Genomic DNA, 58,453 nt, shown 5'->3' on the forward strand with positions numbered 1-58,453 from the left:
ACATTTATTTCCCAGAGACTTTTTCATCTTCTTTCTGAGCTGCCTCATGACCTCGGTTATTTGTGGTGTTTGGTGGATCCCTGCTCTGCCCATCTATGTGTGAGTGACGAGTGGTTTTTCTTTCTGCGCGGCTCTGGCTTTGCTGACCTCTGTGGTTTGGGTGCTTTCTTTCTCCTGCCTGGTTTTTGTGTATTTGCTTGGTGGGCTCATTGAGAGCGATTTTCTTGAAAGTTAGTGCACAATTCTTTAAGGACAAGTGGCACTGCTACTTTGTGATATTTTCCCACCGTCTAACCTTCCTTGTCTTTTCAGCTGCCCCTGGGAGGTGGGTCTCGCTGATTCTTCTTGGCTCATTAAGAAGAAACAGAAAGATCCTGTGTTTCGAGAGACTCTTCCTGGATCATTTCCCAGTGATCACAGGACTCTGTCATCCATTGGCAAAGGTGATGATGACAGCGGGGTGTTTGGCAAAGTGGAAGATACGGTTGATGAAATGGCTCAGGTTAAGAAGGACACTTGGCAAGACCATGAAACAAGGTCTGGAATGTTCAAAACAGAGATTTATTTAATAGAAAAGAAAGAAAAGGCTTATCAACTACAATAATTTTTCTGAGGACTGAGCTGAGAAATAGCTGGTCTGATACTTTGATTGTAGCCATGAACTGAAATGTCTGAACAATATGGAAGTGAAATTAAACTAAGTTGGTAGACATTTTGAAACCAGTCACTGAAATTAAAAATCATATCTTAAATATTAAGTTAGCCACTAAATATTATTAGACAAGAATCTAACCCTACATTCTGCACATGTAATCCTTAAATCAGGCTGGGTCTGAATAAAGCCAGAGGCTACGGAAGTATTTTTACAGTCAGCCGTACCCCTTCTCCATCCCCAAACACCTGCAGATGGACGCACAGGGACCAGGACCGTGTCTCAGTGGGTCACGTGTGGACCTTAGCGTCAGTGCTCTAAAATTGTTGCTACAATTCCTTTGATGTCTGCGGTCATCAGATTCCACAGAAACTTCAGGGGTCAACTTTCATCCCTTGGGCAGGTGTCACGAGTGCAGGCGCATGCGCACTTGTTGGTTGTGTCGCTGCCAGCTGCAACACTTCAGTGACTATCTGCGGAGCCCCAGGGGTCATCCATCTGGGGTCTCGGAGTGGCTGAGCACTCAGCACAGTCTCCGAAGGGAGGAAGGGCTAACAGCATGGAGTTATTCACGTTTTGCAAACTAGAAATATCCGAGAACTAATCGCTGATGTCACGCTATTTATAACTGTGTGTAGAATTCTTAATGATGCCATCTTTTCTGGGCAAAAAAGATGAGAAAAAGAGAGAGAGGAGATAAAGGTACTTGTTATTGAATCTTACAAATGAGTATTTAACGTATACTAGCTTTTCTTTTCTTTAAACAAAACAAAACAAAACAAAAACATTGCCCTGGCCGGTGTGGCTCAGTGGATTGAGCGCGGACTGTGAACCAAAGGTTTGCGGGTTCAATTCCCTGTCAGGGCACATGCCTGGGTTGCAGGCCAGGTCCCCAGTGGGGGCCACGTGAGAGGCAACCACACATTGATGTTTCTCTCCCTCTTTCTCCCTTCTCTTCTGTCTAAAAATAAATAAAATCTTTAAAACAAAACAAAACAAAAAACAAAGACGTTTCATTTTACTCTGAAGACATCTAGGTTATAATGTAAATATAACTAGTGTTCTTTACATTTCATTAGCAAAGTTCCTCATTTAGAGCTGAGAAGTGTGTGTCTTCCCTCCGCTGACATTATAGGGGTTGGACTATCTCAGAGCACAGTTGAGCCTTGTTTAAGAGGTTAGGCAGACAAAAGAAACAGCGCTCACTCCCAAAGTCTTCATATTGGCTTATTCATCTTGGGCCATAACTAAATCATCCCTCCTTATTCTATATTGTAGAAAGTACTATATTTTATATATTTATATATTTGTTTATTTTTTTGTAGACCAGGTGAGCAAGATATACATTTTCCCCTAAAATTATTAATGTGAAGATATTGTTGAAGAGATTTTAAAACACAGGAAGAAAATGTCCCTGCTAAGAAAATGTAATTTCATCCCCAATGAAATATAATTATGAAAATGAAAACTCAGTCATTCCTGAGGAGTATTTAGAATTTAGATTTAGACCTTCAACCTTTTACAGTCATCAGAGATACTTTTTTGTCCATGTCACTTTATAAATGAGTCCCTGGAGTTTCGGAGGTGAAAGGACTTGCTTAAGGTCACACAGCTAGTGAGTGATAGAACCGAGACTAGAACACAGGTCTCCCAAGCCACAATGCTAGCCTGCGTTATACGTCCCCTATCACTTCATGTAATGCACGAATGTTTTCACCCATGTCGCCAGACCCTAAGAACTATGATTCTAGTGAGAATCATGGCCATGGGTTGTACAAAGCTGTTTTGTTTAAAAGTTCTACTAAAAGAATAAAGCTTCCAAGATTGTGTTAAAGGGATTGTTTATCTGACTTGAATCTTTTAATACAAAGTAGTCTGTTACATTGCATCTAAATATTGCATCTAAAAAGGCATATTGATATCCCCTGAAGCAACTGCCCATATTGTTATAAATTAATATATATCTACCTCCTTTGAGATTAGTGAAACCCAATGTTACAAAAGAGTAAACATTTTATTGTATATACATGAATCCTCCTGGTCTGAGGCCACACAAGTGTTTGGTTAACACGTAAAAGTGGCCTTAAGCGATGGAAGGGCATTCGTGGTCATTTACATACATGGCAGCACCATCCACACGATCTCCTTGCTGAGCAGTGAGAGGCCCAGACTGGACAGTCAGAGGGTGAGGAGGAGTAGGCAGTGCGGCTAAGGAGCGGGGAATGCAGAGCAGCTGGGGCCTCCACTTCGAAGATGTCTGTGGAGGTCTCAGGGGGAAGCACACTGTGTAGAACAGCTTTTCTAGGGTTGGAGGGCCCCTCAGGGAGGGACTGAGAACAAACGGCCGTGAATGCTGCCGACCAGCCTCAGCTAGAAGAGTCCCCGTCAGAACAGGGGCCCCGCCGTGGCATGGCCTGGTGATCTGGGGACGGAGGGTGTCACAAGGGAACCACCTGAAGGGTGGGCAGAGGCCCCCTCGGAGGAGCCACGTACTCTTCCTCTCTGAGCAGTCGCAGCAGGATGTTTTTTTTATTCTGGGGCCAGCTGTAGATGTGAGTGTTCTGAAGCCAGGTGGGCACATGCTCCTATGGGAGGGAGAATGACAGGAGTAAAGGCCGTGAGAGGAAAACCTGGATTCCAGATCCTAGACTCAGTTCCCAAACACCTACAGCCTTTTCTTCAGGGGCGTTTTCTACTAACGATCCTGGGAGTTGTGCTGTTTTGCTTTTGGAAGGGGGTTAGCCTGTGACACGCTCTTGGCTTCGGGTGGGAGCTGTATATCTCATTATGGAAACCACATGTGCACAGCGTTTTCTGTCAGTCTCCCAGGCTACCTGCCCTTTGCATTTCAATGTGCTTTTCACCACCCTCACATAAAAGGGGTAGGACTGAGGTCATGGAGAGTGATGCGAATTCCCCTGCGACTTGGAAAGAAGTATGCCAAGCAAGGCTGTGGGCTTAATCTAATTCATTATCCTTTCACTCCAGCCACAGGTCTGGCTTGCAGTGGGAGGAGGAGCCCAGCAAGCCTCGGTTACCAGCAGAGGCAGAAACTGTGAGTCGGGGAGGTGGGGGTTGCCATTTCAGACTGCCCTCATGGAGTGGCTGTTCTGTTGGGGAAAGACAGATAACGAATAAGGAGGACGTAGAGTGTGTTCAGTGGTGATGCACGCTGCAGAGAAAGATAAAACAGAGGAAGGGGCTGGGCAGTGCTGGAGCCAGGGTGCGTGGTTTGCAGTTTTAAACAGGGTGTTGAGGGGAAGAGTGCAGGGGAGGGCGGCAAGCTTTAAAGAGGTCTGGTCCAGCAGGGGAGAAGAGCCAGGGCCAAGGCACCGCGGTGGGAGCATGCTTGGCCTGTTCAAGAAGCAACAGTGTGGCTAAAGAAGACCGAGTGAGAGCACAGGGGTGGGGGGCTGGGAGTAGAATGGGCTGTGTCACACAGGGCCCCGCAGGTTTTTCTGAGTAGGCGGTGGTCCTTTGGGGACTGCAGGATGAGCTTGGAATCGGGCCCTGCTATGTGTTAGGCAGCATGCAGGGTCCTGATGACGCCCGAATGGGAAAGATACAGTTACTGCCTTGAACAGTTACTTGTCTTACGAGAGAGTCCAAATATACAGAAAAAGAACCTATTTTCTAGGCAATGCTATACCCAGGGGGCAGGCAGTGTGAGCAGTCTGCCCTAAGGACAGGCAACAAAGGAAATATCTGAAGAAGTTTTAAAAACATCAATAAAACCAACTAAAAGTTACCCAGCTTTTTCTGTTACCATGCTCTAGTTATTCTGGACAATTGCTCCCAGTGCCTGCACTCCAACACAGACCACTGAATCAAGGTTGGCGCGGGGGGCGAGAGATCAGGAGAGGTTAGAGAGACTGGGTAACCTAAGGAGAAGCAAGAGTTCACCAGACAGGCCGGTCAGGGAAGGGCATTGCCAGCAGAGAGAAAAGAGCGTGCAAAGGCACAGAAACATAAAAGAAAGGTGGATATGATCTTGGAGTCAGTGGGAAGCCATTATAAAACTTCTCAGCTGGAGAGAGGTTGGAGCTACATCATGGATGTTCCTCTCTGACTGCAGGGCAGAGGATGGGTCCAGGTGGAGACAGAGAGTCCAGTGAGAAGATCTTTGGAGAGCAATGTGCACCCAGCTGGGCAAGGGATGGGAAGGCATACGATGGTGCAGGCTGTGAACTGTGCAACCCCAGGTTCCCATTCACATAACTTGGGCCCTCCCTCACCCAGGGCAGAAGTGTCAATGCAGTCCTGACATCAAGGATCCTCCAGGGCGAAGGTGGGCCTGAGCTCGGGGTGCTGTGGTCTGCCTCTCGAGACTTGTTCTACGCCACTGCCTTCCCTTTGCCAAGCCTGGTGTGTGGACTCAAATGGTTCTTTGGCCCCATCCCCCAAACCTGCTTGTATGCTCTTCTGGTGCAAAAACCCTCACATGAACCAGAGCAAAGTTCATTTTGGTGATTGTGTAGATTTAATTCCTGTATTCAACAGCTGTGAGAGCTGAACTAAGTGCAAGAAAATACTTCCGTGGAACAGCCAACAAAAAATGTACACATCTTGACTTTTATGTACAAGAGATAAGAAGTATCAGATGAACAGTCTTTTTTTGCTTGTAAGTTAAAACATAAGCGACTTCTTTGTGTGCAATGGCTGTTTGAACAATTAGGACAGAGATGGCCTATGAGATAATGCTCTCAGTTCCCACTGCTGAACTGAGTGGTACAGCTTGTCCATCTTTCGGGGAACACTGTTATCTCTAAGGAGTGATAAAGAGTTGACAAGGTTTTCCACGTAAAATCCCAGATAGCAAACAAAGCAAAGCTTGAATTCTAAGGGGTTTGTTGTTGTTTGTTTACCTTCTTAGCATTTGGGAAGAGCACAGGGATGAACCTGAAATTCATGCTTCCTTGTTTTATGAACTCAATCTGCATCTGGAACAGAACAAAGGCAAAGTTTAATTTGGGGACGAAGGTTGAAGAGCTAATGGTCCCTGCAAGCCTGCACCGCATTCTATCTGATTTTCTTTTTGAGTGCCACACCTTATAACCTGAAGCTCTCCCCATTACACATCTGTGCCATTTACTCATTCACCAGTCATTTACTGAGGGCCAGCTCAAAGTCATAGTCCATGCCAGACTGTGGGTTTCAAGGATTAGGATACCTTTTAGGATCTGTTGAGCTGGTTCCACCAGCCCACAAAAGCCAGATGTTTGCCTCTTCCCAATTCTGTGTTCAGTGACTTCACATTGCTAGCTTGAAATTGGCCATGGTGAGAGCGTTTATACCATGGAAATGGGCAGTTGCCATGAATCAGGATTTCGCGGGGAGTGGGAGAGACCAGTTTACTAGAATACCCTGGCACAATCCCTATGCTCACAAAGCCAGCAGTCTAGCAAGCACCCAGGTAGGCCAATTACCAACCAGAGTGCAGTCTAAAATGTATGAAAAACTGCTGTGGAAGCCTAATGTGGGGGCCATCCATTCTACATCATGCTTTGAAGGACAGTTACAAGGGAGGGGTCAGGGGTCTAGTACCCATTTGGGTACTAGAAGGAGGAGTCGGTTAGGCAGGGAAAATCGGGAGGAGGGGAACGACTTCTCAGCAGAGGAAAGAGCCCAAGCAAATGTCTGGAGGTGTGAAAACTATGTTAGAGGGTTGGGACCTGCTAGGAAAGCCTTGCAGCTAGATCACAGGATGGGCTGGGGAGGGAGCAGAAGACAGAAGACGAGGCTGGGAGGTGTCTCCCAAGCTTCAGGTTTCCCACACCAGTTCTGATTGCTCTGACACTGCAGTGGCCCAGAGAGATTTAACTGCCAGGAACTTTATCAAAACCAGAATTCGCAATCAGAGAGGAGTCAGAGTTTCCAAATCCTGTGACCAGCACCGAGTGTTCAGCCTTCTGATGACAGGGGGGATGAGGAATTATGAGTTCCTAACTATTTTACCTTCCAATTGACTTTTACTATAGAGCAGTCTCCATCGTGCATGGAATAAAAACAGGACTGAGAGGAACATGACAGCAGCAATGAATTCACCACAGAAACCCCTCATAAACACACGCTCTTACACACTCACGCTTATTTGCAAACACACACAAATTATCCACAAGGTGTTTTCTCAGAAACACCTCCCTTTGAAAATCAGAGGACAACACCAAAAGTGTGTTGTTGTTGTTTTTCACTGCCTTGGGGGAGAGAGAGAGGCAGACGGGGGGGGGGGGGGTGGCGGGCGGGGAGACATTGATGGGTTGCCTCTTGTAAGTGCTCTGATAGGAGATCAAACCGACAACCTAGGTATGTGCCCTGACTGGAAATCGACCCTGTGATCTTTTAGTTTATGGGACAATCTCCAACCAACACAGCCACACAGGCCAGGACCCAAAAGCACATTTTAAGTGACCCAAGTGCTGGGCAACTAAAAGCACCCACCACATCAGTACAGACACGTCAAAGGAGGGGCACTGTTTACAAGCTGAAGTGAAGAACCGGATTTCGTGTCTGACTTCCAGGACATGGTATCCTGTAAAATTTGTTTTTTTCACTAGGCTACTCAGTCTGTGGAGTGGCCAGCCAGCAGCAGCGCGTGTTTATTTTTCTCTCCTATTTCCAGATGCTGGCTTTCTGTGAAGTCGTTGGCTGTGTGATGCAGCTCCTCCTGGGCTCCTCTTCACTCCCTCTGCCCTGGAGTTTGCTGCTGCCTGGAAGGGACCAGGAAAGCTGCCAGGCGGGCAGAAGGCACTTCTGTATCTGGCCTCTCCAGCCGCTTCAGTGATGAGGAGGGGCCCAAGACATCGCTGCCCCAAGAAACTGAGTTTTGAGACAATCTGGTTCATGGCTGGGCACAGGCAGGCAAGCTCCAGGGCTGAGCTGTGTATTACTGCCTAGCATTGCCACACATGAGCAGAGCTCGACAGGCTTCCTCAGGAAATGGTAGGGACCCAGAGCCCTTCCCACACACCAGCTGTCAGCTCCTGGGACTGGCTGGTTCCTAGAGACGGAGACAGGACATCAAGTGCTTGGGGCTCATGCAGACATGCAGCCCCAGACAGCCGAAGGATGGCAGCACCCACAGCCAGCCATGGCCTTTTAGGGCAGAACTGGTTTTTTTCTGGCCCCTGACCCCGGGCTGTCAGAATGGGTGAGAGTGGGACAGCAGGGGTACATGCCTGAGGGCCCCGTGGCATTCCCCTCTGACCTTACCACCAGGCCTCAGCTTTTACTCTGGGTTGGTTCTGAGCGCAAATAAGTGGTTGGCACTTGATAGAGGAAGAGACAGAGACCCTGAAGACCCAGATGGGGAACACCCACCCAGCCCGCTTCTTTCCTGTGCTCCTGATCCACAGGAAGGACCTGATTTAAGTGAATTTCTCTTGAGGACAAACTGAGGACCCTTGGCTGCCCGACTGCCTCCTGCCTTGTGCTGCTCCCTTAACCCATCTGGACAATTTCTGCTCTCTGTCCCATCCTTCTGGTCTGGTCAGTGGTCCTTTAGGCCCGTTCCAGGTGGGCCTTCCCTGCTTGTGGAATATTAGGGCTGAAATGGAGCCTACAAGTTCTAGTCCAGCGATTTTCAAGACTTAAAATCTCAGAATCCTTGTTAAAGAAACAAGCCTGAGAAAGGCAGATGAGCTCTGGCTGAGATGGGGTGAAAGGCCCAGAGCACCCATACCCCCAGCACACAGGAGCGCCCATTTGGGACTCCATGGGAGAGTTCGAAAGTCACAAGTCTAGTCTGGCATCCTGGCCGAGCATGACTACCTCCAGAGGAGACCTAGGGTCACGGGAAACAGGAAGACTGCTGGCCCATAAAACAGCCAGGCCAGAGTCTCCGTCATGCTGAGTAAGTCTGATGCCCTATAACTTTCTCCCTCTGCTTTTAGTTGGACCGGGGCCCACAGTTCATGAGCTACGAACAATAATTGCTTCCCTTGACTGGGCATCCAATATGTGCCACACACTTCAAAAATCATTGCACTTAATCTTTACAACAGCTTGGCAAGTGTTAGTGACCCATTCTATGAATAGAGACACAGAGGCACAAAGGGGTTGTAGCCGTTGGCCCCGGTCACACGGCCTACACACGAGGAGGCTGAATTTGAACCAAGTCCGTCTGACACAACAGCACGAGTCCTTTCCACTCGGCTACTCTGCCTCTGTGAAAAGACGGGGGATGGGATCCGACACCAATGCAGGAACCTGGCTGCTCACTGCCCTATTGCCCCTCCCAGGACTTCACGCTTGTTGGTAAATAATCAAGCCGGCAGAGCTCTGCCGCCCAGAATCTTGGAACGCAGAGATCACAGATTAATCTTCCCTTGTTGCTGATAAGAACACTGTGTCTCAGAGGTGTAGTGAATTGCTCAGAGTCCCAAAGGTAGAGGGAGCAGAACCCATGTCTCCCTCTCCTGCCTAGGGTTCTTCACCCATATCTGCCACCTTCACTGGGTCTCTGGTGAAGGACAACCCTCCATGGAAGAAAGAGCCCATCTCTGAGGGCCTGTGAGGAGCTGCAGTTTCAGTCACCACTCACCATCCGATGAATGTACTTAGTGTGTAAGCCGTGCTCATCCTCGTCCAGCTGCGACTCAGCGCCTTCCACATCCTGTTTGTATTTGGGGCTGATTGCTACGATTATCATCACTGTCTTCTGTTAATGAGAAGGAGAACGCGTGTTTATGAAAGTGTAAAGTGTGGTCCATTTGGTGAAGGCAGGCTGGAACCTGGCCAGCAGGGCTGTAAGCTTCCTCTGACACAGTGAAGGATGGAGGCTGGGCTCATTCTCGTGGACAGTGAAAGGCTCTTGCAGACTCCTGTCTGCCCCTCTCCTCTCTGTCTCCCTCCCCGGCTCCCTTCAAACACGCAGAGCAAATGGCTCTGAGAGGGGCTCTTCTAAATGGATGTGGTTTTGTCCACCATTTTTCACAACCATCACTAATAAACGGCTAATGAAAGCCTGAATCACTAAGTGATTCTGCAACGCAGCAAAACAGCTCTTGCAACACCAACGATGACAAACCCCCTCCCTCCCGCAGATCTAAGCTGCCAGTTACTGCACTCCTGCCTGCCCTGCTTGTCGCAGCCAGGAGGGCCAGACCCCGCTGCACAAAGCAAGCAAACGTCAGGCGGCAGACAAAAGGAAAAGCCACAGAACCCCAGCCTGCTGATGCTCTGTCCCCAGCGCTCTCTCTCCAAAGGAAGCAGCCAAAGCGCGGACATGGACATGCTAGCAACAATCAATTTCTATCTTGTTAAAGCACAAAGTGCCTGGGAAAGCTCTTCAGCCCCGTCCTACAAAACACTTGGGGTGGCCTCAGATTAAATTGAATTCTGCCGCTCCCTCCCCACTCCTGCCTTCATTTCCTCCTTTCCTATTCTGGTCAAAAAATTGTTTGCTCTGATTGTTATCAACCACCTGTGTCTGGTTTGACCGTTATTTCCTGCCTGTGCATGTCCAGGAGGGCGACCCCATCCTTCCTCTCCAAGTCTTCGCAGGGCTGCCAACAAGGGAGGCTTTGTTGATCCTGTCTCAGCCCGGGACTCGGGGGGATGCCGGCGCTTCTTTCGTAAAATTGCTTCACGAGTTAATTGCCTTTCTCACCAGAAAATAAACTCCAAATTTCAGAATGTACTTACATCTCTAAGGTAGCGTTCCATCCACTTAATGATGTCAATGCCCCGGATTCTATCCTCAAAAATATCAATCTACAAGAAAAAGATGTGGGAGGTGGCTCTTAATGAGAAGCTTTATCTTGATGCTGAGCAAGAGAAAACACGAGACTATAAACATTTAAAAAACAAAAAAATTATTAATGCTGTTTGCAGGGAGGAACATGTAAGTCTGAAAAACAAAGTACAATTTTCTTAAAATGTTTCCCATTTCAACATTAGTAGGCACTGAATCACTTAAAATCCATAATTAGGATGTGCAGGTATGCATCAAAATATATCTTTGCCTACATAATAATTATGTTTTAAAAATCTGAGAGACATGGACCACCAAGTTGGATGTAAGCCAATAGTAGACAAACCAAGTATATCTATATCTATATATACATATATAGTTTGAAAGGCAGACATGATTCTGGAACATCTTAATGTGCACAAGGATTAAGATACAACTTTGATGCTTTACTTGCATTAGTCAGATCATTATTGTGGTATTATGTTCAGTTTCAATCTATATGTTTACAAAGGATTGTATGAGACTTGGAGCAAATCCCAGGAATAGTCACACAAACAATTACTGAGATGGTGGAGGAAAGGTTTATGATGAAAATCAAGAGGTCGACAAATTGGGCCTCGAAAAGACATATTAAATGAAGTCTTTGAAGCAGTATCGGAAGGGAGAAAAGCCAGTCACTTTATTTCACATAAGGCCTTTCTTGGGCTCAGACTTGTCCTACAGCGAGAGATGAGTGAGTGGGCACAGGGGCTCTCGATTGGAAGGGGGACTAAATGCTGTCATGGGTGGTTCAGGGAGAGTGTCCTGAGGTGGCATTGGTTGATTCAGCCACACTGCCCCCAATTGGTTGTCCTAAAGGGCATTCTGTAATTTAGGGCTGATTGCGTGAAGTCCTAGTCCTTCAGCAAGCTTTCCGTGCCATCTACAGTCCAGTCTCGCCTCTCTTCTCCCCACCTGCCCTGCCCACTTTACGCCCTCCTTTGGTGTCCTTGCACTGCACCCTAAAAACACAATGCAAGCCGCCTGCTGTCCGAATCCTCCCCAAACTCTACCCCATTGGGACCACAAGTGGCACTGGACAATGAACATGTTATTGTAACATTCTCTCTTTCACTGAATGTCTCATTTATGTCTGCCTTATCTCTTCAACCTGGGTCCAAGCCTCCTAGAACAAGATCCTGCTTCATGTGCACCAAACGGGCAGGTACATATAGGACACGATGCAAGTTTAGGGTATGTTCCTTTATTGATGGGACGGCAAACGTGGAACGGCATTCCTTTTGGTTTGGATGACCATTTGCTGCTTTAAAATGTCTGTCTGATGTGCAATGACTGTATAAAAATCCTGAGAAAGCTTTTGTTAATTCCCTCTTCCTGTGCCAGTAATCCACTTCTGTTATACAAGAGAGAAGCCCCATAAACTTGGGGCTTAGACAGGCAACCTGGCTCTACTCTTGGTTCTACACGTCCTGCTTGCCTGACTCTGGAAACATTACTACAATTCTCTAAGTCTTATTATCTTCATTTGTAATATGTGGTTAATAAACATACTTCCTAGGGTGGTTGTGAGAATTAAAATGAGTAAACATGGAAAAGGCATTTCATAATGCCAGGCATGATGTAGGTACTCAATAAATGGTTATTATTAGTATTGTTATCCCAGCACTTCAATTATTCCCTGCTGGGAGCCGGACCCTCTTGGTGGCACAGTGTACTGGACATCATCCATTTGTCTCTTCAGATCTCTGCCACAGTCCACAGCTTCCATCAGGCCATCGTCCCTACATGGCCACTGTAATGGGCCAAACTGTGTACCCCCAAGTCATTGAAGTCTTAAACTCTCACTCATGCCTCATAATGTGAATATGTTTGGAGATAGAGCTTTTAAGGAGGTAATTAAGGTAAATGAGGTCATATAGGTGGTCTCTTATCCAATAGGATAGATACCCTTATAGAATGAGATCAGGACACAGAGGACAGACCAGGTGAAGACAGAAGGAGAAGATGGCCATCTATAAGCAGAGAAAGAAGCCTCAGAATGAAATCAATCCTACTGAAACCTTGATCTTGGACTTGTAGCCTCCAGGACTGTGAAGAAACAAGTTTCTGTTGTTTATGCCTCCCAGTCTGGGAGGTGGACCCAGTGAGAGTGCAGGGTGGCTGGTCCCCAGTCCTGGCGAACCCAGTGAGGGAGCAGGGTGGCTGGCTGACCTTGGTCACACATTCGAGCGCAAATAAACCAAGCAAAGGAGTGAACAGTGACACAGACTGCTCACTCAGGCTAGGGCCTCAGTGACAGGAATTAGAGCCTGAAAGCACCAATTGGAAAGACTTTCAGGATCGAGGTGTGCCAGGAGAGTTCGTTGGAGAGACCCACAGGGTCCTGGAGAGTATACAAGCCCACACACCAGGGAGCCAGCACCAGAAGGGCCCAATTTGCTTGTGGGAAGTGGCAGAAAGGACAGAAATCTGAGAGAGAGCGGAATAAACGCCTTTGCTCCTCTCTGACCCCGCCCCCACATACAGTGTCACAACCCAGTGACTGGGTCGCCCCACCCTAGTGAATACCTAAGGCTCTGCCCCTCATAAGTAACAGGTGGGAACAGACCAAAACATTATGGCTCAAGAACAGCTCAAAGCCCCAAAGCCAATAATTCTAAGCGACCAAGAGATAGCCAAACTTTCAGATGCACAGTTCAAAATACTGGTGATCAGGATGCTCACAGAACTGGTTGATTTTAGTCACAAATTAGAGGAACAAATGAAGACTAAACTAATTAAAATGAAGGGAAATGCACAGGAAACCAATAGTGATAGAAAGGAAATTGGGACTCAAATCAAGGGAGTGGACCAGAAGGAAGAAAAAAATGACCAAACAGAAAAGAAGGAAGAAACAAGAATTCAAAAAGATTAGGAGAGGTTTAGGAGCCTCCAGGACATCTTTAAATGTTCCAACATCTGAATTATAGGGGTACCAGAAGGGGAAGAGGAACAGCCATGAGTGGAAAGCTTATTTGAACAAATAATAAAGGAGAACTTCCCCAAATCTGGCAAAGGAAATAGACTTCCAGGAAATCCAGGAAGCTCAGAGTCCCAAAGAAGTTGGACTCAAGAAGGAACACACCAAGGCACATCATAATTACATTAGCCAAGACTAAAGTGAAGGAGAGAATCCTAGAAGCAGCAAGAGATAAGGGGACAGTCACCTATAAAGGAGTTCCCATCAGACTGTCAGCTGATTTCTCAAAAGAGACCTTACAGGCAAGAAGGGGCTGGGAAGAAGTATTCCAAGTCATGAAATCCAAAGACCTACAACCAAGATTGCTCTATCTAGCAAAGCTTTCATTTAGAATGGAAGGGCAGATAAAGTGCTTCTCAGATAAGGTCAAATTCAAGGAGTTCATCATCACCAAGTCCTTATGATATGAAATGTTAAAGGGACTTATCTAAGAAAAAGAAGATGAAAAAGATGAACAGTGAAAGGACAGCAAACTCACAGTTATTAACAACCACACCTAAAACAAAAGCAAACCAAGAGGACAGCTAGATCAGGAGCGGAACCATAGAAATGGAGGTCACATGGAGGGTTAGCAACAGGGGAGCGGGAGGAGGAGAAGGAGGGAGAAGGTACAGAGAATAAGTAGCATAGATGGTAGGTAGAAAATAGACAGGGGGAAGTGCAAGAATAGTATGGGAAATATAGAATATAAAGAACTTGTGACACATGGACATGAACTAAAGGGGGGGAATGGTGGGGGAGGGGGTGTGCAGGGTGGAGGGGAATGAAGCAGGGGAATGGGACAATTGTAATGGCGTAATCAATAAAATATATTTTGAAAAAATTATAAAGAAAATATTCAAATAAAGACTCTTCTAAAATAATGTCAAATAATATTTAAAATGGACATTTATTTACTAAATGTTCCCTCTTTATCCTTCAATTCTCTTCAACTATCCATAGATAGTTCCCTTAGTTTTTTCCCACCCTCTAGAACTCACTGACACTGAATACCCAGAGGAAGCCTTTGGGAAGGATAAGAAGTGATTTCAGTGTTTGAAGAAAGCCAGCCTTCCAAGTAGGCTCCTGTGATATTTTATTTATTCTAAATAAAAAGTTACATGGCTTTAAGCTGTTGCAAGGCACTGCGGGGGAACTTGAGGAGCATGTGCTTCCTGAGATTCCTGCGCCAAGATCACAGTGAACTGGAGGGCTGGGCTGTCTACCTCCCCTGGAACTAGACTAGACCAGCTGAGAACCTGGACGTGCGGTAGCAGCATCACTGCTGCATCCAGATGTAGAACGGCAGCTGTGCACAGTGGGGTCAGGGCTTCTGTTTCAAACCTCACAGCCTGGTACCCAACAAAAGACCTTGTAAAATTAGTGGGTGGCCTGGTAAAGCCTGCAGCCTCCTGCATCAGGAAGCACAATTGAAGTGGGTATGAAAAAGGGCAAAGGTGCAGAGTGTGGCAAGAGGCTGGCTTTTCCTTCAGGCCAGAAGTCAGCTACCTTTGGGCTGTTCACAGGTGCTCAGGGTCACTCACTCAAAAAGTAGGCAAGGAAAACACGCTGGAGATTTTGGATACATTAGAATTAAAAAATAATTACTTAAATTCATAAGTACTTAGTTCATAATCACATAAATCAAATAATATAGTTTAAAACATTAACAGCTATTGTCATTTGTCTCCTTTTGTTTTTCTTTTCCTGTATTTACTTTAACTGTTCAGTCTTCTCTTTGAATCAAATACTTACTGCGGTTTGGAAGCCATTCACTAGCAAAAAGTTCACAAATTTCACCACCTCCATAGCTGTGTCCATGGAATAAGTGATAAAGACTTTCCCTAAGAGAGATTTTTCACACTTATTAGAGACTAGTCAAATAATAATAATTACATTTTGAACAATACTTGCACATTTTATGCAAGGTCTTTTGTTCTAGAACAACAAAGGGAGCCTCTGGACGGGGCTGGTCTGAGGGCAAGAACTTGCAGCAGTGTGGGGCACTGTCCTCAGGACACAGCTCTGCGCACCCAGAGGAGTGGGGGCCCATTCAGGGGCATCAGACTGCTCAGGGTGCATGGGAAGAAGAGGCACAGGGGAGAGCACTGGCAGGCTGAGACAAGCCAAGGAGGTCTGAAAAGCCACATTATGCATTAACAAAAAAATCCATCCCCCGGAACCTGCATGTCCTGAAGATCAGGCCGCCACCTGGTTTCTTAGAGACACTTGGCACTGTGCCCGAGGAATACTCTCACAGCAGGCCAAGAAGCTGAGTCTTGCTAAGGGGCCACCCTGCAGGGTCCTCCTTTGATCTCATGATGCTCTCTGCTGCCTCAAATTTTTGCTTGACAAGAGCAAGTGAGGGAAGAGGGAAAGTGGTTCCCCCACCCCCTCTGCCCTCCACATCCACTCAGTGGTGGGGGAAGGCCAGGAAGTTGGAGCAGACTAAAGCACAAGTCAGAAATGTCAGTACAACTTCAGCAGCTTGAAGGAGAGATGTTGCCTCTGGGCAGTCGGCATCGCTGTCTCCCTCGCTGCTCCCTAGGTCGACCCAGAGCAACAGACAGCATTGTGCTTACCCATTTGACCCAGTCAGCGTGAGAATCAGTGTTTTCTCAGGCTTAAGCCTTGGGGAAATTATCTGGCTAGCACGTTAATGTGGTAGATGAAAAATCTCTGTGTGTTGGTTTTTAGTCTCAGGAAGCTCCTGGGGCAAAGAGTAGAGAAGAGGGTGGAGCTGGGGAGAAAATGTGAGTCTGTATATATTAATCTATGTTTAGGCTCTTGTTTTTTAAAACATGCCTCTCAAATGCAAGTGTGTACAAAGGTCACACTGGCTCTTTAAGGAGCCAGGTGTATTGATGGCACTCAGCCTCTTTTCTTCTCAACACCCAACATTCAACCAATTCCTATATAAAAATTTAGGACACCCTTTATAGGTTATGGTAAGATAAATACGATTTATAGACTGATACCAGGACTATATTCTATTCATGGTAGCACCCATTCTTCAGAAATTCTCAAAATTAAACTGTGTAAGATTTTAAGATTTTTTAAAGTTTTTGAATGAAAAACAACAATGGGTCATAGTAATAGAAATCTTTCAAGTCCTAAATGACTAAAGAGCACAGATTTTGGAAATGAGTAAATGTCAAGGGTTTCATTTTCAAGGCTGGTTCAAAGAAGGGCCCAGATTTGGACGAGACTTGCTGAAGTTAACCTGAGCTTCTGGAGTCAGCATGGCAGAATATAACACCTTCACCAGTGGTGGCTGTTTGCTTAGAAATCCTGGAACTTATTGCCCCTGACTGGCCTGACTAGGAGAATATTTTGGTGCTATTTCAACATTTTTGTTTCTAGCTGCAAAATGGGGAAAAGGAACCATTACCTGACATATAGTCAAATGTTTCTTTAAATAAAAGCCTTAGTTTGCATTTGGTTGTAAGGCAGTGAGGAGAATGTGAGACTGCTTTTTCCCAACAAGATTGTTCATCCCCATAGGAAATGACCTCGTTCTTGATGGCTGCTGCTAATTTATGGTGAGACGCTAGTTCCCTGGCCACTACCACATGGGTATCCAATCAATTGACCCAGGGACAAGTCCACTCAAGAGCACTGTGTGGAAGAGGGAGAAAGCACTGGGTTTATTTGTTGTTGGGATGTATGTTTAGGAAAATCTAGTGGAAAGCACTTTGTGAGTATTGCTGGTAGAGTCAAAAATCACTAAAAACATTCATACAAAATGTTGGTCACTTTTTAAGCAAAGAGCAAAGAAGTAAATTTTATTCTTACTGTATATATGAGAAATATTTAAGATTATGGATGAATAATCATGAAGCACTCTCAAAGTATAAGGTTGGACAAGAAGAAGAAAGACACTGCAAACAACTTACGTAATTCTTCTGGCAAATTGCTTATTTTCAGAGTTCCTCTGGCTGGAGGGTTACTAGGAGGTCTGGGGACAGCGGCTGGAGATGGAGCCTGGGGACCCTGCGGTCTCAACTCTGCAGGCCACTCCCAGGACTCCTCGGGAGCGCCAGCTCTGTTACGGGGCTGGTTATACAGCTGGTCCCTGGAAAGGAATACATTCACAATGAAAATGTTCATTTTCAACAAAGGCACACCTTGAGAACAGGAAGGCTTTCAGAACTATGGGAAGATACCAGTGAGCTATCTCTCTCTTCTGCTTCCATTTGTTTTCTGAGCCACAGGAGCAAGGGTTGCTCTACGGAGTTTTGGTCACTGAGCAATAGGGCAGGCTGCCATGAGCGAGGGCCTGTGCCAGGACTCCAAAGAAGAAAGCAGGGTTTGATTTCTCAACTCAAGGACTGCTTAAGTGGGAAGATAAGTCTCATGGGTAGGGCTTACAAGGCCACCAATAAAACATAATATGTCATGATACGAGGTTGGTGTTACAGGCATTCAGATAAAAAAGGACTTTTACCTCATGATAGATAGCATCTAATTATATATCAAAAAGTAGAATGGCCACCTAAGTTTAAAAGCATTTATGTTGTTCATATATGGACGAATGTCTGATATCGAAGATCCTCTCAGGACGTTTCTACCGCATGGTCACATGGCCCCTTTACTATTGCTCTGGTTGCCGGTATCCCCATGGCCGTTCTGCCAGAAGAACCATCAGATGCACTCCTGTGAGATCTGGAAGTCAGAAGGAAATGGAACCCATGCTTCTGCTGCGTCTGTGGTTTCTGTCGGTGAGTGCCGTCATGAGGTGCTGCCTTCCTGGGGAAGCTCCCCAGTATTCAGTCACCAGCTTTGCATTGCTGCGGTCAGGGTATGGGCGTCCATTTTCGGGCCGCGCAGATCCAGCCAGCACAGAGGGGATGCGAGAGCCGCAGTGCTGCCGGCCACCGGGTTCCGGTTGTGCAGTGGCAGCGCGGCCGAGAAGGGCGGGCTCCCCAGTGACTTTCTGACCCTCTGCCTCTCTGACCGCAACAAAGGAAGCAGCCACTTGGTGCCCTTTTCCGTGGTGTTGCTCTGGGGTCTTCCCTGGACGCCCAGCCTCAAGTTTGCTCCTCCAACCTCCAGCAATTTTGTGAGCACCCAGTTTCCGACTGAAGCTCCTGTTTAAAGTAGCTGGAGTTGTTTTATTGAAGAAGGGGACTCATTTTTTTCTTTGAAAAACCTCTGACCCAAATGTGGCACTATGTTAATATTTTAAAATTCCAGGTAGTAGGAACATGGATATGTCTATTCGTTTTGCGTCTGAGATTATTTTAAATGAAAACAAAGTGTTGATTGCAAAATATGAGTGTGTGCCAATTTTTAATAGACTATCATATTTTCATATTTTTACCCAAAAAAGGTTATCAGGAATTCTGAGATGTATGCAATAGGATTTTAAATAAAATTATACATAATCCAAACTATATTTCTAAAATTTGAACATTTGATGAAGTTATTTTTATTTTATATTTTTATTAAAACAGAGAAAAAATTCTATAAAACATGCCTTCTGCTAATGGGAATTCAGTTTCACATCTTTCTGCCATTAAATCCCTTTATCCCTAAAGTTGTTTGGTTGTTATAGAAGATAACAACCAACTCCTTTCATCTGAAAGGAGTCATAATTTGGGAAGCTCCATTTACATGAGTTTTTCCTACATATGTGAGATACATAAATTGAGAGAAAAGTGAAACTTGAAGAAAAATCAAATGACAACAGTGAGAAGAAAAATGAGTGATGTGTTAGACAATTGCAGGCAAGAAAAATCAGAACCGTTTTTCCGGAAGAAGTATAGAGACCTAATAATGGCGTTCAATACGCGCAAATACTTTTGTTATAAAAGAAAATCACAGATTATTTTCAATGTCTACTGGGAACTAATTGAATTTAAAACTCCAAAGTAAGAAATGGGTTTAAACGGGTACACAAACTAGGGGTATAAAAAAAGAACCTTTCGGAGGTGGAAGTCAGAGTAAAACTAAAACTCTGTTTCATGGGCTAATGGGCCAGGTGATCTGAAGTGCGACTCAGTGAGAATCAAGTGTGACTCAGCACCTTAACAGACTTTCTTTCAAGAGAATTTTGATCAGTCATCAGTGGCTTTGTAACTCTGATAAAGAGATTCTTGTCAGCCATCTTCCATTTCCTCCTGACCGGCAAAGTCTATGTGGGGTGCTCCACTGTGTGACTTGACCACTAAACGGAGGAGTCAAGCAGCAGAGTTTTGATGTACCTCATTTGCATTGGCACCATGCTTTTTCATGTTCAGACTGTCTGCAGGTTGGCCCCTCAATACTTACTGATACCTCGGGACCCCTGGGAAGGAATAGTCTCTTTGAGCGGGCCTCTCTTCGTCCCAGGGGCTGGGATAGTTCGGAATGACCTTCTGCACAGGGTGCGGGCCTCTTTCACTGGCTCCAGGTGGGGGCTGCCCAGGCAGGGCTGGTTGGATCACTCGCTGGTAGGCTGCCCGAGGGTAGTTGTGGCCATCTGTAGGCGAAGACAGCCAAGAGAACAGGAAAGACTGATTCTACCCGCTTTGTGTGAAAGGAGAGGTAAGTAAGCTCATTGGAAATGTTTGCCTTGATCCTGGCTAAGGATTCCAGATGTCACTTACCACCTCTCTGATGTTTGCCATATTCCTGTACTATCACTTACTTGATAGTTTTTATTAAATTGAGTCATTGTGGATGTTTTCTAAAATAAAAGCATCTATGAAATCCCGAGTTTGGTGTTCTATCGGAAAGCTCCACACAGGCCCCTATGTTAATAAGATACTTAGGATAATCCAACCATGAAGAACCTCTCCCACACCACCTTTCCTGCCGTAATTCCCCCAAGTTCCTAAAACCCAACGCTAGGAGAAATTGTCCCCATGATAGATACAGAATCACTACTTTTCTCTCTTTTTTCCCTGAGTGGACATTCACACACCGCTTCCTTTTACAAAGAAATAAATGAATGAAAACTGGGCTCATAGTGCTGGGAAACAGCCAACCAGTTGGCAATACCACCCAACGTTTTGGGTCCTGTCTTGCTAAAGCCCATGTGGACTTGAAGCCAGGTCAGTTCAGAGAGGGCAGGGCTTGGAGCACAGCCAGGCCTGGCCGTGACTTATGTGACTGTATAACCTAGGAGAGAGTTGGTCCCGCCAACCCTAGGAGCAGCAGAGTCTTAAGGGAGGAAGGGCTGCCTGCCTGTTTAGGTGAGAGAAGAGCACTGAAGGCCAGAGGATGGAAGCAGGGAACCTGGTACACCTGAGAGAGGAAGGCTCTGAGGGAACTGCCCAGGCCCAAAGTGGCTCAAGTGTGGGAAATCTGAGAGGTGGGGATGTGCCTTGGGGGTGGGCCCAGCCTGAGGGAACTGCAGAGAGCCAAGCGGGTAACCCTGCAAATGAGGCGTGAGCATCCCCTGTGAGCCCAGCATTGCCACCTCTGTCCACATAAGAAGTTGGGTGATCTGGGAGTCCTAGTCAGTTAGGGCAAGAAGGAACCCTGGTTTTCCAAAAATATATATGGTCTTTATCTTTTTTCTGGTTATAAAACGTAATAATCAAGTTTTCCTGTTGTAGGTAGGATACATGCAAGGTGAAATAAAACTTGCAAGCAAGCAAAAAAGTAACAGACAAGGTAGGTTGGAACCAGAATGTTGAAGGTGAGACTGTGGCTAATCATTGTATTCTTAGTTTGGGAAGGAGTCAGGAGCCATTGATGTTTTCAGGGGAACATTCAGAGGAATGATGTCCTTTAAACACAGAGCAGAAGAAAAAAACGTGTGTGTTCACTTGGATGGCTTCCTTGAGGTCGCCACTGTCCGGATGCAGAAAACTTGGCTGGGCAACTGTGGAAATGTGCCCGAGCCAGTTACTCAAGCATGGTCAGGTTTCCTGGATTCAATCTGTTGTCTGCTTTGACCTGTGACACTAGCCAGGTCCTTCCTGTCATGCTTACTCTGGCAAAAGTGACCATTCCCCTCCAGCCCAGGTTGCCTCCTGGCCCTGACTGTAAACCTTGCCCTACTATTGCTAAGGACTGGCCATGACATTGGGGGCTTAGGCAAGGGGAAATGGCTAAAAGGAACTACCTGGGTCTATCCCAGCCAAGTAAAGGAGACCATGACTTGGAGGGCATTTCCAAAGTGGGGAGACAGAGACCCCTGTGTTCTATGACAGGATACACTGCGCAGGTTTTGCTTTGACAACCTTCCTTGGACTGGTCAGATTATGTCTCAAAGGGTCCATATGGCAAGTTTTGGGCCAACAGGGCAAGTCACTACCGCTGCTCCTTTTTCCCAGATGGAAAAAGGCAAAAGACACCACTGTCATCAGGTCACCAGCCAGGGCCAGCCCTGCTTTCAGCTAGGTCAGGCATGAGTGGACCATCTACAAAAACAGCTGTACGTACAACCCTCCAGAGACCCCATCACACTTAAAATCCACCACAATGGGATCTTGGTCCTTCTTAATCTCTTACCTCTTCAATGCTCTCACACGCCCATGGAGCCCCAACTACCCTGGCTGTCTTTCTTCACCTTGAACACCCCAAGTTTGTCCCTACCTCTGGGACCTTCAATTGCCATCCTCTCTGCCTGGAATATTTTTGCCTTATGTCTTTACAAATCAACTTCTTGTCATTCAGGGCTCAGCTCAGATATCACCTGTTCCCCTAGTTGTCCTATCCCATTCTCCCCACCTCCATTTTCTTCACAGCACTTATGTGTTTGTTCAAGCAAGTATGACTCTTGCTTATCACCCTCTTGTCCACCTTCCCTTCTAGCCTCTAAATTCTATGAAAGCACAGACTGTGTATGTCTGTCATCATGTCTCCAAGCACAGTGTTGGCTCCAGGGGATGCTCAATAAATGAATGAATGAAGACTGAAGAGTCACAGTGTCCCATACAAGCCAACTCCACACACACACACACACACACACACACAGAAGCCACTCAGGATAGCACAACCTGCTTGCTAGGTCTTGGGTCTTCTAGATTACTCTCATCTGCTGTCCATTTTTTTCAGTGCCTCCCTCAGGAAGTAGGAAGAACAAAGACAAGGCAAAAGAAGAGAAACTTTGCCAGTGGCCTTGAATGTTTCTAATATTTGAAGCAAGTTTTGCTTCCCATATCCATTAATAAGTGGCTAATAAGGTTTTGTTTGCTTTAAAAGGACTACCAAGCTCTAATCATAGGGTTTGTTTCTTTTCCAGAAAGCGGATGTTAGTGCTGTTAATCAAAAGCCTTTGAATCAAGGTCATATGATTTCTAACAGATTATTTCCTGCACAACACGTTTTTGTCTCATAGCAACAAATCTTATCATTAAAATCACCAAGGCATGTGGGCTAAGTGTTTGATTAGCTGTAACTTCCATTTCTGAAATGGCCACCTGTGGTAAAAACTTAAGCCCAAGGTTTACATGAGCAGATGAAGTGATCCACCTCATCTATTTTAAAATTAAGGCACTGACAATATAGTCCTCTGTGCTGTCCTTTGATTGTTTAAAAAAAAAGAAATATTGAATAGGAGAGGATGTATCAAACATAAGCTTTCCTTTTTTTAAGTGGAATTTGGTTTTGTCTGGAATTTGGCTGTTTGTGTAGAAAAGTTGCTAAATAAAAACTATGTTAAACAGATAGGTGAATATCTTTCATTGCTCATTTTTTGATCATTTCAATGGCAAGCAGCATTTTGATGGAGTCTTGCTAGGTTAGCTGGGCTGCCACATATATAATAATGACGAACACTCATTGGGTACTTGCTACATGCCAAGCACTATTCTAAATTCTTTACTGAGGATTATAGACTTCAATGTTCTGTTTTCCTAAAGAAGTTCAACTGTGAATCAAATCCAAGTTTCTTACCCCTGGCCCTTACATCCCTCAGCTTCAGCATATCAAGTCTCTCCCTGCTTACCCTGCTGCATCTCTGCAGGCTCGCTTTTGGCATCTTAGCAAGCTCCCGCCTCCTTGACCCTCTCATCCTTCAGGTTTCAGCTCAAATGTGTCCTCCTCCAAAAGGCCTCCTCTGGCCAGCCTGTCTATTAATGCTTGTTCTAACACCTGGTTATCACTTCTACTTGTTTGGTTGGCTGATTTCTACTTACCTGTCTCCCGGTACACTGCAGAAGAAAAGACCATATGTTACAGTTACCAGTGTACACCCTGTGCCTAGCAGAGTACTTGGCCAATATTTGTTGAACAAATTAATAAAAGTTCTGTTTCCAAATCCCACTGACCTTCTGTTCTTGCCCCTCTCCTGTAAGACAATTAGAGATGGCCTTTCCAATGCTGGATGCCTCAGAGACTGCACTCATGATTAGGGATCACTCCTCTGGGATATAGGGAACAGGTTTCTTTTTATTCATTCAACAAAAACTATTGAATTTCTATGACTGGACACTTGGTGAAGACAGATAAATAGCATACAGTTCCCTTAAGTAGCCCAATATAAATGGAGAGAGGAAGAGAAAATCTGTGTGTCCGTGGGTGTCTGTTTTGAAACACAAACCCACACTCGTTAGTGTGTGAAGAGAGGCGTGCAAGTCAGCAGCCACCTACGTGGTAGATTTAAGAATTGCTGCCCAGAAAATCTCCCCCACTGACTTGTCCCCAGTGTCTAAAATCCCATCAGGAGAGTTTATTCTGTGGGCGATGAAGAATAGGAGGTGGTGGGTGGTGTGATATACAAATGATTTGTTAGCATGGTAGCTCTTCGATTCTGAGGCAGTGTTAATCACAAGACACAACACACATCTTAGAATAATAAATGGTGCCCAGAACGGTATGCTATTTGTCAGTCTTATGGCCCTCTTGGTCTGAGTACACACGGTCTTCATGTTACAGAGTTTTTACCACTTGGAATTTGTAATCCAAATCCTAATGAGGTTTTCCATTAGACAAAACATTCAACATTTTTCTTCCTTATTAAGAATGGTATTAAAAGAGTTTATGAGAGAGCAAATAAAATTTGATTTTCAAGTTGTTGAAAAACGTCATGATACAATGCACTTTAGTTAGGAAACAAAATGGCCAACATACACTGTTATAGGACCTCGCTCACTCCCGGCAGCTGGGGATCTGAAGGGCAACTCCTTTCCCCATCATGGCTTCCCCCCGGTTTGTCTTTTCCTTCCTTTTGGCTGTGCCTGCACTCCAGCCCACAGATCGTCATTTTGGGGGGGTCCACATGAGCAACAGTAGGTATGTATCCATTGTTTTGTTCAGTCTCCTTGGTAGATAAAGCAGGAGTTTCATAAAATAAGGGGCTCTTTAGACTTCATATGTCCTTTTTTCCTAATTTATTTGTATTGCGGGTTTCATTTGATTGCACGGCCATGATCTCTACTCTGGTGGCCTTTCCCAGAAGGATTCTCAGGCCGCCTTCTGCAATGGTTGGGGGGAGTAGGGAACACAAGCTTACTTCCACTCTTTATTCTCACTTGCTTTGAAAACTTTTTTTTTTCACATGAAAGAGGAGACCAGTAACCATTTTGGCTTTAACTTTCAAAAGCAAAGATATGCCATTTGCATGGTGATCATTATTTATTTATATTTTCATTAACAGATGAGGAAGTAATGCTCTTCCAAAGCCGAGTAGAACCACGTAGCCATGGTTTCCAACTGCACGAGCATCCCTTAGGTGAACAGTTCTTTTGAAGTGGTTTTGTTGGCAATTAAACGCAGTTATAGCCCCGACATGAAACTAAGCATTGTACACATGCTTTGAATACTTAAAATGTGTGCCAGCAAAAAGAAGCTGGAAGTCGAGGAGCTCTCTACAGAGCTGTGCTGCAGGATTTTAATTTAAATAATAACAATAATGAAGAGCTGCTAGTTATTGAGGGCTTACTAAAACCCAGCCACGTTCCTAGTATCTTTAATTCATCGTCTTATTTAATCCTCACAGCAACTGTCATTGAAGCCTTTGCTATTGGGGCCTCATGACATATCCTGGGCTTGCATTGCTCTGGAGAAAAACCATAAACACTGGGCTTCCTTGACAAAAAGAACCCATCCCTGACCGTCTTCTCCATGATCAGATGCCCTCGAGATATGGGCCAAGGCCCACTTAGGGTGAATTAGGGGGAGCTACCCTATATACTCTCATTTCCCCTTATTCTCCTTTTTTCTTTCTTTTACTTGTTTTTCAGTTATAAAAGTAAATGTATCAACACTGCACGTTTTTCCACTTAATCTTTTTTTAATGTCAGAATGTGTACTTTACTCTGTAATAGGGGCCTAGTCGTCCACTGTATAAGCCAATCAGCTTCCTTCCCTGTCCCCTCAGTGACAGGAATCTTAGTTTTCATTTTTACTCTAGTGCAACAGTGCTTTGGTAAACATCCTCGATCATGAATTTTCATGCATTTTCACATGCTTGTTCAGTGTTTCTGCAGCACGGACTCCCACAAGTGAGGCTGCAGGGCCGAAGAGGAAGCACATTGAAGTTTTGCTGACTAGAGAGGGTGTCTCCCGGAGGGTCGTGCCCATCCCCCGTCCTGCCCAGAGCAGCTGGGAGTGCTCCTTCCTGCAAACCCCACTGCCGCTGGCTGCCGCTCAGGGCTTTTAGTTTCTGTGCACCTAATTAGGAAACACGTATCTCTCAAATTTTTGTGCATACAAACTTTTCTCAAATTCAGTAATGTTAGGCTTGGTTCCATATGTTTATTGGCTATTTGTATATTTTCTGTGAACTGTTCCCTCTTCCTGTCCAAGTTCTCTCCTCTCTGCCTTTCATCGCCTCTCTTCACTCCCAGAATCCCAGGCGGCCCCTCCCTCCCGCCCCTCAATAGAAGCAAATAATACAGAACGCAAAGGGAAGGGATCTGATGAAAGGAACTGGGCTGTGAGGTACTGGAGGCTAAAAGCGTCCCCAGGCAGGAGTGTTTGCAGTTTAAAAGAGCCTGCCCAGGCCTATCTCCAAAGACTGGACTCTTAATGGTGCCAGTTTAGGCTTCAACAGGAAAAATGTTTTCAGACAGGAAGGTCTTCCTGGGACCCTCATATTCCAGTGAGTCAAAGCTTCCTCTGTCTACCACTGTGAGGCTTTCTCCTGTTAGGAGATAAAAGTGACCGCTTGGGATTTAGTATCACTAAGCCCTTGACTATTCACACATCTACACATTAATCTAAGGGACTAATCAGAGATGCAGGTAACTTATGTACGTAATGTCTGTTACATCATTGCTTATTGGATAAAAAACTGGAAACTCTTTAAAATGCCCAACAATGGAGAATAAAACAATTCAGTAGTTTCATCTGATGAAATACTATCTAGCATTTTTAAATGATGCTAGAAGGGCACTGAATGTCCTTGGGAACTAGTTTGATTTGACGGTAAATGTATAAGCAAGGAAAAAAGAAACAGAAAGAAATGTGTCAAAAACTCAATAGGAAACTATATTTGGGCAAAGGAAACACAAACTGAACTTTGGGGCATATTCCATTTCTGAGGGTAAACAAATATTACTGTTGTGATCAGAAAAATTATCTTTAAGTGCAGATAATAAATGTTTTTAAAAAGTAGTTTATGGTATTCTCACAAAGTATTACCTTTTAACCTGGAAATCGTTGAGAAACAAAGGCAACCCTGTCTAGGTTTGTTTCTCTCGCTTAGGGAACTCCAGCCGCTGCGTGTGCTAACGCTGGGCACGTAGGGCAGGCGGTGGCGCCAGCGGTCGGCTCCCAGCACCCACCACCCTGCATCTCACTTTTGGGCCTCAGAGGCTCTTTCTCCTCAAGCCCCGCTGTTTTTGCATCTCCTGGCCTTTCTCTGAAAGTCACGTTCCTTCTTACCTGTTTCTTTCAAGTTAAATTCCTCTATTTCCTTCCTTTCAAAAAATTAATTACTTATTGCTCTAATCACTTTAGGGAGCTTTATACTAAGTGTACATGCACAACATGTAAATTGTGGTTTATACAGCACTTGTAATTCTTTCTATAATTTACTTTAAAACTAGGTGTCAGGCCTTTGGAAAGACTCTTCCTGTACCACTCGAATTGCTTTTGGTACAGTGTTTATTTGCTAAGAGAAGTATCCTATCTCAGAGCCCTGTGTTTGATCTGTAAAGTCCTATTGTTATTTTTCAGTGGCCTCGGTGGAGATTTAATACCAAGGATTATGATGAACTTTTTATCTCAATTTAAGACTATATCACTTTCAGAGATGCTTAATGTACTGATGCATATTATTCATTCATTCACTCATTCATTCATTCAGAAGTAATTTACTGAGAGTCTGGTATATGGTGGTCACTGTGCTAAATGCTGGGGAATTGTGGATTGAAAATACATCTTACTGATGTGCAAAAGCTTGCATTCTGGAAAGACAAGTGGACATACTGGTTATTAGGTGCCCTGACAGGCAGAAAACAAGGATACAGAGAGCCTAAAGGAGGAACTCATCTAGGGAGGTTTCCAGAGAGAACACTTGAGCTAAGTCTTAAAAGATGTACATAGTGGTGGTTGTGTAACTCTGTAAATATACTACACAATTCATTGAATTGTACGCTTAAAGTGGGCAAAAGGTAAACTTTGCAGCATGTAAGTTAGATCTCAATAAAGCTGTTTAAGAGAAAGAAGAGGTGTGGAGCTGGGTCAAATGCACAATAAGGGGAAGAACATCCTGGACGGGCAAATGCCTGGGGTGTGAAACAGCCAGGCCACTGCTGCCCTGGGGTGTGGCTGGAAGACAGGGCAGCGGTGGGTGGCTGCCGTCTGCTAAGGGACTGAAGCGACGGAATCACAGGAGCAATGGGATCTTCAGGTAATGGAGTGAATCCAGAGTCCCGGAGACATTCTGATCTGGGGACTGAAGGCCCCTTTATCTGCCAAATCTGAGAGGGGTAGGAAGCATGCAGAGGAAGAGCCCAGATGCCCAAACATTAAGACAACAAACAAGTTCTCTAGAAGTCTTTTGGGTCATCTTCCTGCCTCTAGGCAGGTTTCCGTTAAACTAACCTAGGCAGAGGAAAACCTCTTTGCTTTTAAAGCTTATTCTAGAGAAGCAGGCTCCACGTAGGACAGGTTTTGGGTCACGATAAAGCATTCTTCTACAGCTCCTTGCGAATCCAACCGCACACAGAAGGCCCTATGGGAAGCAAATGCCCTCCCTGCATTCTGACCTGTCCGTGCTGATCTGCGGATACGAGGCATTGACCTTGTTTACCCAGTCACCCAGCCCAGAATGTTCAGAAGAGGGAAGGCTCACTTACGTGGCACCTGGTGGTGGGGGCCTCCAGGACAATGGTACTGATAGTTCCACTGAGCGTGTGGGGAAGGGTGGGGAGGCAGCATCTGTGCACACGCTGGAGACCTCTGCGGTCCAAATGGATCGTACTCTCTGGACCTGAGAGGTCTGGGGAGGTCCTGGGGGTAACATGCCGAAGTGAGGGGCAGGGGCCTTTCCAGCTGCCTGATGCCCAGGACGTCCCGGGGCTGGGAATCATACCCCGTGTCTATCGTCGGCAGATCTGGGGCCGCTCGGTTCCTGTGGAGCTGGGGCCGTGGCACCATCCCTTGGCTATGACCTGAGGAGTCTGCTAAGGCATTCGGTAAACTTTGATCTGATTTGTGTGAGTCATGGCCAGTGTCAGGAGAAGCTGCTGAAAGCCGAGATCCCAGCCATTGATTATGTTTTTCCGTAAATAAAAACTGATGTTCTGGTGGTAGGGCTCCAACCACAGATTCGCTGGCTGCAGAGCAGTCAGAGGGCAAATCTTTGCCTGGGTCCAGATGTCCCCTCCAGAAGCTGTCTTCACCCTCTGCCAGGACTTTGGTGCGCAGGCAGGTGATCTGCTGGGACACAGGCCGTTGGCAATTTGAAAGTTTCAGGTGTGGGTGAGCCTGAGAAAAGTTTCCTGAGGAACAGTCCGGGGTTTGGGGTGGGGACAAGATGTTGGGTGCTGTGTTCCTTGTATTTGGAGCAGGTGGTTCTGATTCCTCTTCCAGGGAATATTCTGGGATTGGTTTTAGTAACTGGCTCGGGTATGGTTCTGATTCATCAACCTCCACGGGAATGCTTCGGTTCATTCTAGTTTCTGAAAGAAGAGAAAATATGCCACAGCCTTAGGAGACAGATCATGTTTTGGAGTCCCTACTTTATGACCTTAAGGGACCTCATTCGAGATATGGTTTAAATTAACAGTAGTGTGACACCAACACACTTGTAGAGCCCCAATCACATAAAGTTGTTTGCTTATCCTTCAGGCAAAGGCACTCGTGATTATTAAGATATCTGTATCTGGACGGAGACTCAAAGAATGCGGCCGGACAATCATGCGGCAGACAGCACAGGGGAAGACAGACGAAAATCAAAGGCGGAGTGTTGAGGAAAGAGGACTGAGTCCTGCTGTGGGCTGCTTTGTGTGTGCTCACAGATGTACGGGATGTGTGCGGAGGAGATACAAGACAGTGTGGCACAGGTCGTCTCTGGGGATGGCATTGAGCTGGGGGAGAGATGTGAGAGAGAGAGAGTTTTCACCTTTCAGACATTCAAAATTTTGCTGTGTGACTATTGCCCAATCAAAAAAGGAAAGAAAAAAAAAGAAAAGAAATCCTGTGCTTAGAAGCACTGAGAAGAGGTCACCATGACATTGTCCACTGAAGGACTACAGGTTGCTAAGAGGACTTAATTTCCTCTGGCAGTGTGCCCTGCAATGAAGATAGCCGTGCGCATCTGGTTTGTGATGTACTGGCTGAACTAGCAAGCTTTGCTAAACTAGCCTTTAGCCCACAGTCCAGGTGATACTTGTTTTACCTGTGGAAATAGAACTCTTAATTGGCATAACAAAATGAGAAAGAAAACTGGCTCCCCTTGTAGATTGCGATGGTGCCCCAGGACGCCTAGGCTCAGGGGAAAGAAGACAGCTGTGAGTGACTGGAGGCCTGGGAGTGACTGAGGTCTGCGCTCCCCTCCCAGGCAGGAGCAGCTGTCCTGGGAGGAGACAAGGGCATGAAAAGGGAAAAAAATCCCAGAGGTTTGTTTGATGCAGGCCTTGCACTGAGCATACTTTAAATACCATGCACAGAAAGGGGTGGTGCTTGTGGGGGTGGGTTTTTAAATTCATATTTTGGATCCGTGTAGAATTTCAACCACAGACATTTACTGAGGGCTTACTGTGCCTAAAATCATGGGGTACTCAATAATTGTTCTAAGACAAGTTTTGAAAAATATGAACTCACCTTCTCCAAAGCCCTGTGTCTAACTCAGTGGCGACACACCAGCCTGCATTTTCAAATGCTCCCCCTCGGAGCAGAGGTGGGGCCTGCCCTTTCCCATCAATTTTGTCTTCACTGCCTGTAGAAAGGTACCTGGATCTGCCTCTCCACAGTGTGCCAGAGGGATGCTGACACTCTTCTCTTGCCCACACTTGGTAATGACCTCACCCATCTGCTGCACGTGATCTTTGTACAGTTCTCTAGCACAACAGAAAACTGTGGCTTCTCACTCCCGGCTGGCCCCCTCTCCCTGCCTCAGTCTCCTCTTTCTCTCCTTCCCAGGCTGCGCTCCAGGCTGTGTGGGTCCTTCTCCTCAGCTCTGCAGAAAAGAGACCTCATCACCTAAACTGGTTAGGAACCTACCAAACCCACAAATATTTCAACTATGTGTGATTTTTCAATGCTCGCCATCATTTTCCTTTCATTCTTACAATTTTCTACAGCTATGAAATTGGATATGCCGTGCAACATGTTCTTCAGCTGGTCAGGAAACAAAGGCGTTTTCTGAAGGGCCGGCCGAGCGTCGTGTAAGCTGCTAGCATCTGTGGGGCCACGGCAGATGGGAGGCTGGAGGGACATCACGCAAGCCCACTAGAAAGAGGACTAAATTCTCTCAACTATTTCTAGTGATGCGGTTCACTTTCGTCACCTGACGTTTACATTCTCCCTGGGTTTGTGAATACCATAGAGGTGCTTCCCTAATGTGAATACCAAATGTGAATACCATAGAGGTGCTTCCCTAAATGACAACAAAAAGTTGCAAATTCTACTCTTCTCCCTGAGGAGCCTTCAGGGGTTTGGAGGGAGCTAACATAAGAGGTGACGAGTGCGGTCATGTTACATAACTGGCAATCTGAGGCCCATTCTGTGGTAGGAATTCTACAGTGAAAACTGGTCCCTGGGATGGCAGTGAACCGGCGCAGTAATCAGCAGCCTCTCAGGAAAGGTATGGGATTAGTAATCCTTAAAAAAAAAAAAAAAAAAAGAGGTCCCTGATGTTTTAAGCATGTTGCTATCCAATAGTTAAATAGAAAATGATTATCAAACCCTGCTATGTGTCCAACTCAATGCTGTGTGTCTTCCCTAGGCATACGCTTAACTAAAATTTATTTACAACAGGTGGTACCTACAAGTGATGCAAAATTCAAGAGGACAAATGGGTATATAGCAAAAGGTAATCAAAATTATTTCTAAAGACATAGGAAACATATCCCTACTTTCAAGTTGCCTGTGGTCCAGACTGAGAGAGAAAACGAATGCAGGAAATCAAAGGCCCTACCTCAGGGCCTTTGCACTTGCTATTTCTACTTCTCAGAATATTCTTCCACCACATAGTGCATGGCTTGCCTGCTTTCTCCTTTAGGTCTTTACTCAACTGTCACTTTCTCATTTAGGTCTCCTTGGTTACCCTTTCAAAATTTTTTACATGCCCTTCTCATTCCCTCTCAACCTTGTTTTACTGTCCCCCCCTTAGTTATCATCATCTTACATACTATGAAATGTATATGGTAAACACAAACATCTACTACATTCTTTGTTTATTACGGCCCCTGTTTCCCCCTAGAATTTAAAGTTCCTGAGGGTGTGATTTTTGACTACTCTATTCACAGCTATATTCTCAGCACCTAGAACTATACCTGACACATAGTAGGAGCTCAGTAAATATTTGTTGAATGAATCAATGATTGATGTGTGCTTTGGAGAGGTGACAGACCTGTGTGGCTGGCAGGATCGCCGACAGTGAGGACGTCAGGATCCATGAGAGGTAGCAGGAAGTATTTGGTGGACCCAGTCCTCAGAGTTCTTCAAATTATGCCTTATGAGTATGCCTGCCTCTTCTTTGCTTTCTTCCTCTCTGATATTTATAAGTGCCCCAGCGTCAGCGCCATGCCTACAGGGTCCCACCCATGGTCAGAGTGGATGGCAACCCTCCTGGCAGAATAAAGGTGATTCTGCCACCCAGTGTGACAGGAACACGTGGTGGACAGCAAGGCAGCTGCTCTAGTCACGTGTCCTTGGAGTTCGACCCAGAACATCCCAAGGGAGAGGCACATGCACCTACCACGTGGGCCCCTCCCAGCCTGAGGCCCTCCTGAGGGTGTCCAAGAAGAGTTCCACAAAAATGCCACATCGGAGGACAACAGCAGATTAATGGGTTGAGCTGTGGTTCTAGCTCTTGGCAGGTTTATTTTTTGGTCTTTAATGTCAATATTGTAGAAATACTACACATTTAAAAAATCACTCAGTGACTCACCACTTCTAACCACTTCCATTCTCCCTATTTTATTTCAAGATTCTCCACATGATAACATGGTTGTAACCCTGGCACGGCCTTTGCTCCAGTCCCTAACAAGGGGTGGGGGGTGGGCTGGGATGGGAGTATAAGACAGAAAACTGTACTTGAACGATAATTAAATAAATTTTTAAAAAAAGAGGGACACTGGATTCAAGTAGAAAACTCTGTTTTCTAGCTATGACCTAAAGAAGGCTCTGACCCCCAAGAGGGATGGGAGACCTGCCAGCCAGGCCCCTGCAAGCTCTGGTGCCGGCACCGCCCTGGACAGGCCTCTCAGCACGAGTGCTGGGCTCCCAGCTCCAAGGCCTTCGAGAAGCTTGGGCCTGGAGGCTGCGTTTGCCTCACTGCAGCAGATCCCTACGGGGAGCAGAGAGGCTGGAGGTGCAGGGAACCCAAGGGAGTTTCTGGTGCAGAATCTCTTTCGGCAGCCCACAGTACAGATGCCCAGACTCCTGTATATTTTAGTTTGATTTCCACCCACCGGTAAACAGGTTCTTTCATACTTTGCCGAGGGAAGTGTAAGCTGTACAATTTGGTAGAAACTATTTGAAAAGCGTATGCCCTTTGACCTTGTAATTTCACCCCTAAGAATTTCCTCTACAGTGATATGTGCGTATCATGTGAAATGAAGAGGCCACAAAGATGGGCAATGGGACGGTGTTTATAATAGTGAAGACTAGAAACAAGCCGCGTGTCCAAAAAGATTCTGATTTTTTAAAAACTGTTGTCCTGTTGTACAGTGAATACTCTGTGACTTTTTAAAAAGGCCGAGGAAGGGCTGTGTGAACGCATGTGGAACTATCTCCAAGATTTATTGCGAAGTTAAAGAAAGAGCAGAGAGCGCGGCAGAGCACGCTGCCCTTTGTCCCGTCGGAGGCTGTGTCTGCGCATACCGTGGCGTGGGACTTCCAGAGCCGTGGCTGCCTCTGCAAAGGAGCTGGGGGCTGGGAATGGGGCAAGAGGGAGACTGGCTGCTTTTCAGAGCACTCTCTACCTTTCACATTTTGTGCCAACTGGCTACATGTCTACTTAAAAGATTTAAGGAAAAAGAGAAAAGAAAAAGGGGAAGCTCCACTAGTGATTCTGGTGTTCACAGAGATTAAGAACCAATGTGAATGTGGCATTGCTGAGACCACCCAGGAGCGTAAACATGTCCCTTAAAATATGAGACCAGTCCGAGGGGAGTGAGAACGTTTCCCTTGGGGGGAACGGGGTGGGTGCAAGCTAGGAACACAGGCTAGTCCCAAGTACACACGGCTAGGCTGAAACTAGTCGGGTTCTGACTCACTCTGAGCTGACCCAAGAGCCACTAATTTTCATTCTCTGGGATCTCACTGCCCTTTGAGCTATGAGCTCTGGTTCTTGCTCTTGGATCCTGACCCAGCCTTTCTTCAAATCCCTCTATCAGTTTTCTCTGTCCAAGTCTGTCTCTTTGGCTTCCTTTTTGCCTCCTTGGGCCTGAGACCTTTCTCTGACTCCTCTACTCTACCCCGGGGTTGCCTGATTTTGCAGATAAGACATCCCACGTGACAAGGCTCCCTGGTGTCCCATTCACGGAATTTCCCATTCTCTCTCTTTCCCATCACCCTGCTGAGGTGCTTCCTGCTCATGTCTGTTCCCAGCATCCCTTTGCTCCCTCGGTGTACCCAACTTCATTTATTCATTTCTTGAAACAGGGTCTATGACTCCTCACAACACTCCCTTTCTTATCCTAGAGTTCATTAAAAAGCTCTTTTGCTCCCCTCATCCCCACCCAATTCCTGCACATCCAGGAGAACCCATTTGGCCGTGTGAGAAACAGATCGCATACATTCATAACTAATTGTGGCTGTTGTCTCCCAGATGGGCTTACCCTGACTCAACATATATTTCTAGAGTGTGGGAAAATGTGCAATATGTAAAGGCATAGGCTCTAGAGTCAAACCTCCCAGGTTTGAATTATTTCTCTGTTGGCTGAATGATTGGGCGTGTGACCTTGTAAAAATTACTAACTTCTCTGGGCCTCATTTTTTCTCAATGGGAAAATAACAACACTTCCCCCTTAGGTGTGTGTGAAGACAAAAGAAGATGTTAACGCAGTGCTGACTCCAGGGCCTGGACTGTATCAAGCTCTCAAAAAATAAAAAGACTATTTTGTTNTATATTTCTAGAGTGTGGGAAAATGTGCAATATGTAAAGGCAGAGGCTCTAGAGTCAAACCTCCCAGGTTTGAATTATTTCTCTGTTGGCTGAATGATTGGGCGTGTGTGTGACCTTGTAAAAATTACTAACTTCTCTGGGCCTCATTTTTTCTCAATGGGAAAATAACAACACTTCCCCCTTAGGTGTGTGTGAAGACAAAAGAAGATGTTAACGCAGTGCTGACTCCAGGGCCTGGACTGTATCAAGCTCTCAAAAAATAAAAAGACTATTTTGTTATTATTTTTACAACAAATGATTGGGCTTTAGAACTCTTTCTATACTACGTTTGCTGGTTTTATACCTGGATGCAAACAACAGTGTATGAACCTAATGTTTGGAGACCTCATCTTTTCGAACTGACGTGCATTTCTGACACATGCGGTACGTATCTTCCCAATTGGTCCTTAAACCAAGCTAGGCCATGGGCGGTGCACTTGGTCCCACTTGACCATTCCTGTGTCAGACCAGGGGGCCAGCTTTGGCCTGGGAGTTTTAGTTTATTTATTGAACTTTGATGTCGATTATGCTGTTAAATCAAAATATAAACCTAATGAAATAGATATGCTTAAGCAACCTTGCACTTTGTTAATAATAATGGTTTATATTTATTGAGTATTAACTATGTGCCAAATACTGTTCCATGTGTTTTGCATGGATGAACTTATTTCATCCTCACAGCCACCCTCTTTGGTAGCTGCTGTCTGTCCCATCTTACAGATGGGGAAACTGAGGCACAGGGAGGTTAAGCAAATTTCCCAAGGCCCTACAACCAGCAAGTAGCCCCGATGGCATTGAAATACAAGCAGTTCAGCACTAGAGCCTGTGCACGTATCCATTTTGTATATCGTTCATAGAGCATTAACTTACACAGTAATTTGGTGGGGAGAAAAGGGCTCAGGGGAGCCGAGTAACCTGTAGAAGCTTCTGGAACAAATGTGTTTTCGAACCTTTCACCTTGAAGGTGAGGAGGTGTGAAAACAGGCTGCCTGTGTTGCATAAAGAACGGCCAGGCTGGGGACCTGTGGGGGCTTCCCCTCTTCCCCTCACGCTGGGAAGGCAGAGGATCCGGACGAGACTGCTGAGGCATCCTGATTGGAGAAAGGCACTTGATTGGATCTCATTAAATTTTAATCATAAACTGAATTCAAAATAAATTGAAAACTAGTTGACAGAGCACAAACAAAGGGTGATGATAAATGGTGATGCATCTAGAGAGGGGATAGCTTCCAGGGGACGCCTCTGAGGCAAGGACGGAAAGGATTTAATGAAGGTGTTGTGTCCCTGGAAGAAGACAAATAGCAGAGCAAGAAACAGAGGAAGGGCAGGAGTGAGCAGCCTGAGTAATTAATAAACCACATCACCAGCTCCAAGCAATCAAGGCTTGCTGCTGTAAGCCGGCTGCTTGGTTTTTTTTAAAGGCATTCTTTGGGTCAACAATAGGGTGAAGAGTCCTAGACATGCAGCATGAATATTTTCAGGTGAACTTTAAAAATAAATATATAAGTTTACAGCTAGGAAGATCCTCAGATCCAAATTGGGTCGGACACTTTCAACGACAGATACTCGAGGTCTTACTTCATTCCGCAGGGGGTAGTTTTCTTATGTGTCTGAAACTCATGGATTAAAAAAATCTTTAAACTCATTAGTGTTCTTTGTTTACTGCCCAACTGCATGCAAACTTTCACAACATCAGTTTGCTTAATAGAAGTTGGTTTTGAGTGAACTTGTTTGGCCCAGGGTCAAATTCCAGTGAAGAAATACTTCCAAGTTTACTTGCAGAATTTCCCAGACAGAGCAGTTCTTCCATTTGGTTTGCCAGAGGATTGGAAGCAATGGTGAGCCCTGGAGACCAGGGAACATTTATTGGCCCTTGTTCATACTGTGAACAGTATGACTCACGTCAGGCTAAAGGAAGCACAGCGTGACCTGACCTGATTTGAGAAAGGCTGCTCTTGAAGTCCTCTGAGCCATTACATAAGGAGCTGATAGACTAATGGGAATGAACTGTCTACGTCACGTTGAACATTGGTAATAAACATTAAGAGAACAACCTCAAAACAGCCCATGGGTTGTTTATTTGTTTGCTTGCTTGTTTCAGATATGATTTCTCCACACACACATTTGTGATTAATTCAGTCCAGAACCCAGGCAGAAGGACAAGAATGGGCAGAAAGGAAAAATCAGGAGAGAAAAAAGAAGGGATGGAAAGGAAGGAAGGAGAATGGAAGAGATGAGAATCAAGGAAAGTGTAGAGGCCTTAAAGGAAGTTTTTTTTTTCATTGCATTTAGTGGAAGAGGAAAGAGGGAGAGAGAGAGAAGAATAGAAACATTGATGTGAAGAGAATCATAAACTGATTGCCTCTTGTACGTTCCCTGACTAGGAATCAAACCCGTAACCTAGGCATGTGCCCTGACTGGGAATCAAACCTGCTTCCCTTCATGACCTTTTGAATTATGGAATGATGCTCCAACCAAATGAGCCACACTGGCTAGGGCTTACAACTTTTTTTTTTAAATTTGTTCTTTATTGGTGTAAGAGAGAAACACTTAAATAGTGATTTTTACATATCTGTGAGTATGGGCAATTGGAAGGAAAGGGAAAGAATGAACCCAGGAAAAAGGCAAGAGTGTTACAGATAAGGCAAGGTTTACAGGTAAACCAGGAGGGGTCTTAGCAGGCATAACGAAGTGGGAAGAGAGTTCAGGGATGGAGGGAGACCTGCTGACCCTGGGAGGGGAAGAAGGAAAAACACCGGGGACCTGAGTGCAGGAAAACAATGAGCCAGAGAAAAGCCAAGTTTCCCTCATCACTGAGGGAACTGCCAAGAGCCCACCCAGCCTAGGTCTTTGGGGTGGAAGGAAGGGGGGTACATTTGGGCTGAGGGGCTTGTCAGTCCCAAATAGCTTGATTTCAGCTGCCTTATCAGGGAACCAAGACAAACTAGCACAGAACTTAGGGTCCCAAGGGGGATGAAGGCCCACCCTCTCCCCCAGCCAGTGTACAGAGTCTCCAGGAAGGCCCGTGTACACGTCTGCAGGCGCAGAGCGAGCTGAGCGGTCAGACATGGAAGCACATGTGGCAGCAGGGGAGGCCTGCTGGGCAAGAGACACAAAGAATGTTGGAGGGAGAGAGGACAGCCTGGGTTTCGTGAACTAAAAATATCTCGGTGACAATGCTCTGGGAAGACATGAGAGAAGCCCAGGGGGAGGGCTTCTTGATTCCAAGCCTCAGAGGCTTTCACACCAAAGGACTGAAGGGTTGTTTTGATAGGGAAATGTGATCAAACATTAGGGGTCATTTCACGGGATCTGAGAGGAATTTAAAGTGTGATGTGCCTTCTCTGTGTTCTTTTCTGCATCGGTTGCCTTCCACTGACAGATGTTTTTAAAGACTAATCTAAAATTGCCCGCAGAAGAAAAATGATCTGAATTCAGGGTATTCCTGAGATTTCGATTCTATGGTGGATAAAAAAACAAATTTCATTTAGACAAACTACCTGCATAATCTATCTTTCTGAGTGTCTGTTAAAGAATGCCTGGAAATATGACTGCCTTCTTCTCTTCCTCTAATTTTTGGGGCATTTTAAAGTCACTCACTCCTTCATCCTGAGAGAAGGATGACATCCTGAGAGAAGGGCCCAGACATTTTCCGCCTTTGCACCCTCCAGAAGTGAGCCTCCCCGACTTGCTAGTTCCCCGCCCAGACTCCGCTTCCCGTCAGCCCACCCCGCACAAGGAGCAGAGCGTTTACCGCAGTGTCTAGCTCATCGTGTTCCATCATGGAATGACTAGGAGCTGCAGCACCAGACCAAGAGTGACTGTGGGTGGTCTTTCTGGATCAAAACTAGGCTGGCAGCCAAACAACAGTTTGCCTGATTTCAGATAATGGTGCATCAACATTTGAAAATAAAATCAGTAACCCATCACAAGTGACACATCTTGAAATTCCTAACCTCTCATCCCAGGGACCTACGGAGAGCCATCTAAAAACATGATGAGGATCATACCAGGCCTCGATAGTCCACAGAAACAGTGTAGCAACATCAAGGGCCCTGAGTCAGCCCATCCCAGTCTGTCAGGGCCTATTTGAACTGAACCGACAGAGAGTAATTGCCCAAAAGAAACAATAATGACAAAAACAAAAAACAGTGGTTTGGTTAAAAGCTTAAGGATTCTCCGTGTCTGCCATCTGATAATGTGTCCAGTCCTAGTCACCGCCCTTACGTGGTATTGGGATGTGCCTCCCAGCCTCCTTTTCGCTCCCATGGGAGGCCCCCCACACCGTGATTGGTCTAGCAGGGGAGTGGCTTCCAGCTCCAGCAAAGTCTGTAATGCAGGCTTCTGGAGCCAGGCTCGCCTGCCAGCTCTCTGGCCTGCCTTGGCTCTGGGCATGTGCTCTGGAGAGTTCTTCCTGCGTAACCCAAACGGGATATGAACTAATTCAAGAAAGCCCCATTTTCTCCTATTCAGCTGGAGCCAGGAATCCTGCCTGAATTCCAGGCAGCCCTCCCGCAGAGCCATGTGGCTGCCCAGCTTTCCCCAGCCGGGTGCTCCGACTTTTAGTTTACCTTTAGCCTTGAGAGCAGATGAGTGAAACAGAAATCAGGGCAGCCCATGTGAAAAGGGCCCTGGGCCCCTACGAGGTGTTTGACAGTGTACTGGGGGGCCAGTGGGTAGAAAAGAATTAAGAAACAATGTCCTTTTCCTCCAGGGACTAACCATCTAGCAGCAGGAGGTAAAATTAATATATTTGAAAAGTCAGTAAACAAAACAAGTCTTCTAAGACCACCCATTAGGGCTCCCCTCTGGGACTCCCATTACCAGAGTCTCATTTCCTTAGAATGGAATCCAGACAGCATCGTGTTAGTTCACCACCACCCTCTCACCCCCCACAAATTTTACTAATGAAGAAATCCAGGCTTAGGGAAACCAAAGTGAATTGCCTAAGTCTCAGAGCCAGCAAGAAGTGGAGTGGGAACTTGAAACCAAGTGTCTTGTCCTCTTTTTAAAAACATTTGGTCTCCTTTTTTTCCTCCTCATTTAAAAATATCCCCCTATTCTAAGAGATCATCTTGAACTTAAAAGATACATGAAGCATGATGACCTTTTAAGATAAGTAGCATTTTCCCCTCATTTTCCCTAAGGGCTCTGTCCAGTGTCAGCAAATGTCTGGGGTTGTGGGAGGGAAGGGCTGCTGGAGGGGACTGAGGTGGCAGCCCAGAGCCAGCACGGGGCTGAGCTGAATTTCTGGCCCAAGAATGCAGTGTTAATTTTTTCCCTGCATGAAACAGGGATCAAGTAAACGTGGGAGTTCGCCTTTCCACCTCTGCTACTGACGAATTCTGGGGCTGGAAGCCAATGACTCAATCTTTGCCGGCCCCCCGCTCCTTCCGTGGGGAAGTGGGGCTCAAATGCTTCACCCAAACTTGTGGGGACACTAAGTCCTCAAACAAATGGTTCCCAGGCAGCACTGAACCTCCCCCCCACTCCGGTGTGGGCGCCTCTGCCCCCCAAAGAGTCAATCTCCACTAGCGTGTCTGAAATACTAAACCATCAACACTTTCTCTTTCTCGAGGCAGAAACTTAACTGTCATATTCCCAGCCCAAGCTGGTCTCTACAAGACCAAGGTAGAAGTGGGGAGAGGTGGACGAGAGTAAGGCAGAAGATGTCAGTAAAAGTGAAAAACAGCCGGTTCTGAGAGTGGGTCAGTGGTTCAGAAGTAAGGCTAGGGAGGCAAAAGGCTGAACAACTTACCTTCACACCCCGGCGGGCAGACCTTGGCTGCAGGGTGGTCGTGCTCTCTCCTTCCCCTGTCCCTCTACCCGGGCCAATCCTGCCGCCCTCCACCCTCTCCGGGCCCAGGTAAGCAGTAGAACAGGCTCCGAAGCAGGAAGTGGAAGTTGTATGCAAATTTCTACCGAGGCTAGGAAGCCTCAGCTCTAAAATATCCCTGTGGGCAGTGAATCAACAGCTGAGAAGTCACTTTATTTCTTAAAACAGAAACCTCCTTCATTCATGAGAAAAGGCCACTGACCAATTACGCTGCATTTTTGTTTTCATCACCCAGCTGACTATGTGCTGGGGAACATCCCGGGGCCCTGGACTTCAGTGTTTCGTGACAGCACCCCAGCCTGGGAGGTGCCAGGGGAGGGCATCGTACTTGGGTGTTAAAATCGGTTATTCATTAGCAGTTCTGAGGCTATTGGGAACATAGAGTGGGGAGGAGTATAAAGCAAGAGTTTCTTAATATTTCTAACTGCTCTTAAAACATCACCATTTTCTGCCCTTAACGTATTACCCTGTGAGCAGGCACACACACACACACACACACACACACACACACACATACACATACACACACACACACACACATGCACACACCCACGCATGCAAACACACGCATATTCTTCCCCATTGACAGACGTGAAGAAATGACTACTTTTAAGAAAACACAGCCCTGGCCAGGCAGCTCAGTTGGTTACAGCATAGTCCTGATATGCCAAGGTTGTGAGTTTGATCCCTGATCAGAGCACGTATAAGAATCAATCAGTGAATGCATAAATGAGTGGGACAACAAATCAATGTTTCTCTCTCTCTCAAGTCAATCAATTAAAAAAAAAACAAAATAAGAAACAAAAAACACACACATACATACTTGTGCAGTTTTCATGACCTCAAGCGTATTTCCCCCTCCCTTTCCTTTTTAATCAATAGCCTACAGAGTTCTTTGCTGAAGGAGATGCCCCACATGGGACGAAGGGGCAGCGGAGTGTCATGGAAGCTGCAGTGGCCGGAGCTCTGGAGTCAGAGGGATCTCGTGGGAGTTCAGTTGTGCCACTGGCCAGCTGGGTGCCACATCTGGGTCCTGGGCAAGCACACTGTGCTCCTTGTGCAGGGGAGAGGCCCTAGGGCACCCCCAGCCAGGCCACAGGGTCCTGCTCCAGCGAGCCCTGGGAAGCGGGTTGCTCTGCGTTCTGCAAACAGAGGGAACGCTGCTTATTTTCAAATAGCATGTTCAGGTCATCTATGTTTTGATATACCTTTACAATGGAATATCACACAGCTTTTAAAAATAATAAACATTTACTTATGTATCTATTTCTTTCTACAAACTATCATGGGAAAGTGAATATTATTTAATGAAAAACACGATCTCATCTTTGCCAATATAGGTGAGGCCTGTCCAGAAAGTATCCAGCTGTGTACTATGAAAAATAGAGGCATGTATTGAACAAGATACAAGAAACATTGTGGCCATAACAACGATGCCTCAGCCTCCCGCAAAGTGAGCATCTTGGGACCTCACACAGTTCTCCCACTCGTTTTTAGCTGCCCCACTGTATTTTCCTGAATCTTATCCATGGTCTGAAATCTCTTCCCTTTCAAAGGTAATTTTAGTTTTGGGAAAAGTCAGAATTCACAGGGTGCCAAATCTGTAGGGGGGCTGAGTCACCTGGGTGATTTGCAGTTTTGTCAAAAAACTCTGCACGAGACATGATGCATGAGCAGGCACGTTGTTGTGATGAAGCTGCCAATCACCAGTTGCCTGTAGCTGCAGCCTTCTGAATCATCCGAATAGTTTCTACAGATGAATGTTCAAACTTAATGAAAAGTTTGATACAGATCTGTTGCTCTCCTCCCTCAGTCATTTTGAATGTGATGGCCACATGCTCACTCAACAGCATCTACCACCCCCACTGATTAGTGCAGCGAAGTTGTCATTGTTCACACATGCACATTCCAATCCACTGTCCTTGGCTGCGAGGTTACATCGATGTCACACAAACTGTTCTCGTTATATTAACAATGGCTGGACTTTTTCCAGACAGACCCCTGTATAACAGTAAACACACAGTAGCATATACCTACATAGATTTGTTTGTTCACCACTGACCCCAGCACCTACCTAGCACGCTGCCCAGAACATAGTAAGCAATCCCTATATATCTGACAAATGGCCAAAAGTGACAGAAATTTCTAGAAGAATGCATGTTAAGTGGACGTCACCTCCAGGGAATAGGATTGGAGGGTCTGAATGAGAATGAAGGGCATTTATGCTCTACACACATGTTTCCCCCACAACAAAATATAGCACTTCATTCATTAAAAAGAATAAAGGTTTTTAGGCCCTGGCTGGTGTAGCTCAGTGGATTGAGCACAGGCCTGCAAACCAGAGGATTGGAGTTTGATTCCCAGTCTGGGCACATTCCTGGGTTGCAGGCTGGTTCCTTGCAGGCCAACTCCCAGCAGGGGATGCACGAAAGGCAACCATACATTGATGTTTCTCTCCCTCTCTCCTTCCCCTCTAAAGATAAATAAATAAATAAAATCTTTTAAAAAAAGAATAAAGGTTTTTTTAAAAAAGAGCCTTGAACTTTCTGCCTCAAAATATTATAATAAACTAGCCCTGGCTGGCGTAGCTCAGTGGATTGAGCGCGGGCCTGCGAACCAGATGATCGCGGTTCGATTCCCAGTCAGGGCACATGCTTGGGTTGCAAGCCGGTTCCTTGCAGGCTAACTACCAGCAGGGGATGCACAAAAGGCAACCATACATTGATGTTTCTCTACCTCTCTCCTTCCCCTCTAAAAATAAATAAATAAGTAAAATCTTAAAAAAATATATTATAATAAACTTTTTATAAGCTAGGGTAAAATAGCATTCTCTGTGGCGTGCTTGGTACCAGACTACTTAGAAAGAGCTGTTGATGTTAGGAGATGAGAACAGAAATGAGAAGAATGGCAGGAAGCAGAAACAAGAGATAAAGCAAGGGAAAGAGTGGGGTAAAAATGTTTTTCATTTCTCTTGATTTCCTTAGATGGATTTGGGAAATCCTGGAAGACGCTTCTGTCTAGTCCTACCTTTGGAATGTAACCCATCAGGAAGAACAAGAGGGATTTTTCCGTTTCTCCCACCATTTCCCCAGATGTGTGGGGCCTAAGGGTCCTGTAGAAACGATACCAAGTGCTGAAGCATTGTTTTTCATTGCTGTTAGCTGGGCCTGCCTCCTGTCTCAATGTTTGCTAACGAAAAGGCAGCACTTGGGGGAAGAGTGAATGGTTCCTACCCAGAAGCCTTTGCTGGGTCCCCCACTGGAAAGCAGCCTGAGGATGTAAGCTGTTAAGAGAGGGTGTTCTGAACATGAGAAACCTCTGTTGGAACACGCTCCAGGCAGAAACAGTGAAATATGATTATAAAAGAAGTGCTGGGGATTCTGGGGAATGAGCCCTTTGGGTCTTCAGGAGGCCCTGCTGGGAGCTCATTCACACCCACACACCCTTCTCCCCGGCGGCGGCAGGCGGCCGTCACAGGAGGACCTACCACCTGTTAATGCATCGAATCCTCCACATAGTACAGGAGCTGTATTTACTGTCATTTCCACTTTATCTTTGAGGAACTGCAGGCCCAGAGACATTGAGTAACTTCTCCAAGGTCACACGGCCAGTTGGGGGTGAAGGATTTCAAAACTGTCTCACTGTAGAGGTGACGGTTACTTCCCCTTCCCGCACTGCTCTGTTGCCACCTGTCCTTCCTACATGCTTGGGTGGAACACAGGTAACTTGCTTTCTTCTCCTAACTCTTGACAATGTTCAAGAGGGAGAAAAAAAGAGATGTAGGCTATAGAGGGGCGGTGCTGTGTTGATACGGTGATGGCTGCACTAACGAATAATAGGTTGATGAGTCAGGATGTGGGTCAGCCTTCTCTCTGCAGTTAGAAGTCTGGGGGTGGGGGGAGGATTTGTTTGCCAGCTTCTATAGTTCGCTCAGTATTCTAGATAAAGGTCAGTTCTCCCCACCTCTGAAAACAAAACAAAACAAAGCCATTTGGATTTAATGCTCAGAAAGTTTCCATTCTACAGCATTACTCTATGAATAGAAAGCAGGGGTCGGGGGAGGCAGAGCCTTGGGCAAGGCTCGATTTTCCATTTTTTACATGCTGTGATTCCAAGTGTCAGAAGGGCAGAGTGAAACTACGATGCACCCTAAGGAAGAGCACACTCCCGCCCTGGATGGCCCTGAATGGCCTTGTTCAAAGGGTTGCCAGCCCTCGAAAAGCTGTGGCCAACTCCCATGACGTCTCGTCATGGAGTCACTGCTGGGAAGAAGGTGGGAAGAGGAGAGAGTCTCAGACTCCCCGTGTCTGGCCCTTCTTGGTCACTCCAGACAGTGCTAGGTGCCAGGCATGCGACCTGAAACATTCCCAACATGTTCTTGTGTCCCTTTCAGAAGCTGCGACTGTGGCAATGCAGGCAGCTCCAAACTAACATGCCATTAGGCCAGTGGTGAGCCCACTGGTGGGTTCTCCACAGCCCTGAACGGCTGCTTCCAGTGCAAGTGGGGCTGCTGGACCCAGGCAGAAGCAGAATCCATCACTGCCCTCCTCCCCCACCCATGGCCTGTGGGCCTGGACCCTGCTACCACCAGTCTGGGGCTTCTTTCTTCTCAGCGAGCTCCCTCATGGAACTGTTTCCTGTTCCGTCAGCACATCAGCCAGGACTTAACGAGTCTCACAGAGCGGCCCCGGTGACAGAGACTCTCACAAGGAAAGGGCCCTCAATCTTTCCCCTTCCAAGAGGTTCCTCAATGCCAGCACTGGTCTACTGATCCCCATCCCCTATCAAGGGGATCCTGGAAACAGCAGCTTTTGTCAAGCTATAAAAGGTCCTGCCATGTCATTTTCCTAGGGCCATGGGTGTCTATTCACCTTATATTTGCATACTTAAAGGGGGGCACTCTAAAGTTCTGAAAAAAGCCAAAGATTATCTGTTCTGAGGGGACTCCCCTCACGGTCAACTGGACCCAAAGTTGTTGGCAGCTTCTCTTGCTGACAGATGATGATGTCCTTGCACACTGCCACCCTTGCCCTTTTCTGCCACCACACAAATGGGAGCCAACCTGCAGGTAGTGCTTATTAAGTGCCACCGGGGTTCTAAGGATTTTGTATGCATTTACTTATTTTATGAGGTGGGTACTAGGAGATTATCTACCATTTATTACCTACTGTGCCGAGTGATTTTTATTATCTTCATAATCAAGTGGAGAAATTTATTCACCAGAATTCCAGACAGGTGTTTTTCAAGAGGAAAAAAGCAGAGAGACATCCAGATTCTGTTTCTTATGGGGGCTGAACTCAGTAGGGACCGACTAGAGGAGAGAGGAACATTTGGAAGGGGACGATGAGAAGATAGCACGTGCCCAGCAGAAGAGGTGGAGGAGACAGTGAGGGCCTCTGTGGAGCAGTGTGGCACTGAAAAAGCGGGGGTGGGGTATCCCTGGGTCTCTTTAAGAAAATCTATGATAAATAATATTTTTAAAAATATTTTATTTGTTAATTTTTAGACATAGGGGAAGGGAGGGACAGAGGGAGAGAAACATTGATGTGAGAGAGAAACATCAGTCAGTTGCCTCTTGTATGTGCCCTGACCAGGAACAGAACCTGAAACCCAGGCATGTGTCCTGACAGGGAATCAAACCAGCAACCTTTGGCTTTGTGGGACAATGCCCAACCAACTGAGCCACACCGGACAGGACAACAAGTAATCCTACATTATTCTCCAGTTAAATGTCTTCTCTGGTTAAATATACACAATTGTTTGACTGTGGACATGTACACAGGTAGCTTTATTTAGGTTACATTTAAAAATTAGGTTGGTTACTATAAAAAATAGAAAATAACAAGTGTTGGCAAGCTATGGAGAAATCTAAACCCTGTGTGCATTGCTGGGAACATGAAATGGTGCAGTCACTACAGAAAACAGCATGATGGATCCTCAGAAAATTAAAAATGGAATTACCATATTACCCAGCAATTGCACTTCTGGGTATCTACCCCCCAAAATTGAAAGCAGGGTCTGGAAGAGCTGCTTGTACACCAGGTTCAAGCAGCATCATTCGTGATGGGCACATGGGAGAAGCAACAAAGTGTTGGATGAATAAATGGCTAAACAACAGTGGTACATCCACGCAGTGGAATATTATTCAGCCTTGAAAAGGGAGAAAATTCTGGCCTGGCCTACCAGAATGGATGTACACGGATGTACATCCTACATGGGTGTACCTGGAGGACATTATGGTAAGTCGTCACAAAAAGACAAGCTGGTCACAAGAGGACAACTTCTGAATAATCGCACTCACAGGAGCTACCTGGAGTAACCACATTTATAGAGACAGACATTCGAATGGTGGCTGCCAGGGGCTGGGAGAGGGAGCAACGGGCGGTTGTTGTTTCATAGGTCTAGTTTCCCTTCTGCAAGACAAAAAGAATTCCAGAGATGGATGCTGGGGACAGTTGCGCAAACGTGAATATACTTAGTGCCATTGAACTGTACACTTAAAATGGTTAAAATGCTAAATTTTATGCTCTGTGTATTTCACCACAATTAAAATACGATACAAATTGCCAAAGCAGCCCTGCACAGTAGGTTTTATTAACCTCATTTTACAGGTGAGGAAATTAAGGTGCAGGCAAGTTTGTTAGGTACTTGCTAGGGCTACACAGCTGGGTTTCAAACCCCATGTGACTCCGTATGAAGGCCACGCCTGTCCCCTGCACCACGCTGCCTGACACCCACTTGGGGGTGGTAAGGAGGGCAGTGGGCATACACTGAGGCCACACGGAGTCATCTCATTGCTGCGCCCTTTTCCCTCCCCAGACTGCCCTTCCTTCAACATCACTTTTTCCGGTGTCCTTATTCTCTCCTCTGCCTTTCCCTCATCAAAAGGCACTCTCAGGAAGAAGCCTGATCACTCATTTACACCGAAGTTACATGGTGTGAATTTAAATCAACCTGCTCCCTCTCTGAGGGGTGCTTGCATTTTAAGCCTCATCACCTTCTGTGAAATGAAAGCCTTTGTTCCACATTAAAGGAATTTCAGGCGTCAGGGACCAAGCAGGGAGGAGTGGGAGGCGGGTGGTGGCAGGTAGGGCAGACAGAACACAAGGAAATGCATTAAATGGTGGAAACTCTAGGCACAAAGTTAGAGGGGAGATATGTTTTTTAGACAGACTGGGCTTTCATGGCCACACAAAGATGTGAGGCACTGGAGCATGGGAGATGCATGGACCCTCCCCTTTGAGCAAACTTGGTCACTAACTTCCAGTCTCCAAGTCTTGTTTGTCATCAGAGCTGTGCACAACCTAGGAAAGAGCTACTGGAAGATTGATTTCCTCCTGGTGTCATTTCCCTGACGATTCTCAATGTCTCTTCTCTTCTTGTTATTGTGAAATTCCTGTCTAAGGTGGCAGGTGCTGTACCTGGAGACCTCCATCCGACTGATCTGAGCGATCAGCCCTTTGGTGTTGGGAATACACTCGGTGCCCCTGCTGACAGTGTGTGCGGTACAGACCATGAGGTGAGTCATGTGGACGAGAGGGCCTGTCTTCCAGTGCTCACACCCTGCGGCAGAGCACTTGTGGGAGAGGAAAAGATGTGCTGACAGTATCCAGGTGAAGAGACAAGGCTGCCAGTCAGGCATCTGGTCTGAGTCCCAACCCCATCTCCTGCCAGCTAGGTGACCTTAAGGAAGTGTCTTAACTTCCTGGTACTTTGGTTTCTTACTCTGGGAAATGAGGAGAGTAAGATAGCTCGTCATGGGTGATCAAGGCTCCAAATGCACCGGTTCTGGCCACAGCCTTTGTGTGGAGAACGTGTCTTCTTCCCTCCAAGGAGATGAAGTGTGTCCCCCAGCACAGAACATGGTGACTGAGGCCCAGCATCGATTTTAGCCCCACTCGCCTCCTCGGCTAGGTATCAACCGCAGGGCTGTACACAGCAGCCCTACAGGCCTGTTGGGAAGATTAGATGAAACAACCTATGTGCAGTGTCTGGCATTGGGCTCAATAAATATTAGCTACTGATATAATACTAAAGATTACACATTAAGTAAATGCATAACTCAATTAGTTATCAGCCAATACAGTAAGGAAAAAAGTCAGCAGAATAGTAGATAATACAAATATGTATACTTAGCAATAAGATGTATTTTTATGTTAACAATTAAATAAGGGTGTGTTGTATGTTAGGGACTTTACCTCAAATCAGAGATTACAATCACTTATGAGGATCCAGAGGAGGGAGAACCAGAGGTCTAACCACACACCTCTTAAGGGCCTTTGCCTGCTGTGCTCTGCACTCCTTCTGGGGACAGACTGACCACGTCACTCTTGGACCACAGGAAATCTCAAGTGGAAGCAGAGTTGTCTTCTTTCTCTAAGCTTGCTGCCTGGATGCTACACCTCCTGGCAGGAAAAAAATTCCATTCTTTTAGTTTAAAAGATCTTCACTTTCAGGGTTGTCTGGCTGGCAGTGTTGTCTGAATGCTTGTAGAGGTAAGAGGAAACAGGGATAGCAATGATGTCTATAAGAAAGATGTTCTTAGGACTTCCGGCCAAGATGGAGGTATAGGTAGATATGCTGTGCCTCCTCGCACAACCAAAAGAAAGACAACAACAAATTTATAAACAAAGACAACCAGAACTGACAGAAAATCAAACTGTATGGAAGTCCGACAACCAAGGAGTTAAAGAAGAAACATTCATCCAGACCAGTAGAAGGGGCGGAGACAGGCAACCAGGTGGAGAGGAGTCACAGCAAGGCGGCAGCTGGCAGAGATGGAGGTCCCACGTTCTCATGCAGATAAACTGGGAGGAACAACTGGGGAGCGAGACAGACCACACAATCCAGGGTCCCAGCTCGGGGACATAAAGCCTCAAACCACTGATTGAAAACACCAGTGAGGGTTGAGGCAGCAGAGGGAGAAACTTCCAGTCTCACAGGAGAGTTTGTTGGACAGACCCACAGGGTCCTAGAAGGTACATAAACCCACCCACCTGAGAATCAGCACCAGAAGGGCCCAATTTAATTGTGGGTAGCGGGGGAAGTGACTGAAAGCCAGGGAGTTGAACAAGTGGCACTGTTCCCTCTCGGACCCCTCCCCCACATATAGCATCACAACACAGCCATGTGGGTTGCCCTACCCTCGTGAACACCTAAGGCTCCGCCCTTTACTATGTAACGGGTGCACAGAGACAAAGAAATATGGCCCAAATGAAAGAACAGATCAAAGCTCCAAAAATAGAACTAAGTGATGAAGCGAGAGTCAACCTATCAGATGCACAGTTCAAAATACTGGCAATCAGGATGCTCACAGATTTGGTTGAGTATGGTTGCAAAATAGAGGAAAAAGTAAAAGCCGTGAAAAGTGAAATAAAGAAAAATATACAGGGAAAAAACAGTGATGGAAAGGTAACTAGGACTAAAATCAATAGGACTAAAATCTGTTTGGACCAGAAGGAATAGATAAACAGTCAACAAGAACAGAATGAAGAAACAAGAATTCCAAAAAATGAGAAGAGACTTAGGAACCTCCAGGACAACTTAAATGTTCCAACATCCATATCATAGGGGTGTCAGAAGGAGAAGAGGAAGAGCAAGAAATGGAAAACTTATTTGAAAACATAATGAAGGAGAACTTCCCTAATCTGAGGAAGGAAATAGACTTCCAGGAAGCCTAGGAAGCTCAGAGAGTCCCAAAGAAGGTGGACTCAAGCAAGCACACACCAAAGCACATCATAATTGCATTACCCAGGATTAAAGGTAAGGAGAGAATCATAAAAGCAGCAAGAGAAAAGGAGAGAGTTACCTATGAAGGAGTTCCCATAAAACTGCCTGCTGATTTCTCGAAAGAAACCATGCAGGCAACAAGGGGCTGGAAAGATGTATTCCAAGTCCTGAAAGTAAAGGACAAACATCCAAGATTACTCTATCCACAAAGGCTATCATTTAGAATGAAAGGGCAGATAAAGTGCTTCCCAGATAAGGTCAAGTTCAAGGAGTTCATCATCACCAAACCCTTATTATATGCAATATTAAAGGAACTTATCTAAGAAAAAGAAGATCAAAACTATGAACAGCAAAATGACAACAAACTCATAACTATAAACAACCAAACCTAAATACAAAAACAAAAAGAAACTAAGCAAACAAATAGAACAGGAACAGAATCACAGAAATGGAGATCACATGAAGGGTCATCAGTGGGGAGAGGGAGGGGAAGAAAGAAGGAATAGGTACAGGGAAGAAGTAGCATAAATTGTGGGTAGAAAATAGACAGTGGGAGGCTAAGGAGGTTAGTATAGGACATGTAGAAGCCAAAGAACTTACATGTACAACCCATGGACATGAACTAAAAGGGGAGGAATGCAGGTGGGAGGGAGTGTGCAGGGTGGAGGGGAATAAAGGGGAGAAAATGGGACAACTGTAATAGCATAATCAACAGAAATATTTTTTTAAAGAAAGAAAGATATTCTTAGAACTGCATCGTAAAAACAATAAGGCCAGGAAATTTTACTCTGCATGTGTGCATGTGTGAGAAAGAGAGGGGGAGATTGTATTTTGATACTATGCAAAACAAACAAACAACACAACAAAAAGCCCAGAAAACCTGCAACCCTTTTTTTTTTCTATGACTCTTCAGCCTTTGCTTCTGAGCTTCCATTCCTCTAAAGAGTGAGGAAACACCTCAGGCTCACCAGTCAGAGTTTGTTGCCTCTTTCAGCCCAGACCCTCTTTGGTAATTGGCCTGTCTTTTGGCATTTCTCCCTTTTTCTTCAAAATAGGGCCTAGATGTAGAGGAAAGCCCATGGGTCTCCCTGTTAGTGAGGCAAAGCCCCAGGTCCATGCTGGGCTTTACTGTTCTCCTTGGGAGTAGTCTTTGTCCCACTGGGCACCTTGATCGTACTTGAAGACTGTGACGATGCAGGACAAGCACGTTCTTTTCTAAGTGCTCACGTGGGCTCTCCCGGAAGGGGCAAGCTGACTTGTTCTTCACCTTCCGTGGGAGAGTCTCCCAAGAGCTGGACTGAGCTCGGTGCAGCTCATTGCAGCTTGGTTGTTGATGTCTGTAGCAGAGTGAACCCCGATATCCTTTCTCTTTTTCTGCCCTAGTAATAGACTCCTTAGTTGTGCAAATGGCTACCCAGAATAAAAAGTACGTTATCCAGCCTTCCCTGCAGGTAGGGATGGCCATGTGAACTGAGCTCTGATCAATGAGTTATAAGAAGTTAGGCCCTTAGAGCAAAGGGGCATGACTTCCTCTCCTTTTTCTTTCTCATTGGCTAGACCATGGATACAGTGGGGCGTTGAGCTGTTGGGGACCAGCAATACCTTAAGGCTGGTGAAAAAATGAGATAGAACTCTGGGTCCCTGATAACACCAGAATCTATACCCTAGGTACGTAACATTATACAAGACTCCTCTTTGACTTGTCTTATTGGGATTTCCCACTAAGATCAAATCTCAACACACCCTCCTCTGCAACAGCTGTAAGTAGGAAACACGTTTTCCTTGAAGGTTGTGGGCATTTCCACCTTTAGTAATTTTGAGAATGCTCCACCAGAGAGGAGTTGAGGACGGATAGCCTTGGGCCAGAATGGAGAATCAGTTCTCCCTCTCTCTGGGCCTCCGGAGGCCAGGATAGAGCGTGTCCAGGGGAGGCCAGCTTGTCTAAGGCAGGAAGTTGCAGGTTGGGGTTCCCTGAAGGTGGAAACAGACTAGGAAAGGGGAGCCTGTTTCTGACTTGCACCCGAGGCTGATAAGGAAGCAAACGCCACGAGACCCTGACAACCTGTGAAACCACCTCTCTCTCTCATACACACGTGCATGCGTGTGCAAATGTCAACATTCTGGGGAGCTCTAAGACCCTTTGAGAAACCCTAATTTTTGGCATTGGTGGGGCTCAAGGCTGCAGAAATTTGGGCATTTTAAAGAAAGAATTACCTGGCATTTGATTGAGAGGTGGAATGCTGGTGCTAGCAGCCTCTGGGAAGGAGGCGATGCTTACCTTCAATTCCTTTTCATTAATCAACTCCCTTCATCGGTTCTGGGTGTTCTCCTTTTAGGATATCAACTTCCCACGAGATTCCTCTCACAGAGGAGCTGCCCTCTGGCCTACCTCCTCACTGTCTCCCCTTCTTCCAGGCCTCCCAGTGCGACAGCAGTAGGCCCCTTGCCCTTCTTTACCCTTTCTTGCCCCAGATCTGGACAACTCTCTGCCTTCCGAGTGCACACTGGCTCCTCTGACACACTCCTGGGCTGGTGAGGTCGATGGCGAGGGGACGAAAGCTTAAGCTACAAGGCTGGTAAGTGTTGGCGCTGAGATTTTTAACCCACGCAGTCTAATGCCAGGTGCTGGGCTGTTTGCCCTAAGTCCTTCAGCCTTTACAGAACATCCTTTCTTTCACGAACAAAATACTCCAGTCTGTCTCCCACATCCTGTGGAAAGTCCAGCAGCCTCGCCAACACTTTCAAGGATTCCTGGGTGGGTGGTTGAGTTATATTCTCTTGTTTATTTCCACTTACGTTCTTTATCTCTTTAAGTCCTTTTGCTTCTGGCATCTTCTGTCCTCTCTCCTCTTTCTTCATCCAGATAGAGAGCGCCGTCTCACCCTCTTATTCTCCAAGGCACGACGCTCAAGCCCCACAGGTATGTGAAAACATTCTCGCAGGTTGGGGTGTTTGGTGATAACCGAGGGACACTATACCATAGCAGAGCTCAGCAAAAAGCTGCAAATTCAGAATGGAGCCATGGCTATTCTGCAGGTCCACTCCTACACTTATGGGGATGGGACAGAAGGACAAATAGAGGCCCCGACACTCAGCCTCTCTCCCACGGTCTTCCTAACACCAGCCCATCCCGCACATGAAGGATCTCATGTATGAACACCCAGCCGTGTTTAAACTCTGTACCACCACCTTTGGGAAGAGGCCTGCCTAGGATCAGGGAACCCCATGGTCCTGAAAGGGCGGGAATCTCAGTGGGCACACGTGCTTTGGCCTCACACTGGGGTGCGCGGGCCAGTACGCTTCTTCACAGCTGAATCATCTCTTCCTACCTCCACTTTCAGCGCTCTCCAGCTGGGAGTTTAAACACAGCTATGGTGTGCTGGGGATATTTCCACATTGGGAACTAGCAAACATCTCAATCTACAAATAAGATTTTTTTTTTCCTGGAGAGCCTGTTTATCAGTACACCACTGGCCCATGGACCTTGCTCCATACACAGGGGCACAGCCAGGAAAGGCCAGTTTGGAGCCCTCAAAGGCAGTGATCCTCAGACTTTGCTACCTGTTAGAATCACCTGAGAGTTCTGGCGGTGGCCCACCAATATTTCCAAGTTTCCTAGGTAATTCCGATGTGCACCCAAAGTTGTAAACTGAAGCTCTAAAACATCTCTTATCAAACTTCAGGGTAAATAAAAATGGCCTGGGGGTCTTTTAAATGACTGAGCCCGAGGCCTGGGATTCTGCATGTTAGTAAGCTGTTAGGTGCTACCGATGGGGCCATTCCATGGACCACAATTTGAGTAGCGAGAGTCTAAAGCACAGTGCCTGAGGCAGCAGCGCCGTTCTGAGGGCCTTGGCTGTGCCTGTCATGGAGAATCTCTCACTGAAGTTACCTTTCTCCTGATGCCCCGAGCTTAGCCATTTTTTTGGAATCTAGTAGATCCCTTTTTGCTCTTCTGGGTGTGGGACACTCACCTCTCCCTTGATGCCTGGGGAAAACCCCATTGCCTGCCATCCATCTCATCAGGCAGCCCAGTTCTTCCAGACCGTGCCTGGAGGCTTGCCCCACCTTCCTAATCAAACAGGCGTTTTCTTAAACAATCACATCATTTTATTTCTGCTTCCCCCTGCTCCCTAGCCAACACTTCTATAATCCAGACTCACAGCTACAGTGATTTATTTTTTTTGTCTCAATTATTTTCCTTTCCTGTTATACCAACAAAGATCGAGACTTACCTAGTGGGAAGGGCCCTGCTGCAGGTATGCACGACCTGTTTGGAGCAGCCAAGGCAGGATGAGAACAGGACAGGACGTGCGGGAGAGGGGCCCAACAGGTTATTTCCACAGTATTGCAGGCTGCTATCCCCAGACCCCTGGGGGAGGGAAACACAGGACTTATCTCAGAACTAAAGTGATAGTGAATGATTCATAATTTGGTGTGCAAAAGTGTAACTAGAGAATAATATAACTACACCTGATTCTACCTACAGAACGTGAGTTCGGTCACTATCAATAAGTCTTTCATTTGTATAAATGAATCTCTAGACAGGTGACCCCAGTTGACTACTAAAATCAAAGTTCTGATACTGTCGATAGCCCTCCTGAGGCTGACAACAATTTACATGCTTCTGTCTCAGTGAGGTGGGTGTGTCTGAGCAAGTTCACATTCCAGGTCAGAGCCTGCTTTGCGTGGCTCAGGGCTGGCCTGCCTTGGCACACCTCATCTGGGGATGTTCTTTATTTTTTTTAAAATTTTAATTGTTCAAGTACAGTTTTCTGTCTTTTACTCCCATCCCAGCCCACCCACCCAGCCCTTCCTCCTCCCTCCCATTTCCACCCCCTTAGTTTTTGTTCATGTGTCTTTTATACTTGTCCCTGTAAACCCTTTCCCTTTCCCCCTGAAATTCTCTCCCCTCTGCCCTCTGGACACTGTCAGCCTGTTCTTTATTTCAGTGTCTTTGGTTATATTTTGCTTGTTTGATTGTTTTGTTGTTTAGGTTCCTGTTAAAGGTGAGATCATGTGGTATTTGTCTTGTACCACCTGGCTTATTTTGCTTAGCATAATGCTTTCCAGTTCCATCCATGCTGTCCCAAAAGGTAGGAGCTCTTTCTTTCTTTCTGCCGCATAGAATTCCATTGTGTAAATGTACCATAGTTGTTGGGTTTTTTTTCGTGACAGCAGGTTAGATCGAATCTAAGCTGCACACATCCACCAGCTCCCTGCAACCCAGAGCCAGAACTCACAGGCTGTGCCTATTGCCCAGACATGTCTCTGGAGGCCGACTTGGTTTCCAGCCTGCTGGGACAATCGCCAGGCAGAGTTCTGCTCAGCGCAGGAGGTGAGGCTTCAGGCAGCTCTGGTCAGACTGCTCAGAGGCACGGTATCCTCAGGAAAACCTGAAAGATGGAGTTCTCTGTGGTCTGCAGTCCCCTTTTCCTTTAATATCTACTCCAAGTGGCTGCAGTCCCCCTCATTTCCTGGAGGATTTCTGAAATACCTCACAGGCACCTTGCACTCTGAGCTTCTGATCTCACTGAATATGAGTGCAGCCCATCTCCCCGCACATTGGAGAGTTCCTTCCCCACCTTCCTGTCCCTCCCATTCTCCCTATTTGCTGGAAGGGCCACTATTGCAACTTCCTCACATGTAACAGATTTAGCTGAAAGTTTAGGGATATTGGAGGGGAATTACAGCCCAGGGCAGCCAAGAAGTAATTTAAAATGAACTAAGAGGATCTGGCCTGGTGGCTCAGTCAGTTGGAGTGTTGTCCCATACACCAAAAGGCTGCAAGTTCGACCCCTGGTCAGGGTGCGTACAGGAGGCAACAGATTGATGTTTCTCTCTCACATCATTGGTTCTTTCTCTCTCTCTTTTCCTCCTTCTCTAAAATCAATAAACATGTCCTTGGGTGAGGCTTAAAAACAGAATTAAAAAATAAAAGGAACTCTGAGGCATTGTAGCCTGATTGGCCCTCTTTGCCTTGGTGAATAGCTCACTGGCCATCTTTCATCTTTGGACACCCGGCCTCAGTGGCACACAGCTTCTTCCCCCTCTCCCCAGAGATCTCATCCTTCCTTCCCCCCAGGGCCCCAGACCGCTGCCTCAGCACCACCAGGGAAAACAACACCCTTGCAACTTCATCAGGCAGTACCATCTAGCTCTTTTTCCTGGTGGGAAGTTCCTCCTCCCCGACCACTGAATGGATCTCACCTTTCCCTGCCAACTGTGTCCCATCAAGGCCAGGCCATAAACAGCCACCCAGATCAGTGCTGTTTCCTAAACGCCCAAAGTGAGCATTCCTTTATGTTCTGTAATGATTTTGTTTCTTTCTGTCACATCAGGAATTTTAGGGATATTAACAACAAATTAGAAAACAGTTTGGGGATTTTTTTAAAAGTTAAACATATGACCCAGCAATGCTTTCCTTCTGGGCATGTATACCCAGAAGGACTGAAAGCAGGGCCTTGAACAGATATTTGCACACCCGCATTTATTGCCGCACTATTTACAGTGGCCAAAAGGTGAAAACAAGCCTCATGTTCATCGATGGATGAATGAATAGACAAAACGTGGTGTAGCCCTACCATGGAGTAGTATTCAGCCTTAAGAAGAAAGAAAGTACTGACACATGATAGACTGTGAAGGAACTTGGACAGCATTGTGCTAAGTGAAATACGCAGACATAAAAGAACAAACATTGTATGATCCCACTTACATGAGGTCGAGTTTGTGGAGACAGAGAGTAGAAGAGAGGTTACTAGGGGCTGGGAGTGGGGAGACGGGGGGCCACTGTTTCACGGGCGTGGAATTTCTGTTCAGGATGAGGAAAGGATTCTGGGAATTGATAGAGGTGATGGTGACACAACAATATGAAGATACTTAAGGCCAATGAATTGTATATTTGGAAAAAGTTAAAATAAGAAATTTTATGTGGTATTTTCTTTACCACAATAAAAAAGAAAACTGGGGGGTCTTGACGCTGTCATCTGCTGCACCCTCAGGCAAGACCCTTCTCCATACGAGCCCCTGGAGAGCCGTGGACGGGGCAGGTGAGGACTGAGGGCAGGGGGAGCTGGGTATCACAGCAAGGCTGTGCCCGCTCAGGAGGGACTGTTTTGTCACATTCTGCTCGTCTTGGGGACTCAGCATCAACGCTCGGCTCCCAGATAAGCCTTCCTTCTAAAGGTCCCAAATGTTTTGCTGTTTTCAGTTCCACCTGCCTTTTGATTGGGTTGAAGTCAGCTCCCTCCCTGGGATTAATATTCGCAACAAGCAGCAGGCGATTAATTTAACCAGTGAAATTTATTGTGCACTCGCCTTAACTCAAAGCCAGCTTCTGCTGGGTGTTTATTTTTCACCGATGATGCATTGCACATGACAGCCCCTAAGCATCTGAATTTAAAGCACAGCATTGTAGAGAATTCTTGCTGCCCCCCTGTCTCTCCCCCGGCCCCCTGAAATCAGCAGAGCTGAGCTCCACACTGCAGCTCAGAGAAGGTAATTCTTGATTGCTGGCCTATGGGAACAGTTGGGAGCCTTAAGGCAGTTTAAGATTTGGATTTCATGCCCAGCGCATCGAGCTGGTGACTCATTTCATTTCAGGGGGCTACAGTCAATAAATTCTGATTCTAACTTACTCTCACGTCCCACTGCACCCCCGGCCACCACAGAAACAGCCGGAGAGTCTAAGCGTGTCTCTCAGACCAAGCATGAAACCCCCTCTGCCAGGTCTACCCTCACTCAGGGTCACACAGTGCCATCAGGCATTGTGGGGCTCATCCAGCCCAACCCTCTCCTCCCACCTCCCCTCGATTCCTCTCGCCCCACTGGCCCTCCCTGCAAAGGGACTGTCTGGAGAGAACTGTAACTGCTGGTGCCTAACAAGG

The 58,453-nt window shown here is 46.1% G+C and overlaps 1 protein-coding gene across 2 annotated transcripts; it reads right to left on the bottom strand.

Moving 5' to 3' along the window:
* Window positions 1-2,647: 2,647 nt before the first annotated feature.
* On the bottom strand, window positions 2,648-41,081 carry TRAF3IP2 (TRAF3 interacting protein 2). Of its 2 annotated transcripts, XM_037065058.1 has the most exons (9): window positions 40,761-41,080; window positions 28,524-29,348; window positions 19,615-19,804; window positions 17,238-17,416; window positions 15,097-15,185; window positions 10,295-10,363; window positions 9,192-9,308; window positions 5,518-5,592; window positions 2,648-3,237 (listed from the first exon to the last, which is right to left on the bottom strand). In XM_037065058.1, the coding sequence occupies exons 2-9, from the start codon at window positions 29,338-29,340 to the stop codon at window positions 3,091-3,093; spliced, it is 1,683 nt and encodes a 560-aa protein (XP_036920953.1). In that variant the 5' UTR covers window positions 29,341-29,348; window positions 40,761-41,080; the 3' UTR covers window positions 2,648-3,090. The 2 variants fall into 2 exon arrangements, with proteins under 2 accessions (XP_036920953.1, XP_036920954.1); XM_037065059.1 differs by lacking the exons at window positions 2,648-3,237; window positions 5,518-5,592 and adding an exon at window positions 6,926-7,649 and having other exon boundaries at window positions 40,761-41,081.
* Window positions 41,082-58,453: the final 17,372 nt, after the last annotated feature.

The sequence above is a fragment of the Sturnira hondurensis genome, unplaced genomic scaffold (assembly GCF_014824575.4).
Source record: "Sturnira hondurensis isolate 20B ecotype Veracruz unplaced genomic scaffold, ASM1482457v3 Scaffold0015596, whole genome shotgun sequence".
In the NCBI taxonomy this organism is placed as follows: Eukaryota; Metazoa; Chordata; class Mammalia; order Chiroptera; family Phyllostomidae; genus Sturnira; species Sturnira hondurensis.

Coding starts and splice junctions, on each gene's coding strand:
- TRAF3IP2 (XM_037065058.1), bottom strand. CDS start 29,340: ATGAACCGAAGCATTCCCGTGGAGGTTGATGAATCAGAACCATACCCG. Junction 19,805..28,523: donor CCCCCACCACCAGGTGCCAC/GTAAGTGAGCCT, acceptor CTTCGCCTACAG/ATGGCCACAACTACCCTCGG. Junction 3,238..5,517: donor TCTTCCCAAATGCTAAGAAG/GTAAACAAACAA, acceptor TCCCTCCCATAG/GAGCATGTGCCCACCTGGCT.